Here is a 72,089-nt window from a genome sequence, read left to right as displayed (position 1 = left end):
AAGAAGCGAAGCTGGTGCAGAAGAAGCTATCAAAGTATACAATGGAAGGTGCGATGTTGACGAGCGGAGAACATGCTCAGAACGTTCAAAATCGATCACAGGCAGCGGGAGGAAGTTTTGCAGGAAGAGAAGACGCCAATTATTGGCCACAGGGATGGGAAGGAATGCCACAGGGAAGAGGATATGGACACCCAATGCAGCAGGGTGGAGACAGCTTTCATGGAGGACAGCCAAGACCGATGGGGGGCCCACCACAATGCTGGATGTGCGTTAGAATGTGTCACAAATCACGACTGTGCAGAAGCAGAGGTATAGTACAGCAGAATGGGGGGGTGACGTACCAGCCAGTGCATCAGAAGGAACTGCCAGACTATTATGCTCAAGATCAGTCGCAGACACATGCACCGCAACTGGCACCAGAACACAAGGTACACAAGTACAGTCATATCAACCCATGCTATACATACCGCAGAATATGAAATAGGTGACATTGGTAAATTGAGGATGTCTGTGACTTATTAGCCAGACAGGGCCAGTAAGATAGTATCTCTGCCAGTTTTCTCCTCACAATTGATTTCTTTACAGTGCCACCATAGGTTTTACTGATTTATTCATAAAATGTTAATGGATATGTGCATGCATTTTTTTTCACATTGACATATGTATTTATGTGGATTTTTTTTAGCTTGTAACCATAGGACCAACGGCCTATGTAATAAATCATGAAAATGTTTTAGTACAAAAAGAAAAATACTATTCACTGTGTGTTCTGTTCCTTGTTGTGATTTAAATAACTTATGGAATAGGACCCAGTTGCAGTAAAGACTGGGTCATTGAATTATTTGACTAATGGTTCATTTGGGGGACCCCCCTATGTGTGTTTGCTCTGCTACTCATTTGTCCCCTTGATGCCTTTGAGTACTTATCCCTTTTGTGGTAATACATACCGCAGGCACAGGAATACATGCATTCACCACAACCCGCACAGCCAGCCCTAGCACAGCAGAATGCTGTAGCCAAAAGACACACAGACTCTACTATGCAGACTCCCATACGGAAACTAAGGGGAGCGACCGTGGTCGGAGGTTATCCCTTTGCAAGGATGGGGATGACTCTATACCCAAAATAGGACAGCACACAGACAGATCTGATGTGTTCAATCCTATCCATTACACTGGCCCAAATGAGGATCCACGTATAGGTGTGACCATAGGTGGTTCTAGGTCATTTGGTCGAATCTAAATGGTCGACAGGACAAATGGTCGACACCAAAAGGTCGACAGGTCAAATGGTCGGATTTTTTTTGTGTGTTTTTTCACATTTTTATTTTTTTGTGGGGGTCCCCCCAACCCCCCTTTTTTGACCTGTCTACCAAATTGTGTCAACCATTTGTCTGTCAACCATTTGTCTGTCGACCATTTGACTAGACACCACCATAGGTGACAAGACATTTTCTTTTCTCATAGATATGGGGGCAACCAGATCCTGTATTAGGGAAGGGAGATATCCAATGTCAGGCATTGCCATGAATGCGCAGGGATTCTCTGGGGCTACAGACTTGGTTCCCTTCACAGACAAGCTTCCGATTTCCATAGGGGAACATGACCTGACCATGCCATTGTTTATTCCCGACAGACACCAATCAACATAATGAATAAGGACATGATGCGCCGACTTAACATGACCATTTCATCCACAGATTAGGGGATACTATGCTCGACCCCAGGAATTCACTTCATAAATGTGGGAAAACTGTACCTGGGCGATCCATCACTGAGAACCTATGTATACTACACCATTTTATTTATAGCACCAATAGCAGACCCGAGAAATGCGCAGTGGTGTCTTTAGAGGCCGCTAAGGCTTTCGACTCGGTCAGGTGGGAATGGCTGCATGCTACCATGGCAAAAATAGGGATAGGCCGGCCTTCTTAAAGTGGACTAAACTCATATACACAGACCCCACGGCCAGAGTGCGCCCGAACAATACATTCTCTGACAAATGGCACCTCTACAGGGGCACACGACAGGGCTGCCCACTCTCCCCCATGCTGTACATCTTAGCAATCGAACCTGTAGCGGCATACCTGCACCAGGAGTATGACAATGGGGGCATAGGGATAGATGGGGTGACACACCTGGTGTCGATGTACACCGACAACACACTCCTGTATCTAAACAACCCAGAACACATACTACCATATATCCTGGAGACACTGGAGGGGTTCCACAGATATACTGGGATCCAAATTAACAAGGAAAAATCATGCCTCTACCCCCTGGCCGCCCTGAGTAGGGACGATGCAGACAGACTCCCTTCAATGGCCTTCCAGTGGATGACCACATCATTCAAATATTTGGGAATCACTATTCACCGGGACCCCAATATTGAACACACTTTAAACACAGTAAGAGCCAAGGAAAACCTAGAAAAATCAATGGCCTTTTGTGGAAAATTGCCGCTTTCTGTGGTGGGAAGAGCCGGACTTCTAAAAATGGTGGCGCTGCCTCGACTTCTGCATTATTTTACTAACGTTCCATTCAACAACCCCCCACATTTTTTTGCAGACCTAAACAAACTCTGCAGGCGATTCCTTTGGCAGGGAGGCAGACACAGAGTCGCGTTGGAAGTGCTACAAAGGCCCTACGATAGGGGAGGCCTGAAAATCCCCGATTTTGAACTGTACTATTTAGCAGGACAATTAAAACATGTCATACAATGGATGGCAGATGAGCCTACATTCAATTCCCAACTTCTGCAACCGGCTGTCTCCCAGACGCTACTCAGAGACCTATTCTGGGTCCCAGCAAATGTGATCCGGAACAGCCCTTACCTGGTGAAACTGGGGTTACTGATCTGGAAATGGGCCTGCAAGGAAGCAAAGATGGAAGACCCATACTCCCTGCAGATTTCTATAGCAGCTATCATCCGTGCGGGGATGCCAAGTGATACAAACATTTTGGACACAGATTGCTGCAAAAGTGGCCGAAGCAGACATTGAACTGGAAGTGCAATCACCTGTGGCATGCATCCTGGGCAGATACAAAAAAAGCAAAAAGAACAAACCCCTAAATAAACTCAAAGACTTGATGTATATCCTGGCGAAGAGACGCATTGCTATGGGTTGTAAAGGTGCCAGAGGTCCAAGCGTCGTTCTGTGGTGGGAGGACCTTCACAAATGGGTGATGGCGGAAACGGGGGCATGGGAGAATGCACTGCGCGAGCAGAAACTGGACACCAGTGGAGACCTACACCAATGGGTGGCACTCACGGTGCCGTTACTATGCCCCAGAGCAAATGAAGCTACCTCTGACGACGCAGGCAACTCATGATGGCCGTCTAGTATTGGCGGAACTAATGAACAAACAGTAGTCTTGGGGGGTGGGGCGGGAGGGATGGGAAGGACGTTGTAAGCGCAATTGCATAAAATGAGTGATATTGTTGCTCTTATGTAGTTCATGTTGTCTAAAACCTAATAAATACATTTTAAAAAAATGTGCGAAAACTCATTCAGGCATATTGCGGGAAGACTGTACAGAGGGGATGCCAGTCAACCCTGAGTTTTTCCAATATGGAGTGGAAGTACTATTAGCATGTCTTCCAGGGATACAGGGCAAACTGCTTTGTATATCCAAAGAATCTTTGTTCAGAACAGAGGTTCCCTTAGACGAGAAGGAAGGTGAACTGTTCCCACTAGAACTAGAGATGGCTGTAGTGAAGAACAAGAGAGTAGTACTGCATGGGACTGATGACACGGGACGGGCATGGAGAACAGTAATTGCGGTAGGAGAAGGGCACAGACTGACTGACTTCACCCACAAAGAACTGTTCCGAGACAATCGTTCAGACCTTGAGACAGAGTTCTTTATGAGCATTACCTATTGGGTGAGAATTCATTATAGGGAAGTACCACAGAGAATGGCCTTAGTGAAAAAGACACCACCGCCATTTCTTGAAGAAGAGCTAGTGCAAGTACATAGTGTCATATGGACCAACGGTCCATATGACGTTTGCCTTCTAAAGGGGGTAGGAGCTGTTAAAATAAAGCTCAAGCAAGGAGCTATCTTACCAAGGGCAAAAAATATCCCTTTTCCAGGGAGGCAAAGGCATCTATGACACGATTTCCATGTTTGGCAGCAAGGGATTCTGGTACCTTCAGAATCGTAGTGTACTACAGCTGTGTACCCAGTGAAGAAGTCGACAGGGGGATCATGGCATTTTATTCAGGACTTAAGTCCTTTGAACCACATTTCTGAAGCAGAGTTCCTGTTAGTTACCAATCCAGTGACAATACTACGAAGCATTCCGCTGGAAGCTACCCATTTCACGGTAATAGATCTGAAGAGTGCTTTCTTCTCTACACCACTCCATGCGTACTCACAGGATCTGACGTCCTTTCTGTATATAAATACAATGTGGAAACACTCAAGATTACCTCAGGGGTACTGTGAATCACCCTCTATATTCCATAGGGTCCTTCAGATGGACCTAGGGGACTTACATTTGGACAGCACAGTTATTCAGTATGTAGACGATTGCTTGATTTGCAGAAAATAAGAGGAACGGTGTCAAAAAGGCTCAGTGCAGTTGTTGACAGTATTAGCAGAAAAGGGTTACTAAGTGGACAAGACAAAGTTGCAATATTGCCAAAGTAAGGTGTTGTACATTGGAGAGTTAATATCACGGATGGGTAGGAAAGTAACCCCAGAACGAGCTGAGGTGATATTTAGAACGCCACCGCCACAAACGGTCAGTGAAATGCAGCGATTTTTAGGTCTCTTTAATTATTGCAGGGCCTGGGTGTTCGACTATAGCACATATACCAGACCCCTTTTGAGCAGGCTTCGGGGGGGGCACAGAGGGAGGAAGGTAACCTGACATGGACACAAGAAATATATTACACAAAAGGGAAAAACTCAAAAGGCATCCAGGGGACAAATGAGTAGCAAAGTTAACACACAAAGGGGAGTCCCCCAAAGGAACCACTTAAATAGATGATTCAATAACCTGGATTTTGCTAAAACCTGGTCGCATTTGATGGGCTTCTAATTAGCCTCAAAAACAGCACACAAATATATTTAAACAATTATTCATAATTTATTAAGTAGGCCCATGGGTCCTACAACATTAACCATAAAACACTTATTAAACCTGTTTATAATTTTACAGATACAACAAACACTTATAGAAGAATAAAATAGATCAAAAGTCCATAACTTCACACTTGTGACCTATACCACAAATCTAACATTTCACATTTGTCAAAAAGTTATTTTCAATTATAACATTTGTACATATTTGTGAACGGAATGTCAGAAAATAAGAGAAAAAATCCCATATCTGGTGGATAGGTAACAATGAGAAATTAACAAGCACTCGGACTACTGGCCCAGTTGGGTCAATACAGTTTGAAAAAACACAGTAAAATCCTGTGCTACTGACCCTATCTAATTAATAGATCACACATTCTTTATATGTCAGTGCCGCGTAACAAGAGTATAAAAACTATTGTTATAGACCAAATACACATCCGAGGTCTACGCCCCCGGTATGAATGTCAGACCGTGCTGATATACTTGATGTCACAGTATTGTAAGCAGGATGTTTCGGCAGAAGATAAATAACACTGCCTTCTTCAGGACCCCGAGGGAAGATGGAGCTCTGTGGATGTGAGATAGTACATATTACTATTGTATATAAATAATCTTTATATATATATCTATATATATATATATATCTCTGTCTCTACTGCCCAAAAGCCGATGGAAAAGCTCGACCAACTGATATAATATGATATGATATGGCATTTGTAACGCGCCTATACACAAGTGTTTCAAGGCGTGACGAGGCGGGGGGGAACAAGGGGAGACAGACAACGATCCTACTAGGCCAGGTGTCATTCAGATCGCGCAAGTGCAAGGGTAGAGGGGAGGGGAAAAGTGCAAAGGGGAGGTGGAAAGGGGAGAGTGCAGTACAGGGTTAAGAGCATAAGGATAAATAACAAGGGCCAGCTGGTGGCAAGTGCGAGATAAGTGCAGAAAAGTGCTGGGAAGGGGGGCTGTAGGGATGCAGACACAGTCCCGCGGTGTGAGATAAGTGCAGAAAGTGCTGGGAAGGGGGGCTGTAGGGATACAGACACAGTCCCGCAGTGCAGGGGGTTGCCAGGGAGGCAGTGCAGGGGAGAGTGGCTGGGCCAAGGACCAAGAGCGGTGAGTGGCCCAGTTGCAGATTCAATGCAGTTTCAGTAAGTTTAGCAAGGGAGAGGGGGAGAGAAGGCGGAGGCAAAGAGGAAGGTTTTGAGGTGCTTCCGGAACCGGAGATGGTTCTCCTCGAGTTTCAGGGAGGCAGGAAGGCTGTTCCAGAGGGAGGCCGCTGCAGCGGAGAGAGATCTGCACCCAACTCGTTGTTTGGAGAAGCGGCTGACCCTGAGGGAGTTGGAGGCGGATGAGCGAAGAGCTCGAGAAGGAAGATATTTAGGAAGAGAGAGTTGAAGGTATTTTGGCCCAAGGCCCCAGAAGGCCTTGTGGACAATGCAGAGGGTTTTGAACTTGATCCTCGCAGTGACTGGGAGCCAGTGTAGTGATTTCAGTCCTGGAGAGATACGGTCCCTGGGCTTGAGGCCAAGGACCAGTCTTGCAGTCCTGTTCTGGATGAGTTGCAAAGGGCGGAGGGTAGAGGTGGGCAGATTTAGAAAGAGGCTGTTACAGTAGTCCAGCTTAGAGAGAACCAGGGCTCTAGAGACAGTGAGCTTCTGGGGGAAGGAGAGGAAAGGAAGGATACCTCGGAGGAGGTGGAGCTGGTAGTGTGACTTCTTTGAGACGTCGGATATGTGAGGAGAGAAGGAGAGTGTGGAGCGAAGATGACCCCGAGGTTTTTTGCCTTGCAGGTAGGAGCAGGAAGAGGGCCAAGAGAGGCCGGCCAGAGAGCTGCAGGGAAGGAGGGAGTGGTTGTGCCGATGAGTAGAATCTCAATCTTACTGGCATTAAGGCAGAGGTCGTTGGCGGCACACCATTCCTTGATAGCAGAAAGACAGTCAGAGATGAGGGAAGGAGAAGAGGAGGCCGAGGGTAGCCTGAAAATGAGCTGGGTATCATCTGCATAGCACTGATGTCAAATTCTTGCCCAGAGGGACCTATTACTACTTACCCCCATTTCAACAGAAGAAGGGGTTGCACCACAATGCGCTAATCCATTAATATGGACCAAAACAAAGTCGGCGTAGTCACGTACAAATGTACACAGTTCTGAACGATTTTTCAGAACTGTAAATAAACAAGACATTGATTAAACTCCACGTTTATGCTACTGCATGTTGCTATGCTCTACCAAAGATTATTAAATACTACACTAGCAGGTAGACACAATGCTCACGTGAATATTGTATTCATAGGGCTAAAAAAAAAAAATATTGACGATGGTTGCCGCTCGAGTCCTTCTATGTCTCCATTTCGATGAATCAGATCGGACACTTGGCTCTGTAGGCTATAATGTTAAAAAGAGAAGCCCACACAGCATATGAGCAAAGCCAAAGTTGCATAAGCATAGAATGCCTGCCTCAAATGCTACAGCGGGTGCTACAAAATAAACAGAGGAGAGGGAGCCTCTATTCATAGCATCCCAATGGAATGTGCTACTTAGTATTGCTGGATTAAAATGCCACATCATTGTTGAAGCGCTTGAGGAATTGAAAGGGCAATATGCACAGCCCCAGTTTTAGGGATTCCCAATTATAGTAAAGAATTCTATTTGTTCTCACACTCCAAAAGAGTGTGTGATGACAGAGGTGCTCACACAGAAGACGACCTTAGGGCACAAACCAATGGCCTATGATAGCGGACATTTGGACCCAGTGATGAAAGGGTACTACCCTTGCAAACAAGCATTGGCTGCTGCTGCATTTGCAGTAGAGAAGACTGTGAATATCACAATGGGGTGCAGTAACACACTTTACGTAGAGCATGCCCTTTTTGCTATCCTTGAAAATGTCATGACCACTGTGAGGGGGCACAAGTTGTGCCACAAGCAGGCTCCCACCAGAACCCTGAGGGCCTTAAAACCAGTGCAAAAGGGGCTCCTTAAGCCAGTCCTGGCGCCTTTGGCACCAGGCTCATATGTAGGAAGGAAGGGCTGTTCAAACTAGGACCCATTTATGTACATGGGCCTTTAAATCCAACATGGAAGCACCCACACAGTCTAGTTCTAAGAAAAAAGCCATGTATTCTAGTGTTTTGGGTGTGGCAGGCCTGGAACTACTTTCCCTGGTACTACTTTACCTGGGCTATATTAACCACACCCTGACTACAGAACATGCTTCGTGTTATTCTGCAACCAGCAGCGTGACGCTCACTGTGTCCAGCTCCTGGTCTTCAGCATCTTCCTGTAATCCTGCAAGAACAAGAACAAGATTATTCTGTTTTACCTGAGAAAACACCATCCAGCACTCAGCATCTCAACTGGGCTGCAATCTGTGGAAACCGAGAGAAGAAGAAACATCACTCACCTGTGAGTACTAGCTTCCGTCTTACCTGAATTCCATCGCGCTACACCACGCTTCCATCCGGAGCACCAGAGCGACATCTGCAAAGGAAAAGAGACATATTCAGGTTTGCTTTCAATATTAAACAACCGCACAGCACTTTTCTACCTTAATGGATTCTGGGGGCCTGTTTTTCATCGCGCTCTCATCCACTCGCAGCACCACAGCGGCCTGTGAGGAGAAGAAGAAGAAAACACAGGTTAGCTTCAAAAGACAATAAAGGCGTTGCACTTCGTGCTTCTCTTACCTAGAAACGTGCCTCTCCATCCGGCACGCCAGCATCAAGACCTTTGCACCCGAAAAAAAGGAGATAAAGACATTAACAAATTCCCACCACAAACAGAACAAAGACTTACAATTAACAAACCTACCTGCCTACCAGCAGATTCGGGGTCACAGCAGGCCTGAGCCCAAAGAAGGCGCACTGCACCAGTGAAGCAACTCGGGCAGCTCGCCAACAAACGTCAAGCGCCCCTGCACAAGAAATGCACGACGGATAGCTCACCCTACAAATAACTAAGGTGAGAAAAGAGCCCAGTGGGAAGGGAATCGGTCAGAGGGACTTGGGAGATTCACCCATTAGAGACAGTTATCACAAATCCTCCCTTCTGTAACTGTAGATTCATTATTCAGCACCGGGAAACTACACATCCAGGGTTCCAGATCTCAGAGCCTTCCAGATGCCTCCGGGGATATCAGGTGAGCGTAACATAAAAGCCCAAGAGCACATTGACCACGCAGAGAGCATCCGGATGCGAGGTAATCATCTTGAATCTGGCGATAGAAATAGTGAGGTGCAGAATTGTAAACCCAGCGTCATTCATAGCTGAACCGCTAGAGGAGGTAGACTAAGTACACAACTGTACTACATACACAGAACATTATGACAAAATTACCAAAGCAGGAGAGATTTCCCGCAAGGAGGGGAAGTACTCTTTATTGATAGGCCATCAACTATAGACCAGATGACAGGAAAGAGACATACTGGGGTGGAGGTAGTAAAATAAAAGCTGAGTGGTGCAGTTGAAGTAGCAGCAAGCATGAGATTGCCTTCATATTTTTCAGTGCAAGTGGCAGAATTAGTGAACTCAAAATAGTGACGTACACAGTACATGCTGGACAGTTGCTGTGGAAGAGGAGGAGCTTCCGACGTGCTAGTCGGACCTCATCGGTGATGTAGCGCTATGCCTCTCTGAGCACAGTGAGGAAGGGGTCCACACCTGGGTTCCACCAGGTAACTTAGGGTGACCAACCCAAAGTTCCTTGCACAAAAACGGTAGCAGGTGCGCCTCTCTAGAAAGAATATGGCATGATAACCTGTTCTGTGGTTTTTACCCACTATGTGAGTCTGCAGCCATCACTTCTAGAGAGGGGCTCCTGCTACCTTTTTTGTGTCTATAGGTAATGGGGCTGGGAGAGTTGAAAGAGTATGCAAGGGAAGGGGCGGGTTAATGTGCAGGTTGCTGGAGCACCGCAGGTCTGGAGAGGGAGAGTCTGTGGTGAAGGTGGGAGGGTTAGAGGTGGTCAGTCTCTGTTTTAGACCTGGAGGTCCCATTGGCCGTGGCGAGTCAGGGGGCAATATTCTGTTGGTGTGAGAGGTGACATGCTTGGCTTGCAAGCCATGGGGGCTGTTCAACAGGCTGAGGAGTGATGTGTCTGGCTTTGGAGATGTGGGTGAGGGGGAGATGGTGTAGGTGCGTGGGTTATTATGTCTTGGAGGGAAGTAGGGAGAGCTAAGCTCGCTAGAGATTCTAATGGAGGTAAGGGTTTTTTTCTGTTTTCTGAAGGTGCTGGGGCTGTGTGAGTAAGAGTAGGTGGGTCAACTGAGTGCGGGGTTGGAGGCAAGAATTGCTTGCAAGGTGTTTAGTGATGCCTGGTGGGGGTCTGATTGGGGTGGCCGCAATGCAGATGGGTGTGCACTGCTACTGGTAGCTGGAGTGAGGGGGGTGTAGTTTATGGTAAGGAGGACCCGATGGCTGGGAGAGGGGTGGGTTGAGAGCCTGCGGGTGGGTCGTGGATGATGATCTATGTGGGGCTTCGGTCATTTCGGAGGGATGGGATCGAGTGAGAGCAAAAGGAGTCAGGTGTTGACTTGGAAGTAACTGTCCGGAGGGCTTGAGAAGATCCTGGAGAAGCAGTATGGATTGTATTGAGGGGTTCCTCCATGGATGGGAGGCAGGGTATGCTGTAGGAAGAGGTGTTGTGTTCATGGGGAAAGTTGGGTATGGTGTGATCTCTGCCTGAATGCCAGCAAGACAGAGATCCTCCTCATCGGCACACCTTCACCCTCCTTTCCTGTCACTCTCTGGCCGGCCTCCCTTGGCCCTCCTCCTATCCCCACCTGCGAGACTCCACGCTTGGCTTCTCTGCCCACATCTCTGATGTCTCTAAAAAGTCAAACTTAATTCTGCACCTCCTCAGAGGTATTCTGCCTTTTTCTGTCCTTCCCTCAGAAGCTCACTGTGGGCCGGATTCTCATATTGGCGCAGTGAGCGTCCTAAATAGCATGACTCACTGCGCCATTTCTTGACGCCCAGGCACCAATGCTATTCTCATGTGGGCCTGGTTGTCTTGGCAAAGCACAACAGTGCTTTTGCTGTAATCCGCCTGTTTCTAATGGAAACAGGCAGATTGCAGAATCTCGGCAGCATTTTAGTTAAATAACGAGGGAATCGTTATTTAACGAAAATGCTGCCGAGAACACAGTTCCTATACACCAAAGTGAGCTGCTTCAACATTGCAGGATGTTGAAGCTGCTTACTATGGTGTATAGGAAAGTGTTCATATACACCGGCTTGGTGTATATGAACACTTTCCTTTAAAGCAAGCAGCTTCAACGTTGCATACTGCAACGTTGAAGCTGCTCGCTTTGGTGTAAATTAAAGTGTTCATATACACCCGTGTGTTGTATATGAACACTTTCATGTACAGCAAAGCAAGCAGCTTCAACGTTGCAGCAATGTTGGAGCTGCTTGCTTTGGTGTACATGAAAATGTCCATACACAACACGGGTGTATGGACACTTCCATTTACATCAGACAAGGCTTCTTGTGGCACTCCTCCAGTTTAACAGCACCAAAAGGGTACCGTAAATGTGTGCTAGTTTAGCGCACATATTAAACTGGAGGAGTGCCACAAGAATAGGCTTTCAAAAAGCCAGTTTACGAATGTGGCGGTTGCTAGGTTGGTTTCCAACCCATCCTAACAACCGCCACATGTATTCTGAAAGTGGCGCATTCCTTCCGACTTCAGAGGAATGCGCCACCTTCAGAATAGTACTTAAGTACCGAAAAGGTTGTTAAGCCTTTTAACGTCCTTTTCGGTACCTAACACCTACATGAGAATCGGGCCCTGTGTCTCAAGCCCTGGTTCTCTCTAGGTTGGATTATTGCAATAGCCTCTTTCTAAATCTTCCTGCCTCTACTCTCTGCCCTTTGAAACTTATCTAGAACAGGACTGCAAGTTTTGTCCTTGGCCTCAAGCCCTGGGATTGTATCTCTCCAGCCCTGAAATCTCTCCACTGGCTCCCTGTGGCTGCAAGGATTAATTTCAAGACCCTTTGCATTGTCCACAAGGCTTTGTGGTGCCTGGGCCCAAAATACCGTCAGCTGTTCCTCCGTAAATACCTTCCCTCCCGAGCTATTCGCTCCTTCACCTCTAACTTCCTCAGGGTCAGTCGTTTTTCAAAGAAAAAGCTGGGGGTAGATAACTGTCTTCGGCTGCGGCCTCCCTCTGGAACAGCCTCCCTGCCACTCTGAAACTTGAGGAGAACCATCTCTGGTTCTGGAAGCACCTCAAGACCTTCCTCGTTACTTCTGCTTTCGCTCCTCTTCTCCCCTGCTGATCTGTTCTGTCTCAGTATCGTGCACCTGGTTATCCTCTGACCTTCGGACACAGGTACCTGCTCACACTGCCACTCACCCGCACTGCCTCCTGGCAATCCCTTGCACTGGGGTCTGTATCTGTAACCCTACAGTCCCCCCTCATTGTTCGGCACTCATCAGACACACCCAGTCTGTTGCCTTAAAGCTAGCACTTGCTGGCTGCACTACCACCGTTTGCCGCTTTATTTATTTATTTATTTATTTATTTATTTATTTATTATTTTTATTTCTTTTCTCAGCACTTTCCACTTTCTCCCCAACTCCTGTGCACTTTCTCCTTTCCCTCTCCCATGCACTTGCGCGTTCTCAATGTCACTGAGCCTAGTAAGATCGTTGTTTTGTTCTCTCTTGTTCCCCTCCCTTGCCTCGTCGCGCTCTGAAACACTTGTGTACGAGTGCGATACAAATAAAATATCAATATCAATATCAATGTGGAGTGAAGGTTGGAGAAGTGGGAGTGAGTGGAGAAGGAGTGGGCGGTGATAGTGGGTAGATGAAACAATGTGGGCAGCTGATATAAGGCGAGGGAAAGTGTCTTAGGCTCGGAGGTGGAGAGGGCAGTCTGCCCGGTGGGAGATGGATGAAAGTTAAGCGGGACAGAGCAGATTTGGTAGAAGCACTGGGAGTTCTCGGAAGACAATTGTTACTCACCGGTGAGGAGAGCACGTGACAACAGACCAGGACTTCGAACTGGGTATTTGCTTGAAGAGCTTGGGTTGGAGCCTCCACCCGAGCCTCCTCTCTGTGAGGGTAAATAGCTCTTTACAATGATATGACCCCCTGCTGTATGAAGTACCAGAAAAGGGGGCCAAACACTCAAAAGAGCTGGGAGAACGCACCGCCATGGACCCAGCTGCAAAGAAAAGACAAGAGGTGAGTTTTCTAACAGAACAGAACCCTTCCTTCCCAAGTTCCTGGCCTCTAATGGAATACTTGAACAGTTTCCCCTTATGCAATGAGAAGGACTGGAAGCAACCTACAGAGCAAAAGATAAATTAGGTACTTGCTAAATAAGGAAACCCCAACAAGGATGGTAATCCAGAAACAAGACCTTACCACTGGTGGAGGCAGTAAATATGGGATGAGTCCAGGGCAACAATGGAAGTATAAAACCAAAAAAAAGGTAGGTTTGTAAGGTAGCTATACCCGGGCGTCACGAGGGTCGCACTGGTTTTGGGCTGGTGCAAAACAGCAGAGCGTCCCAACATGCACTTATGACTGGAGGAGACTCAATCCAAGGGAAGAGGTAACAGTTCTGTGAGACAGGACTCAGAATAAAGATAAGTTAGCCTTACCAGCGTTGCAAGACAAAACTGTGGAAGTTGTAGCAATCCCAGGAGAAGGATAGCCCACGGGGAATGCTGGCGTGAAATACCTCGGCAGTCCGTGAACAAGTAAGTGTTTCTAGTACACAAGCAGGCAGATCAAGAGCAATTCAATAGGAGAAGTCCCTTAGCAGGCAAAGGAATGATCTGGTACACGGACAGGCAGCAAACAATGACAGAAACAGAATCAAGAAGTCTTTTAGCAGGAAAAATGATCTGGTGCGCGGCGGGCAGCAAACAAAGACAAAATCAGTATCAAGGAGTCCGTGTGCAGGCAAAAGTGACCTGGTACACGGGCGGGCAACAAACAATGACAAAATCAGTCTCATGAAGTCTGTGTGCAGGCAAGGTCGGTACACGAGAAAAGGACGAGTAGGCAATGACACACAGAAGATAGAACTTTGGAAAATGCTGGCTATAACTGTAAACAGAAGTTGCGTTCCGAGAACCGCCGCAGGTTAATATTAACAAGGAGGCGGAACCGTGGTAAAACGAGGCTCCCATGCTAGCGCCTTAGGACTACAACATGAGTCAGGATTTCTGGGAAATGTAGTTTAATGCAGCTAATTTCCAGGGCAGCTGCCATTGCGAATAAAAATAATAAAGAGCTAGAACTCTCTTATTCTTCTTGTTTGGTGTGCTTAGGGAATCCCAACTGTTCGTACCAGAACGGGAGTCCAGGGGGGCATGGGGCAGACGCCGGAACATCCGACGAGGTGAGTGTCGGGGTGTAACATCAATGAATGCCGATGAGAAGGGTGGAATTGTAAGGTGTTAGGGTAAGGGGAATTGAGTCTTAGTCGAGAGATTCTAAGGGTGGGTGTAAGGTTGCTCAATGGTGGGTAAGTGGCTTAATGTGTTGGGGATGTTTGAATGTCCAGGGTGCTTGTATTCTTGAGGCGGGCGAGAGTAGGATTGTTGTAGGAAGGTCACATTTTGGGTGTCCATTGAGGATTGAGGAGGTCTGATTAGAAGGAGGATGAGAGTTTGTCAGGGAAGAGCGGGCAGGGTTAGAGGTTGTGAGAGAGGGGGTAGGTCTATGTGTGAAGGCAGGGGTGATAGTTAAGGGATATGTAGGGGGTGCTACATGGTGCATCTCTTGAATGCTATGGTTGGTAGGGGTAATGGGGAGTAAGTATGATGTCTGACTGAGTGATCTGGTGCGCCATTTGTAACCTCTTATTTTAGAGCTATTGGCCATTGTTGGGGGCAGTGTGACTGTAGCAAACTAGCCTGGTGGAAATGATCCAAGTCACTATTCTGAGTTACAAGAGGTAGTGATTGAGACCAGGTCTGCTCTAGTGTGGCCCTATTCAGCTGCTGCAGAGACCAAATCAGTGCAGGTCTAGATTGGCTGAATAATAAAGCAGTCAGGAGTAAGGAGTAGGTGGGAGAGTTCTGAGAGCTGCGTAGGGTTAGGTTGGTACAATTACAATGTGTCTCACTGTAACAAAATTCCGAATGGGTGAAACCTCATAGTGTCCAATTACAGGAGGCGGAGCCCCACAGTATCAAATTCCAGCACAGCATCACTAAACAGAAGCAAAGCTGAAATAAGGTTAGCATCATGAAAGCGTAATTTCAGGGGTAGGACAGCATGAAGTAGATTCTGTCTCACAGTAGTAAAACCCAAGAGGCGATTCTGTACAGTAGAAGGGTCAGATGAGCCAGCCATAAAGGTAGCAAAATTCAACTGGCAAAAATTCGGTTGAGCCACAGCCTAAAATGGTTTCAAATCTCGTAGTAGCCGAACTCAAGGTGGCAAAAATCAAGAACAGCAGATTGTAAACATATGACAACTTCCGTCTGCTGAAGCCGCCTTGCCTAGGAAAGCGGCACTCTAATACAGTCTTCTATATGCCAAAAGGGAAACAAGTCAGAGGCCAGAACTGTGTAAGCGACCACCTCTTTGTACTAGACAGAAAAGCCTTCAAAGTTAGGACATGCACATTACAGCTTAGGGCTCAGACAGCACTTCCAAAAAGGCACCTGTGAAACATGGAAGTTAGCATTGGCTGAGCATTATTATTGCAAGGCACTGTGTTTAATAGAAACTCCAGCCAAAGTACAGAGGCCAGCAGAGTATTCCTTTTGCTTCCCCCCACCCACCTCATGCTCTCTCTCACTCACATCCATGTATTCAACAAAATTGGTAATACTCTCTGAATATCCCCCCACCTTACCATCGCTCTGTCCAAACATGACAAAACTCAACTCTAAATTCTGCACCAGCTGCACAATCCACTCTTGTCTTGATCCTCATCAACATCCTCTGACCTCACCTGAATACCTTGAAATTCAGCCTGACTTGCCTAAGTTTATATAACCTTCCTCTTGCTGTTTAGAAACTTCTGCAAGCCTCCATTCAGTGCTCAGGTCAGCTGTTTCTCTAGGCCAATTGTGTTCTTCTATATTCCCAACACCTCCCATCTTCTCCCCCTTTGTGGACTGCAACTATTCATAAGGCCCTTTGGCCCCACCCCCTTCCAGCCTCCATTTCCTTCCAGCCAGCCACACAGTCTCTGGCATTGTTTGTCCTCTGTTCTTCTCCTGTATTTGGTAAGTCATTGTCCGCAAAGGTTTTGGGGCGTGTTCCTGATCTCCCCTAGTGCTGTGCTGCTCCCTGCTGGTTCCAGCTCCACTGCTTCACTCTTTCCTTGCAGCATGCTTAGGTAATCTGTAGTAGGTGTTGGGTCTCCCACTGGACTCGTGAATGGGAAGAATAGTCAATCATTAGCGCAACCACTTATTTCCTTTTGGTCCAATCAATGTATCCTCCATTGAATCCATGTGCATTGTGGAACCCATAGTCCTTGTTGTTTGTCTTCTGTGTGGTGCTGCTTGCCCGGTACCACCTTAAAGATTAGAAAGAGAGAACTTGTCAGGACAGAGGCTGAAAGGTGATGGGACAGGGAAAGACGTACCAATGGCAACACTTAACTCCACACATTCTGGGGAGCCTGGGACGGGGCCTCTCTTAACTACCTCATGCCACCTCTGGGGCAGTACTGGCTCTGGTATTGTCCTGGTAGGCTGCCTCTGCCCTACAGGGTCATCCCTATAAACCTGTGCCAAAGTAGTATGTCACTGCCATAGGCCAGGCTTCTGCACCAGAGTCCAACATTTATTAAATAAGGACCTCTGTTGGATGTAATCCAATGTCAAGTCCACTGTGATGCCGAATCAATGTCAAGAAGCTGCTCAGTCGCACCTTCCTCTATAACCAGGTTAAAATCCACAACTCACCCTTCATGGCTCGATTCGCTTGTCCTAAGGCCTTCTAAGTTCACCAATATATTTTATAATTCTGTTCTTTAAACAGCCCCGCCCCCCAGACTCACTAGCATTCCAGGCAATCCAAGTTTAGGGCCACACCACTCCTGAGCACCCCTAACATAGTCTTAAACCCGAGGAACTTAAAGCTCAGCATTCCTCCATTCTGCCAAAGACCATCTACAACAAACATTTTAACCTCATGCCTCCTATTTTTAATGTAATATTTGCCCAAACGGTCGACATTTACCAGCAGTGGCCTGCCGATCACAAGATTACCAATGCGTTAACTAAGTAGCCACTCCCCCCCAGTAAACATCAGTGTCTTGCTGCCCCTAAAAGTCCCTTCTGTGAACGGGAACCTCTCTACACTCAACTGTCCCAATGCTCCAGCCTCTTTCTTTTTCCATGTATCCACCTCCATGCCACTAAGCCAATCTGAAAGCTGACTCAGAACATAAGCCAGATGAAAGCAGGATAAGTCGGAAAAGACAAAAAACCCTTCACTCTTAGCTTCTTAAAGTTTTGCCCACAAGAATTGCACCCTCTTACCCATATCCCATAGAAAGCAAACCAACACCTTATAAATGTGACATAGTTTCTTCTTACTCACTTTCAACAGAATTGGCCTCATTACAAGTTTGGAGGTTAAGGGCATGGCTACCCCCAAACTCGGGTCCCGCTCCGGGTCCTGCAAAAGGGGTAATAACCTGGCCATTCTGACCTCGGCGGGCCGGTAATTTCCCTTTCGTGGGACCCAGAGCCGGTACGTCCACATTCCCATTTGAGCCCCCATAGGGCTCAATAGGAATGGGGACGATGGTAGAAGCGGTACCGTTCATAATGGTACCGTTGCTACCATCCTGTTTTGCTCGCAGGTGCCGCTCTGCACACCTGGTCTGACCAGGCGTGCATAGCGGCACCCGCAATCAGAACTCATAATGTGGCGGTACAGTGATAACGGCGCCGGCATCACTACCGGCGCCGTTATCACTGTACCGTCACTATCGTAATGGGGCCCAATGTTTCTAAAATCATAGAGCAATTTAGGAAGTACAGTCGTCTTTATCAAATTCGCCTGACCCACAAACTAAAGTGTCAAATCCAGCCTAATGGCGTTAAGTATTTTGCCAAATTATGAAAGTCGCCTCTGGCTCCTTCCTTAACTCAATACCCAGATAACTGAAGCCGTCTTTGCACCACATAAAGCCAGATTCCCCCAGGTGCCACCTGTGGCACACCTTTGTAGTTGCCACTGATTTCGTTGTTTCAACATTAAGCTTATGCTCAGGCACTTTACTGTACCCGCTTCTCATATCTAGCAGCTGTGGGATGGAATCCTCTGGTTTGGCCATCATCCGCCAAGCCCTTATCTATTCCTCCCTCAACCCTGATTCCCTATAAACCTCTTCATTACACCCTATTTGTAAGAAGGGCTTAATGAATAAAGCATACAGCATCGGTGATAGGGGCAACCCTGTTTTGTGCCTCAATGCAGACTGAATTCCTCTGAACTAAGCCCATTTGTACTCACTTTCACCTTTTACACGAATACATGGTACTTATGAAGTCAATGGGCCTCATTATGAGATTTGCGGTAAGGCAAAAACGATGCTGGTATAGTAATACCGACATCGCATACTGCTCAGGGCCTATTACGAGTTGACATACCGGTATTAGCGCCACCGCCTGGACCGTGCACCTCCGTACCGGCATGTGCGCAGGCACGCGCCCTTCGTGGCGGCGCAATACCGGGAAGTCGCAAACAGGAGGACATTACAAGTCAAACGGACATGCACCTATCAGCATCCAGATGGCGGGAATAAGGGATACCACGATGCCGGTATCACCGGCTTTGCGGATCACCTGTTAATAGCAATCTGCTGTGTTCCCAACTGCCACAGGTGCACACAATCAGCACAGGTGGAGGCAATGGAGTCTTGCCCAGCACAAAAGGAGCATACCCACACACAACACCCCTTCCCACACCAAAATGATCCCATTTGCTGTTGCGATGTTGGGGCTGGAGGTGATGCCTGCACTGTTACTCCATGAGCAGCAACTACAACAGGCACTACAGAGGAGACCCATGAGGAGAAGGAGGGTGAGACAGGCCCAGCAAGTCCCACCAGTGCAGGCAGCGGTTCCACGGAGACAGCCACCAATCCCTCGCATCAGGGCCAGTCCATTCAACTTAACCCCTGTGCAGATCCACACCTTGTACCGCCTGGACCGGGACACCATCACCTCCATTGTGGACATGATACACGACGACATAGTCAGCCTGATTGAAATCCGCACCGCCATTCCCCCTCAACTGAAGGTAGTGTCTGTGCTCCACTTCCTGGCCACAGGCACCTACCAGCCCATAGTTTGGCAGCTGCATGGCATATCACAACCTTGTTTTTCATGCATGCTGAACCAAGTGCTGGATGCCCTTTTGAAGCACGCAAGGGACTACATATCCCTACCACGGACTGCCCATGAGGTAAATGACACAAAAATTGGTTTCATGCCCTGGCAGCCATGCCTAATTGCATCGGTGCCATCGACTGCACCCATGTGGAATTGGTGTTCCCGCATGCCATGGAGGTGGTGTACCGCAATCGTAAGCTATAACACTCCATCAATGTGCAGATGGTATGTGACTCAGGCAAGATGATCACAAATTGCTGTGCCCGATTCCCCGGATCAACTCCCGATGCAATGGTGCTGCGGAACTCCTTGTTACCCCGCTACATGGAGCGACATGCTGCACGATGTGCCTGGCTGCTGGGTAAGTCAGTTTACAGGCCCATGGTAGTGAATTGGGGCAGGGGGGTGGAGAGATGCATATACCACCTGGGTGTGTCTGGAGGGGAGAGATGCATATATCACCTGGGTGAGTCTGGGGGTGGAGAGATGCATATACCACCTGGGTGTGTCTAGGGGGGAGATGCATATACCACCTGGGTGAGTCTGGGGGGAGAGATGCATATACCACCTGTGTGTGTCGGGGGGGAGAGATGCATATACCACCAGGGTGTGCCTGGGGGGGAGAGATGCATATACCACCTCAGTGAGTCTGGGGTGGTGACTGTACACTGTCCATACTGCAAAACACTGTGCCCCTAAACATCCCAACCTGAACATGACACTGAAAATGTCTTCCAACTTACTCTGGCGGCACACCAATGCCAAAATGTCAGACTCGGAAGCAGCCCACACCCCTCATCATGTCCACTGCACATCATCAGACCGCACCCTCTGCAACACAATTCAGCAACATGCAAATACAAATACAAATGCAGTCAGTAAGCGTAATGTAAATGACCGCATCAAAGCACCACACAGGTCATGCATCCATGAGTGCGCATGAATAAATCCCACCCAGGGAATCCACTGATTGTCACTGGCCCTCCACCACAGTAGTGCTTCATGCCACCACGGCCAAATGAACAGATGAATGACAACGCAATGAGAAAACTGTGACAAGACTGCTAGTAGACCTACCTACCATGTAGTCAACATCACCTATATGAGTGCGATTTGAGTGGAAGGAATCTACTGTACATGAGTACCACCATGCAAGTGGACACCCCGCATCATCATAGGAACACAACCCCACACCTGTGGACCATACCACCCAACACATTGTGGCATATTAACATGTGTGCAGACGTCCCGGGACATGTGCATGGCGTGATCAAATAGCTGCAAGCATGAGAGTGCAAAGTACATGTGTTATGATGGACATCAGCCTAAAGCACCAAACATTGGCCAACATGATTTTTGTCACATCACCTGCCACACATCCCTCACAGGTGCCTACATCATGGTCCCTCTCACTCCATCTGGTTGAGTGGTGCTAAATGGAGCGATGTAAAGGCCCCTCAGTCCTGTATGTCACACATGCCCTCCACCAGGTCCTGGCCAAGTCATCAACAGGCTAGTCCATTGCGCATATATGTAGCCAATGGCTGCCATCGTGGATATCCCTTGTACCAACATGAACAATGAACAGACTAAGTACAGGTGTCATAGAAGAAATACCCTCACTGATACCTTATTGTGCTCCCATGCAGGTGATTCTGGCTATCCCCTGAAGCCGTGGATCCTCACCCCTGTCAGGAATCCACAGAACAGGCACGAAGAGGACTACCATCGGGCTCATGCCTGTACCCGTGTTGTGATTGAGCAGAACTTTGGCCTATTGAAGGCACGGTTCCGCTGCCTCAGCAGGTCTGGTGGCGCACTCCTCTACGGGCCTGAGAAGGTGGGATAGATCATCATGGTCTGTGCCATGCTGCACAACATGCGCATCCGGCGGAACGTACCTCTGCCACCTGACATTGACCAGCAAGCACCGGTGAGGATGAGGATGAGGAGGGAGAAGATGTAGCACATCAGCCAGGTTGCAATGCACCAGATGGACGTGCTGTGCACCAATCAGTGATAGCCGGTTATCACTGAGACACTGGGATGCAGAGGGTGCAATGAATGCTGTACTCTGGGCACTGGGATCAGGTGCATGTGGACACAGGGTGTGGGGGTAGATGGGCACTGTGCACTGTCATGCATTGAATAAACACATGCCAAAGAACCAATGTCCACTCATGTTATTTTTTTGCACACAACGGGTGTATTATACAGTATCTTCAATGTGAACAAACCCTCCAAATCCCACACACCCCCTCCCCGTACTCCCCTCCCCTACCCTCCAACACCCCCAAACACCCCTCCCCCAACACCCCCCACACACTCCCCCTGCCCCCAATACCCCCACCCTCCCCCGTACCCCTCCCCCCCAACACCCCTGCACATAATTGTCTTTGGATGCAACTGAAGTCAGCACGTGCAGGGTGCCCCTGCTACTGGCGGCCTCTGTTAGGATCTGGGGCTGCATTTCAGAGTGCCGTGTGCTACGCATGGCCCTTCGCACAGGGCTGGTTTGGGTGGAGCTGGCAGGTGTGCCAGATGATGATGATGTGCCTGGTTGTGCGTCGGTTGGTGCAGGATGCTGCTGCTCCAAAATCTCCGCTATCCTGGCCAGGACCTGGGTGACTGCTGCTAACCCGTCATGGATCAGCTTACTGTTCTTGTTCATGGCCTCTATGATGGCCACAGTGTTAGCACAAACATCACGCCATGTTAACTCATCCTCTGCCACATACTGCTTTACAAGGTCTGTCATCTGTTGCTGGCGCCCCTCCATTCGCGTCATGCGCCCCTCTATGTCCCGAATAGTGACAGAGGTAGACGGGGCATTTGCAGAGAGGCCCAAAGCAGGGATGTCCACGGATGGGTACCAAACCTCTTGACTCCCCTGTCCTCCAGACTGGAGCTGAGGGGTGCCGTCTGGGGTGCCATCTGGGGTGCCATCTGGGGTGCCATCTGGGGTGTCCTGGGGGTGGGCTGGGAGCTTGGTGTATGTGCAGCATCCCCAGACAGGTTGTCGTCCTCATGTGAGTACACCTCACCGTGTCCCTCTCCCTCGTCACCACTATGGGGCACTGGGGTAGCTGCCTCCCCCATGGAGTTGGTGGCGGCCGACTGTGTCCCGTCTGCCTCAGATTCAGCAACAGTGGACACGTCCTGTGTTATGATTTCCTCCTGTGGTGTTTCAGCTGGTGTTTGGCGGTCCTGTGCCCTGGGCTGTGACGATAGTGGTGCTTTGAGTGGCAGTTGAGGCATCCGAATGTCCCTCGATGTTGATGGACTGGTGCCATCATCCCTGGCCCTGGATTTTTTCACGGGTGTCCTGGCCTGTGCCGCTGCATCCTTTCCATCACTATCAGCATCCGTGCCTGTGGGGGACCGAGAGAGGCAGGACATCAGTGATGGTAGTACTTGCATCATGCATTCATTGGTGTTAGTGCAGTTATTCCCATGTGATTCATTTCATTCTTGTAGTTGTGGCAGACAGGGTGCTTGCAATATGGGGTGGGGGTTTATATTGGCATATGTCGGAGTCTCACATGTTTGTGGTGGTCTCTGCGGTGGGGCCTACCATTGTGTTGTGGTTTGCGTGCTGTGTGACACATGCTGTTTTGCTGTGTGTAGGGTGTGTATTGGGTATGGAATTGGCATGCAGCATGCATGTTAATGTGACAGTGGTGGGGCCAGCATCTGGAGAGGGATATGTCAATGTGTGTATGATGGGCCATGCATTGCCTTACATCACTATCACATTAGTTGTCCAACATCATGCTTTGGTTATCTATGGTTTGTGTGGACACTCACCTTCATCTGCTGATGATGGTACTCCTAACTCAGCATCTCGAATTCCTCCATTTACCTCCATGTCGGTGGTTGTGCTACATGTCTCTTTCCACCTGGCAAGCTTGATGGGAGAGTGGGCCCCGCCACCTGTTGCCAGCCCCTGGCTGCGGTTGGCCGACAATATGTTCTTTACGCAGAGGCGTAGATTGTCCTACCGCTATTTGCAATCTTTGACTGTGCGGGTAGTGGTGCCGACCGCACTAACCTTCCTGGCCACTTCCTCCGATATGTCCTTCTTACAAAGCTGTGCGGGATGCCTCAGGTCTGCCGCAAACACTACATCGGCGTGCTGCACCAATGTGTCCGCCAACCTATTGAGCTCTTCATCAGAGAATCGAGCCATGCGCTGCCGGGGGGCGCTTTTCTTGGTTGCTTTTGACACTTTTTCCAAGTTGTGTGTGCTGTCTTGACAGTACAGGTCCTGTGTGTCGAGGATTGCAATGGATTGTGTTTTTAAAAATGGCCGCCTGTGCATTTCCCGTTCCGACGCGATGACGCCAATTCCGGTTCTGCGGATGACGAGCCCGGTAATACCATTAGCGGTACTGCCGGGTCCATTTTTTAGGGGTGGTCAGAGGCATAGGAGTTATTAGCGTATTACATGATGTCGGTATTGGGGGTTTGAGGGACGTTACCGGCTTGGCGGTACGGCCATTACCGGCTTGCCGCTACGCACGTGCACGCACTCTCGTAATCAGCCGCTATTTGCAGCCTCAAGGCTACACGGACCCATTATTATCGCCATGCTGGTAATGACGAGATTTTACTGAGATTCATAAAATGAATATTTCTAGGAAGCCAAATTTGACTGTGAATTCTTCCAGGTATCGTCATATCACTGTATCAAAGGGTTTCTCGCAATCCAAGTTAATCTCCATTAAAACCTTGTTCAGATTCCTATGTAAATCCCAAACTTCTAGAAACCCCCTGAAGTTTATGAATCCTTCTCGACCCCACATATAACCAGACTGTGTGTGATGGACTAATCTGGGCATTATATCTACCTCCCGGTTCCCCGGTATTTTTATCAGAATTTTCAGTTCCCAATTGAGAAGCGCAAATTGCCTATAACTACTATAAAAAGCTCTAAGGTCCCTACCCTAGAAAAAACATTATTGAGAGCATGTTCCATCTTGAGAGGTTTCACCTGACCTCATTGTATAAATAACACAGGATATCAACCAGGCGGCCGATCAAATGTGAATAAAAACTCTGCATGGACGTCATCAGGACCTGGGATTTTCTCTCTCTTTTTTAAAATACGTTATTCATTCATCAACAATAAAGACTTAACCTTACAATTCGGTTGCCCTTTAGAACATTATAGGATTCTCCTGCCATAGTTGGCAGCATAGTCACACTTTTCCCCATTGACCTGGGCAGGCCATGTGTGTGGATTATATCGGAAAAGATTTGGTGTGGTCCATCACTCTGATTCTGCATTGTCTTCAGTAAGAGCATTTCTAGTTACCTATAACAGAATGTAGCATCTTTCAACCATCTCTTGACTGTGGGAGTGGGATCTGTTCCCCATGCCATGGCGATGCATCTGTTTGTTATGCTAAACATCAATCCGGACAATCTCCACATTGGACTTGGCAGGTGCTTTGTATATCTTGTTACTACCTGGTGCGCCGCATTGAGACAAACATCTACGCACTGATTGGTATGATACCAAGCTTTACCAGAAGGTAATCCCTCTGACGTTGTGGTATGCTTCTCGTGCCGGTCCCGACCATTGTTTCCATGTAAAGGGAGAAGGGACTGCCTGTAGTCCCTTCTCCCTGTTCCATTAGTTTCAATGGTCACCATGGAAATGGAGAAGGGACAACACGTAGTCCCTTCTCCCTAAATCCTGGCAGCCATTTTTCGCAGCGTCGTTGCTCTACTTGAGAAAAATTGCCATAAGTACCTCGGTACGGCGTGCTGGGGTAGTAATGGCAGTATGACCTTTAGAGGGGGGCCATTACCGGTAGGGAAATGCCCCTGGGGCTCCGTTAAAACCCTCACTTTGCTCGGGCTTCTAACTATGGCCCCGGAGGCATTACCTGACCAGCAATGGCCCCCTCCTCCGGATTTATTGCCTAAATAAATCCCATCATCGAGATGGGTAATCTTCAAGCCCAATACATCACTCATTGCTTTCCCAAAATACTTTGCCAAAATACCCTAATTGGTCTGCATCACCATGCCAACTGGAGGAAGTCGGCTCACTTGCTGTGACGTCTTCCACATTGGTGGTGGCTCTCAGGGTAGTATTTTTGCACTTGTACTGGTGATTAATATAACTGATGAATACATTTCAAATGTATAACTTTAAAACTTGCATTGAAGGGAATTTTTGGGTGTGGACACAAATAAAGGACCATTGGGCAACTCCATGTGTGGAGGTCTTTTCCATTTCCTATGCAACGCCACAGCTCCTGTTGAGGATTTCTTGAGTAAATGTGTATACATCATTGAGACTAGCCTATCCTTGCCCTGCAGAAGTATTGTATTGCATTGTGTAAAATTTCAAAAGTGTGTAGGAGCTGGGAAGGAGGAAAATATGGAATGGCACACATATCCCCATCTAAAATATATGATTATTTCAAACTGAGATCTTCCCCCAATTCCTTGGATCTGCCCAAAGTGAGAAATGCGCCTTCTGGAAAGAAATAAACACATGTTGTATGGCCTAGTTTTTTCATAGTGTTACTGAAGAATTGCTTTGCAGATATACTAACTTGGGGAATGCGAGTTTTCGAGAGAAATGGCAAAAATAACTCATCAATCTTTAATATCTTGGCCATTCGGATCCAGGATCGATGTGTATATGCAAGTACATGCATCTCATTGTGCACAGGTTGCTTTTTCCCTAATGTTATTGAGCATAACAAAGCAGGGGCTGCAATCGGCCTTTCAACTTGTGCATGTGGCCTAATGGGAGTCGGGTCATACCAACAAGAGAGATACTGTACCGTGTTCACTAAATAATGTTGCTCAAAGGCAGTCATTGCTAACCCACCCATCTCTAGTGCAAGCACCAGTTTTTCCAACATTATTCTTGATGCTTTCCCAGACCATATACATTTCAATAGTGGTACGTCCGTGAATAAATATAGGAATTTTGCGAGTACTACCATCTTATTTAGAGATATTCTGCCTATTAACTATAAGGGTAGATTCTGCCATTTCTCTGCATTTTTTAATGTTTTTCCTGTGCAGCAGCAACATTTGTATTAAAGTGCATTCGTTTGTCGATAGCTACATCAATTCCTATGTATCTTGCATGGCATGATCCGGGCACCATCTATATCTAGCAACACTTGCCAGTTGTGAGTGACCCTCTGAAAGGGGAAATAGCATTGATTTAGAAATATTAATTTGCAATAATGAAAAAATCATATTGTTTGATGTCATGGATGATGGGGAGTAACCTCGTTTTAAAGTGTCTGATGAAGAGCATCATGTTACTAGCATAAAGTGATACTGTTAGTCTAGGTGCATAGAGGTGCATAGCGAGATAGTGACCTCTGTTTAGATGGCTTTCCCTAATCCAAGTGACTAGCCAAGAGCAAGGGCAAATTGCAATGGGGATAAGGGACATCCCTGCTTTGTGCTCCTGGACGGGGGAAGGTGAGGGGGTCTGAAGACGTCAGTCGACGTCGTCCCATTTTCTAATATTTGTGCATTGGGTTCTGTTTGGATGAGTTCCACAAGCTTTAATTAAAGTGGTGGCAACCCCATTTTTACCAACACTGCGAATAGGCAAGGCCATTCAATAGAGTGAAATTCCTTTTCTGTGTTGAGTAGTATGGCTGCAGGCTGGTAATTAAGGTAGATTAATTAAAGTAAGCCAAATAATCTTTGCAGGTTCTTGGACACTGACCTTTCCACTATAAATCCTGTTGGGTCAGCAGTCATACAGTATGGTATGAGGGGCAGCAGGTGATCAGTTAGAATCGTAGCCAAAATGTTATTTTCAACGTTGATGGGGGATATTGACTTATGAGATGAGCAACTACTGGGGTCTATGTCAGGTGTGAACATGTGTGTAATGCTAGCCTCTCTCCGTGTTGAGGGCAGGACTCTGACTTCCAGCGCCTTTTGATACAGTTTAAGGAGCTGTGGAGTAATAGGGGCAACAAACACTTTTTAAAAGTTTGCTGTAAGGCCATCCAAAACAGGTGCTTGCCACTTAGTATGTTTTTAATAACTTGGAAATGTCTTGCTCTGTAACAGTGCTCATTAATTGTTCTGCTAGCTCTTTTGTTAGGCAGTAATGCCTCATTTGGACTTGGAAATTATGTATTTATTCCATTGACTGGGTTGACCTTGAGGTTTATAACACAGTGTAAAAACTAAAAATGTGTTTGCAATATCTTTGTCCAAGTATTGGACCTCACTATTGCTATCTTTTATTGCCTGTATCGTCGTGGTCTTTCTCTGTGACCTTCGTAACCATGCCAGTGTTTTGCTGGGTTGTTGCCCCTGGCCATATTGCCTAACCTGATGCTGCTATCCTAAATATTCCCTCTCTGCCGTCTCATGGAACTTTTGTAATCTTAACTTTGCTTCATGCAAAATAAATGGGTCATTACTTATTAAGTATTTTGAACTCGAAATCCTTCAGGAACTACTTCTATAGCTGAAGGTCCGCCCTGATCATTTTATGGATACCAGATTCGTTTGTGATACATACCCCTATGATATAGCATATACATGTCTCTGACAATATTGCTTGTGACAAAACAAAGTGCTCATTGATATTAGAAAATGCGCTCTGATCAATTCCGTTTTTAAAAGGGGATCTTTAAGAGTGTCAGGTTTCAGCTTTCAAGTGCATTCAGTGGTACCTTGAAATTGGGATCAATATTTTGGCGACCACCGGTGAGTGGTCAGAATCCTACAGTCCTTGTCCATCCCCACTTTCGTATCATACATTAATATGTAATCGATTTGGAAAGCAGTGTTGTGATGGGAGGAGTAAAATATGAATTCTTTAGGATAGAGGATATCTGAGCATCCATAGATGAGTCAGATTATAGAATTCATGTATTTGGTCAATCAGATGCGCAGACCTGGGCAGGTTGTGTAGTGCTCCCTTGGAACTGTCACTGCACAATCTCCCACTATAGTATTATGAAATCTCCTACTTCGTCTAATTTATTCTCTATCCAATTGTTATATTCCTAGGTGTTAAGATTCAGAGCAGAGCAATTTATTAACATAACCAGGTGCCCCTTTATTTCACCTGTGACTATTAGCGGTCTACCCTCACTTTACAATGCTATTTCCTTCTATTTGAATCCTAAAATGTGGTGCACCAGCACAACTACACACAGGAATTATGTGGAGTAGGAGGAGAAGAATCTGTGGTCAACCCATCTTTTGCCATACTTCAGTTCCACTGTTCCAGTTAGATGGGTTTCCTGTGTGAATGTGTTATTGATTCCATGGTGCACCATGTATAAAATACGTCTGTCTGGCATTTGTAAGGCAAGACCTCTAGACAACCAGACAATAAAAACAATCCTCTAAGGAAAAAGGCTTGGTGCACCTCTTTGCAAGGATAACAAAAAGAAAAAGGTGACAGAAGGTCCTGTGGAAACCAAACTGACACAGAGCTCTCTGTTAATACAAAGCGAATATGAGATTTTAAGGAAGAAAATCGTCACTCATGATGTGAACAATATACAGTTTTAATACCCCACCCTCATTGGCTACCACCTATATACATACTACCAGTCCCCTATAGTCCCTTGACCAATTGGCCACATCCTAATCTACCCCTACCCTCTAAAACGTGGTTCCCCTAATCTGTCACCTTGGTCCCGCTACTGGATTGGCGAGTTACCTGCAATGTTACCCACCCCATCGGCCTAGTCACATGGTGTGCATCTGGTTGTTAGCATGAGCTCAGTGGACAACTTCAAGGTCAAATTGGCCCTTTGAAATACTAGGACACTTCTGATTGATTGATTGATTGTTTATTTGTATAGCGCCTATACACAATGTGTTTCAAAGCGCTTCAAGGAGGCAGGGTACATGGGAGAATACAGTTACATTCTTACAGGCCTTGAAACAAATCAGAATGTGAGAAATAACTATCATATCATGAGCAATAGTACAAGTGCATGGAACAATAAGGGAGAGAGGAGGAAGGAAAAAAGGAGACAATACTAGCAGTAACATTACTATGCCTGTCGACAATTGCTGCAGTGCAAGAGTGACAATAGGAGGGGTAAGGAGTGGAGGTGAGTGGATGGGGAGAGAAAGGGAAAAGGAGAGGAACAAACAATTGACTATTTTGAGGGATCAAGCCGGATTAAGATAGTCCTGGGAAGGGGTGGGAGGAGAATACAAGAAGGGAAGAGGCGGGAGGACAGACAAGCTGTTACCAAAGGCCAAGAGGCAATGATAAGAGTAAATGCTAAGATGAAGAAAGGAAAAGGGGGAGGGCAGGATGGCTGAAAGACAGCCTCAAGGGGCCAAGTGGGGGGCACGCAGCAGGGCACAAGGGACCAGGGGGCACACTGTGGGAGAAAACAGTGGGATACGAAGACTAGTGGGGGCACACAAGGGGACACGGTGAACAGTGGGGGGCACACAGTGGGGGCACACAGTGGGACACAGGGACCAGGGGGGCACACAGTGGGGGCACACAGTGGGGGCACACAGTGGGACTCAGGGACCAGGGGGGCACACAGTGGGACATGGGGACCAGTGGGGGCACACAGTGGGACACAGGGAACGGGGGGCACGCAGTGGGACATGAGGACCAGTGGGGGCACACAGCGGGACACAGGGAACAGGGGGGCATGTAGTGGGGGCAACAGTGGGACAGAGGGACCGGGGGGCACACAGTGGGACACGGGGACCAGGGGGGCACACAGTGGGGGCACATAGTGGGACACAGGGGCCAGGGGGGCACACATTGGGACATGGGGACCAGTGGGGGCACACAGTGGGACACAGGGAACAGGGGGGAACGCAGTGGGGGCACACAGTGGGACACAGGGACCGGGGGGCACACAATGGGACATGGGGACCAGGGGGGCACTGTTAGGGAGAATTCTCTGTTTAGGCTGAATTTCCCTACCTAGTGAGTCCCCCAGCAGCTTTGCTGGATTTCTGGGGTTTCTTTTTTTCTCCTGCCAAGAGTGAGACTCTTTTACCCTCACTCTTGGACATGTTGAAGTGTGTTTTCTTGGTTAAACCTTGTGTTGAATGGGCTATGGGGTCTTTTACTCCATAGGGCCTCATGTATTTTTGTGATGTGGGTTACACAGCACCCTCTGTGCCGTGACCCAGGGGTGTCCTAGGGACTCCCCAACATAGACTCCATACCCTGGGACTGACTACTGTCTCCCAGGGCATGTAAAGTCACCAAAGACTTTGCTAGTCTTGAATCCTGAACAGAACCAGTACAAACCATCATATTGTGGACGTACTGGCTGGGGCAATTCGATTGCCCCAGGGTCTGTTAGTCGAGGGGGCACGTCTCCGTCCCCCCTGATCGAGTTTTGGCTGGTGGCAGTGGAAACTACTTTTTATATTCGACCGCGAATATTTCCCTATGGGATTTCCCATTGTTTTAGGCTAACACATTTAATTATTTATTTACGGTAGCCTTAAACATACCGCCGGTTTATATATTTATTATTATAACTCCGGTTGGGACTTTTTGCCAAAACTTGATTCTAAAATGGCGTTGGCGTTCGCCTCTGTAACTCTGACCCAAAGTGGAGCCCTTTGTTCCACTTTTGGCGGGCTTCTCCACAGAAGCCCTCCAAAGTGGTGCCACTCTGTCTGGGGTACTTAGGAGGGGTGGAGGGGGGTTTAGGCACCCTGGACTGAGTTACCTTGGTAACTCAAGTCGCACTCCGTCCTGATTGGCCCAAGTGGTGAGCCGGCCGGCTCACCACTTAGCATGTTTGAGTGACAGCTAGGCTGGGTGAATGGGGGTTTGCTGCATAAAAGCAGGGCTTTGGGGACTGGAACTTTAGAAGTCGCCACAGGACCAAGAATCCGACGAGGGAAGAGCTGAGCCGACCTGCTTCGACGACACCACCCGGTGGAGCCCTGCTGAACCGTCTCACCACTTTTCCCGACGACCGAGGAGAACTCTTAACGGAGTGGCTCCTTCCCTTGACTGGTGGGGACAACCAGTTTTCACCTTCTTTCCGCTTCTGGAGGTATCTCGTGGCCGCCTTGCCAGTGCCAAGCACCCCGGCAACCGGAACCCCACCACTTTTACCCCAACCACGAAAGTCGGTACAACCCTTTAACCGGAGGACTCCGCGGCTGGTTTCTTCCCGGGCAGTGCAACGACCCTCTTCTTCTGCTCTTCAGCGAGAACTTCTTCTCCCCTGACCGACGTCGAGCCTTGCTGCCACTGCCTGGAACAACTGCCACCGCTGGAGGATCCTTTCCACTTAAGGTACCGTGTTCCGCCTGGCTTCCCTTGCCACCGACTGTACGGGGTAGATTTAGCCCCCGGCTTTCGAACCTGGGAGTGCCTGGAACACCCTGGCTAAACTTTCTAAGCCACCCTAAACTCTTTCTAACTCTTTGCAAGACTTTGAATCCCTAATAACAGTGTGATCTTGGGCACATTTTCGCTCCGGCTACTCTAAGAGTGGGCCCTGCCTAGTGACTTTTGCTCACCTGTGACTTTGTGATTCTTTGAGCCTATTGCAAGTGTTCTGGACCTTAGAGTGGTGTGTTAACCCATTTCTGTTTCTTTTCCCTTTCTTGAACCTACTAGAGTGTCATCTAACGTTAAGCGCTCACCTCTGTTTTAATTATGTGGTGTTAACCTAGAGTTGTCTAGATAGGAGTAAGGGTTGAAACTGCTTTCATTATAACTGTGTTCGAAGTGTTTTTACTATATTTTGCTAGAGTGATTTCAACTTATGTGTGTTTAATAAATAAATAACTCTATACTTTTGAAACCAAGCTCTGGTCAGTGTTTGCTTGTGCTATTGTATTTGAGTACCTATTGTGTATACTTTACATACTGCCTAACTCTTCTTGAGGGAAGTCTGACTGCTCAGCCACAGCTACCAGGTAAATCTGGGTGGTGCAGACTGCTACCAAGTGGGTTTACTGCTATACCTGTAGTCTTAAATCTTTTGCAGTGGTCCCCAAGGGAACTGCACAGGTTTCTGCCTAACAGGCACACAGTGATACACAGGGACCAGGGGGGCCATCAGTGGGACATGGGGACCAGTGGGGGCACACAGTGGGACATGGGGAACAGGGGGGCATGCAGTGGGGGCACACAGTGGGACATGGGGACCGGGGGGCACAAAGTGGGACACGGGGACCAGGGGGGCACACAGTGGGGGTACACAGTGGGACACAGGGACCAGGGGGGCACCCAGTGGGACATGGGGACCAGTGGGGGCACACAGTGGGACACGGGGAACAGGGGGGCACGCAGTGGTGGCACACAGTGGGACACGGGGAACGGGGGGCACACAGTGGGAGACAGGGACCAGGGGGGCACACGGTGGGGGCACACAGTGGGACACAGGGACCAGGGGGCACAGAGTGGGACACGGGGAACGGGGGGCACACAGTGGGAGATGGGGACCAGGGGGGCACACAGTGGGGGCACACAGTGGGACACAGGGACCAGGGGGCACAGAGTGGGACATGGGGACCAGTGGGGGCACACAGTGGGACACGGGGAACAGGGGGGCACGCAGTGGGGGCACACAGTGGGACACGAGGACCAGTGGGGGCACACAGTGGGACAGGGGGAACAGGGGGGCATGCAGTGGGGGCACACAGTGGGACACGGGGACCGGGGGCACACAGTGGGACACAGGGACCAGGGGGCACACAGTGGGACACAGGGACCAGGGGGCACACAGTGGCACATGTGGACCAGTGGGGGCGCACAGTGGGACACAGGGAACATGGGGGCATGCAGTGGGGGCACACAGTGGGACACGGGGACACAGTGGAGGCACACAGTGGGACACGGGGAACAGGGGGGCACGCAATGGGGGCACACAGTGGGACACGGGGGCCGGGGGCACACAGTGGGACACAGGCACCAGGGAAGCACACAGTGGGGGCACACAGTGGGACACAGGGACCGGGGGGCACACAGTGGGGACACGCAGTGGGACACGATGACTAGTGGTGTACCGTGGTGGACAGGGGTAGACAGGGCCTTAGAAGTGAGCCTTCGATGGTGTGGCCGGCTCCTGCCTCCCGGTTGCTGCCATTGGCTTAAGGGGCCTATCGCAGCCAATGGGAGAGGAGGCAGGGGCTGGCCCACACCAAGAACAAAAACAATTCAGCAAACAATGTGGATCACGGCCATCTTGAAGTGGTCTGACAAGGCATGGTGGCACAACACATTTTCATTTTTAAATACAAAAAGTCAGAGTGCGAAATGAAATGAACGCACCATGCTGGTAGCACCAGCAACACAGACACAGCATGATTTATAGTGCAGGTTCCAGGCAAAAAACAGGGTCGCTCGCCAAAGCAGTGATTTCACATGGAATTTGTTTAAATTCTTACCCCCAGCAATGCGCATCATAAAAAGAAGTCCAGGCGCGATGGAGGGGCAGGGAGGCAGAGGGAAGAAAGCTCCGTCGGGGTGGAGATGCAGAAGGGAAAGGTGATGATACCAGATGATACCAGACACACATGTGCCACCCAGCCTTTCCTCCCCTAGATTTGTTGGCATCACCTCTTGCTCTTTGTATCACAAATCAGGGGATGTTCTGCTCCTTGCTCCCCCATTATCAGTTGCCCACCTGTGGTCCACCTCCTTGCTCTCTCAAGGACCACATTAATTTGCCTCATTTTGACGGAATTAGGTACTCTGGCAGTTCAAATGGGATGGCCATTGTCCCGGGGGGGTGGGGGGTGCTGGTGTTCTAAATCTAGATCAAGCATTTAAGCAGCTCTCGACCTCTAATCTGGCTCCTATGGGTTTGTTGTTCAGGACAGGAGCAGCTCTACCCTTGTTCTGCTCTTCACATTCTATACTGATTTCGCATGCCTACAGCTGGATAGAATTAAACTATTATCTGTCTGGCTTGAATGCCACTATTCTCAGGTTCACTACTGGGGCTTGGGAAAGGGCCTGCTCCATTTGGGATGCCAGGCCATTGGTCCATCTTCATCTGTCCATCACCTTCAACATGGGCGCTTCTGGGCTCGTCTTCCGAGGTGAAGTTGGCTTAAAAATTATTTGGCTACTAACACAAACAATGTTATTTTATCGCTGTAACAAGAGCCTGGGAGATACAGGGATGGGTTTGTGGGGAGCCGAGGTCACACTAACTCATGTGTTTTACTCGCTCTTAGAAAGACCAGCAACTCCCATGGTCCTCCAACGCGATAGCCTTGCCTTCTGATCTTAGTGATAGGTCGAGGGGTGTCAAAGTTTTATGGTCGGTGGTCTGGGTTTGGAAGGTCCTGTAGCATGCAGGGGTCGCAGGATGAAAGCATTGCAAAGCTGTTTTTCTTGTGGGGTATCATTGGGGACAGGAGGGTATTGCTATTTGTTCCGTGCGATGGTGCTGCCAAGAGACGCTCGGCTCCCTTCTCATGACCTTGCAGAGCACACTCTTCGCAGGACATGAGGGCCTGTACTTTCTAGGACAATGTAAGATCTTTTAGACTCAAGCAAGGGATCTAATGCTAACACAAAAAATGCTGATCGCTGCGCTTTAGCCTAAATACTAAGATGGCTGCCGTTCGCCAAGATGGCGTTCACACCTTCATCTGCCATATGGCTTGTAATGCATGCACTAAGGTGATTGCGCACCCTCCTCTATGTGCGCACTCTTCCCTCCTTCTTGTTCGGAATCACCTAGGGGGGTCGGAAGACCCTCTCTCCTTCCCAACACCTTCTTCTATAATCTTCATATTTGGGCACTCATACCCTACACACATGATGTAAACTTCCCCATCTTGGGCATATTTTTCTGGGGTATAGGTAAGCTAAAGGGAATTACTATCCCCAGCTAAATCGACCCAGTGTTCACTTCGTTTTCTGGGTCCGGTGAAAGTAAAGTTAATGTTCCAGGGGGATCTATAGGGTGTTCAATTCTCACCACCCGTGCTCTATCTGAACTGTCTGTTTGTGTATACTGGTGTTTTGTGATAGGAGGAGCTCCACCTGCCCTTATCGAAACCATCATCATGGCACTGTTTGGGAGAGCCTTGATGCAACATCAAAGAACCATCTGGCGCATGCAGAATATCAGGAACACCATGACAGGGGCCAATATTTTCACCTCTGTTCCTAGCCAAATTGGGGCGCAGCAGAACATGACGTCGAAACAGTCCTCAGCTTCCATTCCTGCTTCTGTCTCCATGCTGGTCTTCGACTTGTGTAGGACCCCTATTATGTGGGACAAAGACCCATTAGCTGCGTCATTTGGTGGGAATATATGTGCAACATGACAAACCGATCTTCTTGCACATGCCCCCTTCTAACGCCGTCAATAAGTCCCAAAATGTACCTATTCTGCAGTGACATCAGTCGTATTGCTCGCAGCTCACTTGTTATCAAATTCAGACCCTGTTCTGTGCCATTCGCCAACTGGATAATTTCCCATTGCACTATCAGCAACCATTTAGCATTGGCTGTAGCCTGGATGTGTGGCACTAAGCGGGAGGCAAAGAACACTTCTGTTTTCTTATGAATCCAATATTTGTCTGGAATTGGTTTTAACAGTTTGGAGGATTCTTTTGGACAAATAATTTGATTGCTTCTTGCGTCTTCTTCTGATTGAATGCTTCTTTCTATTTGAGGGTTGGGATAGCTCTGCTCTTGCCATGTTTACTAGAGACAAGTGCATCAGGAACCACTAAGACAGCTGAATGCAGGGTCGTTGGTGCGCATGTGCCTCTCCATGATGGCAGGAGATGCATGTATGCTTGCTGGCCGCACACCCAGAAGATGTCCATAAAAGCAGCTGTTCCTCTGTTAAGGTCAGGGGTGAACAATATTTTGTTGCACTTGCTGTTAGATCCTACAGGAATGGTGCCATTTCTGAAAGCAAAACTCATATTCTGCTGCTGCTTGTACCTTCGCTGGAGTCTCTTTTGCTTCGATCCACATTAGCTTTGAGACGTACGTGCCCCATATAGCAAGACAGTTCTTGCTCACCTTCCGTATCACTTCTTCATTGAACCCTGCCAACCCCCCTGCTGCACAGCTTACTACTGCCGCCTCCCATTTGTTAGCCATTAACAACCCTCCTTCCATCATTAGCAATGGGTGTGTTTTGCACCATGGGTCCTTTTCTTTCATTGCACATGATCCATCATCTCTGTCCATCAGTACAACCTGTAGTTTGTGTCCTTGGAACATTCTTCATATCGGACACAGTGCCAAATGAACTTAACACTGGGCTACCAAGGGTAGTATTTCTTGGGGTATTAACATCTTGGGCACCCCTGAGGGATAAGAGAGCAAACATAACAGCTCCCATTTGACCTCTCCTTCCCCACGGAGTGCATGTCACTGTTTTTGCACCTTGAAACACGTGTGTATAGGCTGTTATAAATGCCATGTCATATCATAGATTGCTGAATTCATTGTATCAACGCCACCCCTTTGTATTGGTTGTATTTCCACTCTTCTTCAGCCCCACATCTAATGCATTGTTTTTTAACCATGTATTGTTATCTATTATTTGAGTTTTTTCATGTTAAATACATCATTTTGAAAAATATAATTTTGAAATGCTCTACACGCCATGTACACCACCCCGCTATATGCCCCCACCATATACCCTGACCTAAAGAACATACACAAAATCCCACAACAAAACCTAAACATATATAGAATATAGACATAAGTACATGACGCTTGTGATGGGATGTTTAGGGGGTGAGAAGAACAAGACAACCACACAATGATCACCATTTTTTCATGCTTTGTACCATTAAAACAAATGTGTTATACTACTGAATGAACACAGTCCTGAAAGGAAAACACATCCTTTACTGAAAATGTTGTCTGCAAATTGACAATTGCTGATAGTCGTACCTAAACAGTTATATCTTTATACTGAAAGGTGCTGCAAATCTGGCAAGGTGGCAGCTGCATGAGGTACCTTCCGGATATCAGAAAGGTGAACCCAATACCGCAACTTCTTTTCCTTGATGGCTAACAGGGTCAAAAAGACAACAGGGAATGGATGTTAAATCTGGGTTGACTCCAGCGCTGCACAAAGTTCCTGACGTAAATGGTGTCTCCAGGCAGTAGTTGAAGGGGCGGCAAGCTTACATCGTTGGCCGTGCTGTCTTCCACTTCTTCTCTTTTTGGTGCTATCTGTCGAGAGAGAACTTTTATGCATCTGGTTAAATGATGCAAATACTGTGTAAAGTCCTCCCCCAAAATGCTCACAGCCCTGTTTGCATTAGAGACACTACGCATGGGTGAAAGTGGCGTGTGCCTTCCCCTCCCAATCACAATTTTGTGAGACGAGAGGTCAGGATCTTTACATGGCTGCATTCTCAAACTAAACAAAGCCAAGGGTAAACAGTGGACCTAACTCTTTTTGAGGGTCACGCAAACTTTAGATAATTTCCCCTTGAGGAGTGCATTCACCCGTTCAACAACTCTGTTGGCTTGAGGGTGGTAAATGGAGCACATCTTATAATGAATGCCTAACAATGCTGCTATCTTCTGAATAGCTTGTTGAAGTAGTGAGTGCCATTATCAGACTTATGTACTTCGCACACACCCCAGCAGGGAAACACTTCTCGAACTAGAAATGTGGCCACCGATTTAGCATCTGGGTCTGCCTCAACCCACCAGGAGAACGGGCACATGATAACAATAAGATATCTGTAGGTGTTACATCTCTCCCCCATATCAGACAAAATCTATGTAAAGCTCACGAAACAGCCCACTGGGGCGGGGTAATGTGCCACGCAGTGTCCACAGTATTTGCCCCGTGTTGTAAAGGTGCCATGTAGTAAAATAAGCCACAAAAACATTCAATAATTCCTGCAGGTTTGGAAAGAACCAATCCTCCTGGATGTCTGCAGCAATATGCTGCTTAGACAAGTGCGCTGGGAGATGCAGCTGCTCAAATGCAACCATTACCAATTATCGGGGCATCACTACTTTGCCTGTGATGACCTGTCTTCAGATAAGATCAGTAGGTGATTTCATACAACCCCTTTTTTGCCACATCTCTTTCTCTTCCACAGGCGCCGGTCCATGTAGTTCAATTATTTGGGTGATTGGTACTGCAGTATATGGGACCTCTAATTGCCTTGCAAACTTGCTTCTTCTGGTTAGGCTGCAATGTCTGGCACTGGCAGATACTCTACTATTTTGGCTGCTTCATCTGCCGCCTTGTTACCAAGGGAAATTGCATCTGTTTTGTTGTTATCGGTGAGAGAGCATAAATTAACCTGTCTAGTAGGGCCACATGTTGCACTGGAGACCCATCTGCTCTCTGCAACCCCCTCCTCTTGCATCGGGATAATCCTGAATGCAGTGGCGTCGCCAGGAATGAAATTTAGGAGGGGCACATAGGGGGCCAAAGACAAAAGTAGGAGGGGCACCGACAAAAGTAGGGGGAGAACATGGTCACTGCTCGTCTTAGGTAGGAGGGCAAAAGGGGGGGCACAGGGTTTCACAGGGGGGGCCCCCGGCCTCCCCAGGCCCCCCTAGCGACGCCACTGCCTGAATGTACAGTAGTGGTGGCATACGCTGAATCAGAATATATTGTCACCCGTCACACTTGAGATGCCTCCAGAACTTCAATTAGGGTAATGAGCTCCGGGCTTGGTTAGAGTAGTGCATGGGCAATCTCTTCTGAAACAATACCTCATACTCTTCACCTACTAGGTAGACCACTGCCACCCCAATGTGCCTTTTGCCCGTCTCCTGGTCTATTGTCGCTGAACCATCCTCAAAGAATACATTCTCCTCCTCAAGGGCACATTCTCTAACCTTACGTATGTCATCCTCTGGGACCTCATAGGTAACACAGTCATGCACTTTGTCCCCCTCAGTAATTGGTTCAATGAGAAACATGGCTGGGTTAACGGTCTTGCACCTCACAATGAGAATGGATGTGCTTGATAAAATTACTTTGGGGGTCATTACGACCCAGGCGCTAATTGCGCCAACTTTACCACCATGGTGTAAACTAAGTTTACACCATGGTGGATGGCGGATTTACCGCCCCATTCCAAAGTGAGTGGGGCGGTAAATCCCCATTTCCCATTTTCCCTATCCCATTCCCATTTTTGCCCCATAGGGCATAATGGGAGTGGGGAAGGCGCTAATTACGCCACCGTAAATTACGGTGGCGTAATTAGCATCATGGCAGGTTAGCGCCATGGATTTTAACGGCTGCTAAGAGCAGCCGTTAAAATCAGAATAGGCGTTAAGGGTTAACGACGGCGTTAACCCTTAACGCCTGGGTCGTAATGAGGCCCTTTGTATACTGTCGCCCTCTGTGTCGTCAGTATGGATTTGGACCGCTCAAGAATTGCGAATACTGCTTGTTCCATGTATAAGATTACTGAGCACCCCATGGTAACTGTGGCAGATTTTTCAATGGCAAAGGCTGCCACAGGCCAAGGCTGAATGAAGGCAACACATTTCCATCAAGAGGTCCAAACAAAGGTACTGGACATCCCTTAGACAGAGATGACCTTTTCGGGAAGGCTGCTGACGAGTCCCTGCAGGCCATGAAGGCGGATACTGAGACGGCACTGCTCTTCCTTTCGTTCCCAAGAAAGGTTTTTCCTCCTTGTACCATCAGCCTTCCAGATCCACGACCGAGGAAGCTCACAGAGGCTGTTCCCAGTCCTATGAAGGAGGAGGACAGTGTCGATGATACCAGCAAGGCAGGGCACCGGCGCCGATGCAAGCCTGAACCGGTCAGGACGTCGGGCCCCCACCCGTGCACCCGAGGTTTGTCAGCGAGTGGGAAAAGATCACCACCGACAGATGGGTGCTGGACGCTCTCGCCCAAGGACATACCGTGGAATTTCAGCACATGTGTCTGCAGATCCCGCCGGTGGTGCCCCAGGAGCAGCACACCCCTCAGCTCTTGGAGAAAGTACAGGCCATTCTGCAAAAAGGGGCGATAGAGTTGGTTCCCCAGTGACTCAAGGATGATAGATGTCAGAGAAGCAAAAGAAGGATATAGCGGTGCAGGCTTACCAGGTGTATGTTTCTTTGTGCAAAGATCGGTCCCAGGGAGGCAACGTGGCTTCAGGTTGCAACAGGACTCGCATGGTAGCAATTTGGGAATTCTGCAGGACCCCAATTGAATGCCAAGAGCGTTATGCGATTGAATGGCAGCAGGTGTCCAGAGAGCTGATGTGTAGCAAAATACACAAACACTCGCACGGGAGTAACAGAATACACAAAATCCGCACAGGGAACACCAATTCAAAAGGACCAAACGTTGAGAGTAAGCAGAGTCGATTCAGCGCTCTGGGTCGGTGACAACAGTATCAAGAATTCCAATGGAGCAGAGGTAGGAAGGTCGGTTAGGCAATCCGGGATCAGGTTAATGAGAAAACACCAAAGACGTAGAATAGGAATCGCAGTAACGCTAATTAGAAGTGTGTTCACAAAGGCTCAGTGTTATTTTATGACAGCGGTGAAGGGCGGTGTCTGGAGGCCCACAGCGCGGTCAGCTGATGGATCACGTGACATGACTTTCGCCCTTGTGTTTTAGATGCGGATATAAACAAACATTTCCTAGGCAACCTCCAATGTTGCCAAAATGGAGAAGCCCGGTGTCTAGAATAGAAGACACGCCCTTGAACACAGGAGGATCGCAAAATGCGGGCAACAGAGCGAGTCCCGGATGAAACAGCATCCACCCCCAAAGACAGCAGCAAACCGCTGGAGGCATGGAAGGCACGCAACAGAGTAGGCAAATGTATATGGGCCAAAGGCTCCCAGTTGAGGTCTTCAGGGCCGTATCCCTTCCAGTCGACCAGATAGAAAAGCGAACCGCTGGAAAGTTTAACGTCCAGAATGCGTGACACCTCAAACTCTTCCTCCCCATCCACTGGAACAGGAGCCAGACGTGCAGGAAAACAATTAGCAGGCGGACAGGGCTTCAACAAAGAGACGTGAAACACTGGGTGAACATGCCATGAAAAAGGTGAGGACAAGCGAACAGCCACAGGATTCACCAAGGACTCGATCTTATAAGGACCCACAAAACGTGGCAAGAACAATTTCTTCCCAGGAATGCGAAGATGACGTGTGGACAACCAAACCGACATCCCTGCGCAGTATATAGGCGCAGGAGAATGACGGGCATCGGCATACTTTTTAGCCCGTAGTACCTGAGCGTGCAACAGGTGAGACCGAACATCCCAATGTAACTGGTCCAGGTCCCGCACACAGGCGAGAGCAGCAGGATTGTCGGCAGGCAAAGGGCAGAGAATGCAGATGATGGCCATAGAGTGCGTAAAACAGGGAAACCTTCATGGCCGAGTGCATAGAATTGTTATACACAAACTTGGCCTGTGGCAAGGCCGCCAACCAGGATTGTTGGAACTGGAGACACAAACAGCATAAATATTGCTCCATAGTGGAATTGGTACGCTCCGTCTGGCCATCTGTCTGACAATGATAAGATGATGAGAACCGATAATCAATGAGTAGAGAAGCACTAAGAGCCCTCCAGAGAGGTACACTGGGTCCCTCTATCAGAGACTATGATGGAAGGCAGATCAATGCGCTTGAATATGTTGACCAGAAAAAGATCAGCCAAAACGGACACTGATGGAAGACCAGAGCAAGGAAAGAATACTGCATATTTAGTGAAGTAATCGGCCACCACAATAATGGTGTTGAACCCTTTGATCTTAGGAAATTGCACCACAAAGTCCATCGAAACCATCTGCCACGGCTTGTAGGGAACAGGAAGCGGTTGCAGTAGGCCCATTGGTTTAGTCCTGGAGGTTTTGCTCTGGGTACAGATGGCGCAGGAGGCCAAGTAGTCAAGTACATTCCATGACATGGACGGCCACCATGACCATCACTGCATGGACTCAATTGTCTTCTGCTGCCCAGGATGCGCAGCAATCACAGAATCATGAGCCCACTGTAAAGCATGGGTGCGTGCCTGCCCAGGCGGTATGAATATTCTCCCCTGGATGAAATGCAAACCATGGATGACGTTGAGTTTGAGATTTGCTACTTCAGCCGGGTTTGTCATGACCCATTCCTCAATGATAGAACGTAGCGAGGGTTGGACAGAACATCCACACACCACATTTTTAGGTAGCAGAGGGATCTGTTAATTGTGCGGCTGAAGTTCGTCCGCGTGTAATCGGGACAAAGAGTCCGCTGAGACATGTAGTCACGCAGGACGGTAAGTTATTGTCAACTGAAACTGGGAGAAAAACAGATGCCAGAGGGCCTGTCGAGCAGTGAGGCATTTCATCGATTTGAATGCTAATAAACTCCTATGATCAGAATACATGGTCACCTGAGGTTTGGCACCCAAAAGATGCTGTCTCCATTCAACAAATGCCTCTTTTATCGCCAGCAAGTCTCTCTCTGTGATCGTGTAGTTCTTCTCATATGCGGTGAACTTTCTGGAAAAATACGCAACTGGGTGTATGTCACCGGATTGTGGCCAAGACTGGGAGAGTACTGCACCAACAGCAAATCCTGAAGCATCAGCCTCCACAAAGAAAGGCAGATTGTGATTGGGATGCTGTAACACTGGTGCAGAAGTGAAAAAAGACTTTCAGTCAATCAAACGCTACTTGAGCCTCCTCAGACCAAGTGAAAAGAACTTTAGAACTGGTTAGTGCAGTAAAAGGAGCCGCTATAGAAGAAAACAAGTGTATAAAGCGCCTGTAAAAATGTGCTAATTCTAAAAAGGGCTGTAAAGCCTTGCTGGATTTAGGAACAGGCCACTCCATAACTGCTTTAACTTTAGTCCAGCTCGTTCGGATACCATGATTGGTGAGATCAAAACCTAGGAACTCAACCTCTGTTGAATGGAAAACACACTTTTCTGCTTTCACAAACAATTGGTTATCTCTGAGGTGTTTAAACACAGAAGAAATGTGTTGAACATGCTCTGTCATGATAGAGGAATAGATCAACATATCATCCAGGTATATCACTACATATTGATCTAGAATGTCGTGGAAAACATCGTTCATGAAAGCCTGGAATGTTGCCGGAGCATTGCAAAGACCAAAAGGCATCACTGGAATTTGAATGCAGTCTTCCACTCATCACCGCTTTGTATGTCCCACGGAGGTCCAATTTGGTGAAATGTTTTGTCTTTCCGAATTGATCAAGTAGCACCAAAATCAACGTGAGTGTGTACTGGTTCTTGACAGTCACTGCGTTAAGGGCGCTATAGTCAATACACGGCCTGAGATCACCCTCCTTTTCTGGCACAAAAAAAAAGTGGAGAGGCCGCAGGTGATTTGGAGGGACGAATATAGCCTTAGCCAAGGCCTTGACCAGATATTCCTTGAGAACCTTGTCTTCCATCACCGATAATGAATACTCCCTCCCAGATGGAACCTTAGCCCCGGGTACCAGATCTATCGGACAGTCATAGATACGATGCAGCAGTAATGTCTCAGCCATTCCTTTGTCATTGACATCGGAGAAGCAGGCGTACTCGGGGAGGAATGCGAATGACAGGTGCAGCTGATAAGGCCGCAATACAAGATGACACTGTGGCTAAAGCTTGGCAACGCGTCCCTGTAGTAACTCTGTGGGTTGACATACACTGACTATTACAGATATCCGAAGGGAACTGTACAATACCCAAAGCCCAATCAATAGCGGGATTGTGATATTGTAACCAGGGTATCCCCAGAATGACTTTGTAAGCTTGGGCCTTAATGACATCTAGTGTGATTTCTTCAGAGTGTCCATCCGAGGTGCACATATTAAGAGGTACGGTGTATTGAGTCACCAAACCGGAAACAAGCGTGGATCCATCAACCGCACTGACCATCTCAGGTTGAGGCTTGGAGACAAGCAGGATCCCTGAGGAGGTCGCAAACTGTTGGTCTATGTAATAACCTGTAGCTCCAGAGTCGATGATGGCAGATACGGGAAAAGGAAGAACAGATGCTGGCAGATATAACAGAATAGGTGGAGCGGCAACCATAGAGTCCAAAACACGTCTTCCCGACATAGGGACTCTGTCTATTGTCGGGATTTGGCGTTTCCCGCCTTCTTCTAGGGGTTCTTATTACAATCAAGAAGGAGATGTTCCGAAGATCCGCAATACCTGCAGAGGTTGTGTGTTCTGCGATGTTCTCTCTGCGCCGTAGTCAGGGGACACCGAATAGCCCCTATTTGCATAGGCTCAGGAACTGAGCCTGAAGGAGCCGAAGAGTCCGAAACCAGTGGAGGGAGTGTTGGTCTTTTCTCACCTCTTCTTTCTGCTCTGCGGGCATCTATCTGGAGCACCAGATCCAACAGATCCCCAAATGTGGTGGGAACGACAGTGACTGTGGAAAGTGTATCTTTTAGCTCCTCGGACAGTGCCTGGTAGAAGACAGCAGACTTCTTTTCTTCAGGCCAGTCCGTCTCGGCCACTAACTGATTGAAGCGAGCCATATAATTCAGAAGAGTAGAAGAACCCTGCCTAAGTTTGAGAAGCTCTAAATCAGAGGCCTGAGTGGTATATCACGTATCAAATACTCTACTCATTGCTGAGAGAAGAGCATCACAGTTATACAACACATGACTATTTGCCTCCAGGAGGGGGTTAGCCCAGGTGCCCGCTGTACCCCCGAGATGAGATAAAACAAAAAGCAGCTTTGGCGGTGGAAGTGGGAAAGGAAGAGGGCCGGCACAGAAAATACAGTTTGCATTGATTGACAAACGTTTGATACTGTTTTGGATCCCTCAAGAATCGTTCCGGAGGAGCCAGAGCAAATTGAGTACAAACCACTACAGGAGTGGGTTCCTGCCTTGGAGGTGGAAAACCCGAGCCAGAGGCAGTGGCTCCTGAGGCCTCTGCTCCCTGCAACCCAGGTGTAGTCATCATGGTTTGAAGGGCATCGATACGTTGGCAGAGGGCTTCCTGTGCCATGGTCATTTCTGTCCTTAGATCAGGGACCATCTTCATGATCTGTGCCAAAGGGTTCGTAGGGTCCATGGCACTTTGTATTGTTTTGGGCTTCTAATTCTGTTGCTCCCCACCGCACAGGACAGGCTGGGGCATTGCTCAGAATTCGATGCGGGGGAGCCTCTCAAGCAGACCGTAATTCAGCCAAGAACAGGGATCCTCCCGTTAGGGATTTACCCAGAACCAGGCCTCCTCAACATGAGGAACTCTTCTTTGCAATAAAGCCCTCTGCTGTTTAGAATGTATTGAAAGACAGGAGTTGTTGATTACATAAAAGAGCGGGGAACACCCACACCACCACACCAATGCTGCAAGGAAAAACACAAACAGATAACACAAGCAAATGATATGTGGCAAGTATTAACCTAATGGTACTTTAGCTACCTGGATGACGTTTAGCTGGTTCAAATGAGGTAGGAGCCTATAGAAAATGAATATGGATACCAGTATTAATTCTATACTCTAATTACTTATGTCTATTCAATTTGGATATGAACTGATGCAGTTGCCTTACCCCCCCTATGGCCAAGAAGTGCTTGTATGAAGGTGTAATTCAGTGAGCAAAGATAGGAGAAAACAAAAAAATGGGAATGTTAGTAAAGGAAGTCTCCCGGGGCGGCACAAGGGTCGCAACTAGATACGGGTTGGTGCATTAGTCAGCAAAGCGTTCAGAGAAGGCACTTGTCTGTGTTTCAACCTTCAAATGTCCACAGGGTCTTTTAAAGGAGGTAGGCTCAAGGATGATAGATGTCAGAGAAGCAAAAGAACAATGTCAGTTTATAAGGATAAAGCGGTGCAGGCTTACCAAGTGTATGTTTCTTTGTGCAAAGATACGTCCCAGGGAGGCAAAGCGGCTTCCGGTTGCAACGGGACTTGCACAGTATCAATTTGGGATTTCTGCAGGGCCCCGCTTGAACGCCAAGAGCGTTATGTGATTGACTGGCAGCAGGCGTCCAGAGAGCTGATGTGTAGCGAAATACACAAACACCCGTATGAGGTAACGGGATACACAAAACCCACACAGGGAAGTAACGGTAACACCAACTCAAAAGGACCAAACATTGAGAGTAAGCAGAGTCGATTCTGCGTTCCGGGTCAGTGACACCAGTATCAAGAATTCCAATGGAGCAGACGAAGGAAGGTCGGTTAGGCAATCCGGGATCAGGTTTGTGAGAAAACACCAAGGACGTAGAATAGGAATCGTAGTAATGCTAATTAGAAGCGTCGCCGCAAAGTCTGAGTGTTCTTTTATGACAACAGCAAAGGGCGGTGTCTCGAGGCCCGCTTTGCGGTCAGCTGACGGATCACGTGACGTGACTGTTACTCTTGTGTTTAGACACAGAGATAAACAAACGTCTCCTAGGCAACCTCCAATGTTGCCAAAATGGAGAAGCCCACTGTCTAGAATAGAGGAAACGCCCTTGAACACGGGAGGGTCACAAAATGCGAGCAACAGAGCGAGCCACGGATGTAACGCTAGTCACCTGCACCAGCGAGGTCCAGAGGGCAGGAGCCCATCTCCCTCACACTCGCACCGAACCCAGCTGAGTTCGCCAAGAGAACCAGCACGAGCGCCCCCTGCTCCCCGTTCGGCACAACCTATTATTTGGTTTAATCATCCATGCTACATGCACCCCTTGTTCCATCCACCCCTCTGTTGCTGTTGCCGCCCTGCCTTACGAGCCGCTGCACAAGTACCGTGTGCCTTTTGCTCGGATCCATTGTTGCCTGCCTTCAAGATGGCTGGCGCAACATGGCCCCAGAGCAAGGCTGCAATAGGTTGCTAAGCAACCACAATCCTATTTTACCAAACCAGTTCTGCCGGCAGGCGGAAGCCGGCTCAGGAGGAAGGCCAGGATAAAGGCCCATTTTGCCCCTGTAAGGCTCTAGTCACCTGCGCCAGCGAGGTTGAGAGGGCAGGAGCCCGTCTCCCTCACACTCGCACCAAGCCCAGCTGAGTTCGCCAAGAGGACCGGCACGAGTGCCCCCTGCTCCCCATTCACCACCACCTATTATTTGGTTGGATCATCCATGCTACATGCACCCCTTGTTGCATCCACCCCTCTGTTACTGTTACTGCTGTGCCCACGAGCCGCTGCATAAGTACCATGTGCCTTTTGTTCGGATCCATTGTTGCCTGCCTTCAAGTTGGCCAGCGCAACACGGCCCCAGAGCGAGGCTTTAATAGGTTGCTAAGCAACCACAATGCTATTTTACCAAACCAGTTCCGCCGGCAGGCGGAAGCCCACTCAGGAGGAAGGCCAGGATAAAGGCCCTGTTTGCCCCTGTAAGGCTCTGGTCACCTGCACCAGTGAAGTGGAGAGGGCAGCAGCCCATCTCCCTCACACTCGTACCAAGCCCAGCTGAGTTTGCCAAGAGGACCGGCACGAGCGCCCCCTGCTCTCTGTTCGCCACAACTTATTATTTGGTTGGATCATCCATGCTACATGCACCCCTTGTTGCATCCACCCTTCTGTTGCCATTGCTGCTCTGCCCAACGAGCCGCTGCAAAAGTACTGTGTGCCTTTTGTTTGGATCCGTTGTTGCCTGCCTTCAAGATGGCTGGCGCAACATGGCCCCAAAGCGAGGCTGCAATAGGTTGCTAAGCAACCACAATGCTATTTTACCAAAACAGTTTTGCCAGCAGGCGGAAGCCGGCTCAGGAGGAAGGCCAGGATAAAGGCCCTGTTTGCCCCGGTTCGCCACGGGGCGCAACGGTCTACATAAAAAAGCTGTCTTGAGATCCTCACCACTCCCCACCTATGAACTTAAGACTATCCCCATCTAAACATTGTTCTCCGGAGCCGTAACACCCAAGGCAAGCGTAAGTAAATACTATCACAGTGACTACTACTGTAATGCTTCCGCCTACTTTAGCCTATCATTTCTCTCAGACTGTAGCCAACTACAAATTGTGAACCTGTACCACATGCCCAATAGTAAACTTTTTGCCTTCTGCTATGCTGTCACTCTGCCTCTAACACTACCGGTGTGCATTGGCACTCGCCCCACTGCACGCTGTGCTCTCGCATTGCCACTCACCAAAACCCTGCATCCCATCCGCATTTGGTACCCAATCTACGGGATATTCATATTGTCACGCGCTGTACTAACACACAGTGCTGATCCCAGCACTATCCCAGTCCCTTGACCTTACATTATTGCAGTAGAACTACACCTGCATTGTACATACAATGTTGCTCCTAGCCATGTACTCATTACATTGCTCCTTGCCATGTACTTACTGACCTATTGCATTGCACCTAGCGCTGCATTGATACTGTGTTATTCCTAGCGTGCCACTGTTAATGTACTACTCACAGCCTTGTATTGACAAATCGTGCCGTTCCTAGCTCCTAGCTTGGTACTGACCTATTGCATTGCACCTAGCGTTGCTCTGATAATGTGTCACTACAGCCTGGTTTTGATTTATTGTGTTGCTCCTAGCTCATAGCCTGGTACCGAACTATTGCGTTGCACCTACTGCTGCACTGAAAGGTTATGTTATGTTAGGGTTTCTTATATGGCGCACGGTCATGGCGCTGAGAGGAGAAAGAGGCCCCAAGCACACACCATCATGTCTATAGCCATCCAGATTAGAAAAGATGAGTTTTAAGAGCTTTCCTAAAATCCAAATGATTATGGATATTTTAAACTAAACGGGTAGCTTGTTGCACAGTTGTGCTGCTGCAATGGAAAAGGCACGTCCACCAAGCATGACACAGCAGAAAGATGGAACACAGAGCAGGCCGGCCGACTCAGACCTCAGGGAACGCCTGGGAAGGTAGCAAGAGAATTTAGTACATAGATTATCTGCCCCTAGTCCATGCAGAGCACGGTGCACAATACAGAGTGCCTTGAAATCAATTCCCTTGGCCACCGGTAGCCAGTGCAGGCGACGCAGAACCGGGGAGACATGGGCACCATAAGGTAATCCAGTCGCCACCCGGGCTGCAAAATTCTGGAGGCGCTGCAAGCGGAGGATCAGCCCCTTGGGCTGAGCAAGATAGAGTGAAATTGCGTTATTCCTAGCATGCCACTGTTATGGTACTGCTCATAGCCTTGTACCGACATATTGGCCCTCTTTCCGAGTTTGGAGGTAAGTAACGTCCCTTACCGGCATTGCACAAATAGTGTGTCTATGCTGGCACCAGTCCGCCAATAAAGGACTGTTACGACTTTGCAGGCACGAGCTTTGCGCCATGCCGGTAAGGTACCTAGCGCCATGCCGCAAAAGGCTCCCAAAAAGCCCTTACCGGCATTAAGCTAAGCGCAGATTACACTACCGACATAGTTCAATGCGTCATTAGCGGTGACTGTAAATAGCGGTGACTGTAATTAGTGGACACCGCTATTTACAGTCACCACTAATAAGCGGAACCAGAAATAGCGTCATCGCACAGGAACAGGAAGGAGCACGGCGGCCATCCTTAAAAACACAATCCATTGGCATCCTCAGCACACAGGACCCCTGGGAAACTGCTGATCGACTGAAAAGTACCTCCTACCAGACAAGAATGCCGAAAACTCTGAAGAAGGGATCTGCCCGCCTCAGAAAGGAAAGATTTAATCAGGACGAGCTCCAGATGGTTGTGGACACTTTGCACGAGCATGCAGGCACAGTCTTCAGCAGCAACATGAGGAGAGAGGCAGTGTTGCGTAAAAAAGAGATCTGGGCACTTGTTGCCCAGATGGTTAGTGCAGTGGGCAACACACCCTGCACAGTGAAAGACTGTCGTAAGCGGTGGGACGATCTGCGCCTAAGGGTGCGCAACATATTATCGGTCAATCGCACCCAGGCCATGGAAACTAGAGGAGGACCAAGTTCACCCATAAAGCTCACCCCGTGGGAGGACACATGTGCAAGCATGATTGGGTCGGAATCCATAGAAGGCCTAGGGGAGATGGAGTGTGGCGCCACGACATCTGCTGATGGAGATGAGTGTCCAAAGTAAACACTGCTAAGCCAAATCTGATGAAAGTCAATGCCAATGTCTGTCCAAAGAGTCACGCCATGGTCGGCCACACACACACTCCCTGTAAAGTAATCCGAAGCAACTGAGACACATGCTGATGCCTGCTACAAGGCAATATCGTACAAGACACATACCACACAAAGTAGGAAATTCCACGAGGCACACAGCGTGCATGACCAAAATAGTGAGCATGTCAGACAGCACTGTTCCTGGCCACCATGAGTGACGTCGACATATGGCTGCATCTACCACCCATGTATGAAATGACGTGCCCTTCCCAACACAAATGCCTATTACCCACAATTGTGTGGATGAGCAATTGTCCCAATGTATGTATGATGCCTATCCAAACATCACTCATGCTGTCCCTCTCTTCCACCCCCACAGGCAGTGAGCATGACATCGAAGAGCAGGACACCACCTCTGCACAGGCCACACCCAGTAAGAGGTCCCAGGAGGACAGCAACCGTCCATCAACCTCCAGGGGACAAGCCAGGGGGCTCTGTGTCCCTGCAACCAAGCCACCGCAGGTACACATTACACCTGTACCACCAAGGCCCGTGTAGGGCACAGCACCACCACCCCCCACACCCACTGTCCTACCTGGAGACACCTGTGAGACACCCCATTCAGAGGAGTCCAGTGTGGCTGGGGAGGTGGCAGCCACGGCACCCCTCACAGTGGATGACAGCCAGGATGACATCTGAGGCTCCATGGAGGATGATATAATGGATGTGGTCCATACTCCAACCCAAATTGCATCCCCCCAGGTATCTACGAGCGATACCGTGAACACCAACACCCCAGAGCAGTTTGGCCATGACCACACCCATGGATATCTCAGTCCAGTATTCAGTGTTAGGGAGGATGAGCAGGCTGGACATGCCAGCCAGATTCTCAGCACACCCACAGGTGCAGCCGCAGGGCCACAGCAGGCTGACGTGCTCACTGCACTCATCCAAGAATTTGTACAGGACAACCATCAGGCCAGAGAGGAGTGGTGTACAGAGTTGTCAGCACTGGGCCGGTCCTTTACGGACAACACCAACCTCCTCTGCAAGGAGGTCTCGGCCCTCCGGCAGGTGGTAGGGCGCATCGCTGATGCCTTGGAGGCAGGTCATCCCGCCCCACAACCTCAGCAGGAGGCCACACCATCCTCCTGCAGTTCCATCCAAACCAGCCCGCTCCACAGGTCGACCGTGCACTGCACCGACGGGACATGCCACCCCCAGCTCTGGGAGTGCCGAGAGAATGTTATGGCAGCCTCATTTCGGCTTCGTGGACTCAATGGGACTTGTGTGGGGGAGTTGTGGGTGGAGTGAGAGGGGGGTGAGGGTGTGTGGGGGAGTTGTGGAGGGAGGGGGTTGAGGGGGAGGGTGTGTGGGGGAGTTGTGGGGGGAGGGGGAGGGGAGTGAGGGTGTTGGAGGGTGTTGTCACTTACGTTCATATTGTTACATTCAATACACCGGTTGTTTGAAAAAGAAGACCTGAGTGGACATTCACCAATGCACATGTGTCATTTATTCATATACAGTGCATAGTGTACATGTACCCCCACACCCAGTGCCCTCGGTCCAACTATCATGTCACCCTCTGCTGACATGTGTGTCAGAAATATTGTGCAATCACTGACTGGCGCACAGCACGTCCCTCCTGTGCATCGGCACCGTGATGATGTCCTGCCACATCTTCATCTTCCCCTTCATCTTCATCAGGTGGTATCAGTTCAATGTCATGGGGCAGGGGCACATTCCAGCGGATGCACATATTTTGCAGCATTACACATGCCATGATGATCTTAGCCACCTTCTCATGCCTGTAGAGGAGTGCCCCACCCGACCGGCTGAGGCAGCGAAATTGTGCCTTCAGCAGGCCAAAGGTCTGGTCGATGACCACACGGGTACGGGTATGGGAACGATTGTAGTCCTCCTCGTGCCCTTGTGCCTGTTCTGTGGGTTTCGGACAGGGGTGAGGAGCCACGGCTTCAAGGGATAGCCACTACCACCTGTATGAGAGGAAAATGAAGGTAAATGTCAGGGGAATCATGAAGGACAGCTGTACTAGTCACACATACCTGCAGGTTATCGTTGACCACATGCACATGTCCCTGGATGCATTGCCGCCATTTTCTGTCCCTCCATGTGTCCTGTGCCATGGTCTAATGGAGTGGGTTTCATCTTCAAGATGATGGTGTGCACTGACGTCTAGTTGCACATGCATGGTGTATGCATACAGCTGTGTTAGTATCAAAATAGTGAGGTGTTGTGTCCTGTGAGATTTGGCAGTAGTCTGTGCTATATTGGGCTATGAGCATTGGCATTCCCATGGTGACATGCAGCACTCCTGTGATTGTGCTGGTCCTGTGCCGGGCAGTGGATTCCCTAGTAGGTTCAGTATGATGCACTCCCAGGGATGCTTGTCCTGTGTGGTGATATGCTGGAGACAGCAACATGGAGCATACGCACTGCATGGTGCAGGATGGCGTTACGGAGGGTGAGGGTCGCTGATGGGTGGTGCACGTGTCGTGGGATGTGCCGTGGTTTCCTGTTAGTCATGCCATGATGGGTGTGGACCTTACTTCATTCATATGGGATTTGTGTGTCTAGTACGGTATGTGATGGTTTGGGGCACAATGTTTGGTGATGTGCACATTGTGCAGTCACATCAACATTTGCAGCATGGTGGTGTGTGCATCTCTCCCCCCTTTTCAATGCCATGTGCCAGTCCTGCTACTTACCAAGCAGCCAGGCACGTCGTCCAGCATGTCGCTCCATTAAGCGTGGTAGCGTGGAGTTCCGCAGGACCAAAGAGTCATGAGTTAATCCAGGATATCGGGCACAACAATGTGTGATGATCTTGCTGGCGTTGCATACCATCTGCACATTGATGGAGTGGTATTGCTTGCGGTTGCGGTACACCACCTCCATGGCATGCGGGACCACCAACTCCACGTGGGTGCAGTCGAGGGCACCTACACAATTTGGCATGCCTGCCAGTGCATGGAAGGCAACTTTTGTATCAAATATCTCCTTGGGAGTCCGTGGCAGGGATATGTAGTCCCTTGTGTGCTTGAGGAGGGCATCCAGCACTTGGTTCAGAATCCGTGAAAATAAGGGTTGTGATATGCCATTCATGTGCCCCTCTGTGTGCTGATAGGTGCCTGTGGCAAGGAAGTGGAGCACAGACACTACCTTCAGTAGAGGGGGGATGGAGGTGCGTATTTCAATGAGGCTCACTATGTCGTCATGTATCAGGTCCACTATGGTGGTTATGGTGTCCCGGTCCAGACGGTACAGGGTGTGGATCTGCTCAGGGGTTAGGTTGAAGGGAGTGGCCCTGATGCGAGGCATTGGGGCTGCCGGCATAGTAACGGTGGCTACACTGGTGGGGCATGCTGGGCCTGTCTCAGCCTCCTTCTCCTCCTGCGTCTCCTTTGTGGTGGCGGCTGTTGTTGTTGTTGATGTTGTGGCAATGCAAGCAAGTCCTCCAGCTCAAGTAATGCTACTACTATTGGAATCATCTTGGTGTGGGAGGGGGTGTGGTGTGTGGGTGTGCTCCTTGTGTACTGGGCCTGACTCCATTTCCTCCACCTGTGCTGACTGTGTGCACCTGTGGCAATTGGGAACACTGCTCAGGGCTCTTTACGGCAGGTCGGCGATGCCGGTATTTACGGCATGCCGGTAGGCACTTTTTCCGCCTTCATGAGGCCGTTATTTGCATGTCCGCTTCACTTGTGACCTACTCCGGTTTACGACATGCCGCTAATGCTGGCATGGTGGGTCGCATGCACGCGCCCTGACCGCTATTAATGGCATCATACTTTACGGTGCCGTTATTAGCAGTCTGGTTGGTCAGAATAGCCTGTAGCGGTAAGCGATGCCGGTAATCCTTTACTGGCATCGTTTTTCCCTTACCTCCAAACTCAGAATGTTGCTCCTAGCTTGATACTGACCTATTACATTGCACATAGCGCTGCTCTGATACATTGTTACTATAGCCTTGTACTGACATACTGTTTTGCTCCTAGCTCTAAACCCAGTACCAACATAATGAATTGCACCTAGCACTGCACTGATATTGTGTTACTCCTAGCGTGCTACTATTACTGTACTGTGCACAGCCTTGTACTGTACTGACCTATTCTATTTTGCTGCTCTTAACGTTGCACTGATACTGCATTGCTCATTGACTTATACTGACTTACTGAGCTGCTCCTAGCCTCGTACTACTCAGTACAGAACTGCCCATGTATCCCACTACTCGGTATACAGCAATCATTTGAATGGCCCTTCTTTACAGAACCTCCCTCATAAGGGCCACTCTTCTACCTTCTCCCCAGACTATCATTCTCACTAATCTTCCACCATCCACCCAGCTCTATCCTGAACTTGCAAGCCTGAAACTATCATCCACTCGCACAAGCCTAAAGCCATTGACCCCAGAGGAATAGATCCACCACTTTGCCACCCCACCTATCCATTGATCCCATGTCCACTTACAACCAGGAATGCTAGCTAGGATCTTGTTTCCTCCCTAAGGGATCTTGTATCCCTCAAAAAACAGGCTTTCCATTCCCAAGGTTGACATAAACCCTCCAATATCCACAAACCTACCAACATAGGGTCAGACTGCATCTGCCCGCACCACCTCACCGACACGCACATGCATCCCCAGGCATCAAAGGAGCCCTTATCAACGCCCTCGTTAGCAGCCCATGCCCTTGACATTGCAGACTACATCACATCCAACCAAATGGATTTTGTGGCCATATCGGAAACCTGGCTTAACCCAGCCTCTGGACCTGCAGTAACTCTAGCCCTCCCTGACAACTACACCATCATCAGAGCCGATAGAGCCATAGGTAAGGGGGCGGCATTGCATTCATTGCCAAACCCACCTCGGCTTGAGAGAGTTCTCTAGCACACCACTACCGTCTGATGTGCTACTCTCAGTTAAACTACCTCTTACACCTAACCCAACCTTACTTCTACACCTCATCTACCGGCCACCCAGCCCCATATCCTAATTTGAGGATTATATCTCCACACTCCTAGCACAAAACACTAAACTTAGCTCACAGATCATCATAGTAGGTGACTAAAACCTTGAACTTCACAACCCGAAAGACACAAACGCTTCCACTCATGAGAACACCATCACCCAACTCGGATTGAAACTTAACATTACCGAATCTACCCATAATAAAGGCAGGACTTTAGATTGGTTGGCAGACCTCAACTGCCCTACCACTATCCTAAAAAATGAACCACTCACCTGATCAGACCACCACGGCATCGCATTCTCTATACATGAGAAACCTCCCATCAACACAGGGGTTGCCCTTGTCCCTCCCACCCTGTCCAGGAACAAGCATAACCTAACTATAGAACACCTACTACCATTGCTACAGCCCATAATCAACTCACCTAACATTGACAAGTACCCTGCCCTTCTAGTGGAAAAGTACAACAATACCCTTGAACAAGCAATAAACGAGATCGCTCCCCTAAAGCTTTGAAAAGCCAAACCCACAACCCACCTAAATAATTAGTTTACTGCAGAACTAAAAGTACTCTGTAATGAAAAGAGAGCAGCCGAAACCATTTGAAAAAAATCCCCCTCCACCACTAATAAAGACAACTTTGTTACTGCGGCCAAAACCTATAAAACTGCCATTCATAACACCAAAAGGGAAATCTACAATGAAAGAATCCAGAACGCGAAATCAAATACTAAGGAGATTTTTACTATACTTAGGGAATTAGAGTCACCAGCTCCTCCTGTTGACACGTGCCTGAAAAACACTGCCTGGTGTGCAAACATATAGAAGGCACTATCAGATAAATAGGCACACCAAAGCCCACTATGTACCCCCTTCCAATTTACACCAGTCTCTATCAAGAAAGTAGAAAATATAATTCTTGGGATGAAACCTTCAAATTGCCAAGGTGACCTATGTCCACCCTCGATCATCAAGGATGGCGCTAGAGAACTAGCACCGTTCATCACAGCTCTGATAAACTCATCCTTCAAAAATTGCTCAGTACCCGATAATCTCAAAGAAGCATGGGTCAGACCACTTCCAAAAAACCTAACCTAGATCCCAGCATCCCCACCAATTATAGGCCTATAATTATGGTCCCCTTCCTTCTAAAAATTCTAGACCGCGCCGCCTATCTCCAAATTCAACATTTGGAAGATAACGACTTATTAGGTCTACGACAGTCTGGGTTTCGACCCAGACACAGCACTGAGACAGCTCTTTTAGATCTAAAGATACAGATGGACGAATCAAAAGACAAGGGCAAACTAGCCATCCTCCTTCTTTTGGATCTCTCAGCAGCTTTTGACCTTGTCGACCATAAAATCCTGACTAAGCACCTAACCTCAGCAGCAGCCTTCTCGCCGAATGCTGCTAAATGGATACAATCCTTCCTCTCAAAAAGAACCACCAGGGTCTTTCACCCTTAGCATCTGCCCTGCCTGATCCCATAAATTGTGGAGTGCTGCAAGGGTCTTGTGTCTCTCCTACACTCTATAATATATTTAGCAAGCCTCTCTTTGATCGACTTGACAATCTGGGCGTCACCTACACTAATTACGCAGATGACACCCAGATCCTCATCACGCTCACTGGTTGCTACTAAAATTATCAACAACATATACCTAGAGATCCAAGCATGGATGGCCACCCAAAGTCTTTGTTTAAACGATGACAAGACTGAATTCCTTATCATTGGTTCCCAAGCCCACCTTAACCAACAAGACAAACCTGATTCTGCCTTCATTATTGATTGAAATACCATAAAAGTCTCTAGTAAAGTAAAAACACTTGGGGCCTCATCACGACCTGGGCGGTAACCCTTAAATCCGGCGGTAGCGCTATTACCGCCTGATTTAAGGGTCCGCCGAATCAGGGCCTCGGCGTATTTCAACCCAGCTCTGAGCTGGCGTGAAATCCGTCGAGAATTCGCGCTCATCCGCCGGCGGTATGAGCGCGAAATTTCCCCATTGAGCCCAATGGGAATGGGGCATTCCCGAATGGGCTCAATGAGGAATGGGGACTTCCAAGTCCGCCCAACTCGTGATCCCGCACTATTAGCGCCGGGGGCTATGGCGGTCGCGCTAATAGCCCCCGCGCTAATACCGCCGGCGTTACCGCCGAGGTCGTGATGAGGCCCTAGGTGTCTACTTGGACACCACTCTATCCCTTAAAAAACAAGTGAACATCACAGCCTACACCAACAAACCTATAAATGCATGTAAACCCTACCTATCAACCAATAGCCTCTTAACACTAGCCAGAGCACTGATTCTCTCAAAAGCTGGACTATTGTAACACCTTATTCCTCGGTTCCTCATTACAGAACTTAAACAAAGTCCTGCAAAACAATGCCTAAGATCAGCTCTAAACATTCCACGCTCCAGCCACATCTCCTCCTTCAGAAGGGATGCACTCTGGTTACCTGTACGCAACAGAATCATATTACAATCGCTAGTCATCACGCACAAATGTCTGTCGAACACTGCCCCAAAATACCTCACGAACAAATTCTTCAGAACCCAGTTCAACAGACCTACCAGATCCAACTATCTGAACTGACTCACCATCCCTAACTACAAACTAAAAACGGCTGGAGGTTCCAGCTTCCCAGTGCTCGCTGCCAAATGTTGGAATTCACTTGCACCAATCATTAGATCTGAAACTTCATTTTGGGCCTTCAGAACCAAGACCAAATCTTGGCTTTTTTCCCCAAACCACCATCTAGCACACTGGACTAATTGCCACATTTTAAACTACATATAATGTATATACTGCACACAAACAGAACATCATTTTATGATTACACACCCTAGCTACTGCTCGTTCGACAAAAGTTATAACATGCCTGACAGAATCTATCTGTAAATACATTATCTATTGTGTTGTGATCCTTCAACTATGTAACTGTAAATCTGTTATCAACTATACTCTATTATGTAACCTATTGTGTAAACTACTGTGTAAACTACTATGTAACCTATGTTTTTCAAGTACAAGCGCCCAGTTACCCTTGGGTTAGGTGCGCTATATAAGTAATAAACTAAACTAAACTAAACTAAAGGAAATTCTGCTTCAAGAATATGGTTCAGAGGGCACATGTCCTGTATAAAATGCCACAACCCCCCTGTTGCCATTTTCACAGGGTACACTGCTGTGTTGCACAGTGACTCTGATGGTATTAAGATGCCTTGCTTTACTAGGGCTGCAATTGTTTCGTAGATGCCCTTGTCTGCCTCCCTTGACAGGGGATATTGTTTAGCCCTTGGTAAAATCGCTCATGGCTTAAGTTGTATCTTCACTGTTCCTATCCCTTTCAGAAGCCCCACGTCATAGGGACATGTGGTCCATAAGACATTGGGGACCTTTGCCATGTTTTCTTTGAGAAATGGCGGCAGTGCCTGTAGCATCATCACCATTCCCTTTGGTACTTCCCTGTAGTGTAGTGTATCTTATCCCAGTATGTAATGCTAATGTCGAACATTACCTTGTGATCTGAGTGGTTGTCTCTGAACAGTTCTTTGTCTGTTACAGTAGTGAATCTGTACCCTTATGCTACTGCAATCACCAACCTCCATGGTCGTCTGGTGCTATCCGTTCCTTGTACTGTTATTCTGTCCGTTTATTCTGTCCCCTTGTCTCCCCTGCCCCCCGCCAGTGTCCCTTTGTCTCCCCTGCCCCCGCCAGTGTCCCCTGTCACCCCTGCCCCCCACCAGTGTCCCCTTGTCTCCCCTGTCCCCCGGCAGTGTCCCCTGTCTCCCCTGCCCACCGCCAGTGTCCCCTCAGGTACAAAAAACTTTTGAAATCAGGAGCTGTAGAGGAGACAGGATACACAAGTTGAAAGATCTAGAATAGTAAGTCAGAGAGAATGCAAGGTTTGTAACAACACATTTGCAATATCCTTACCTAAAGGAAAAGAACTGCTAGCCTGGAAATCCAAGAATGATCCAGGTCCTGATATAATTACCTATCTCTAAATACCTGTAATTGATTCACTGGATGCTTGGGTTCAGGTCCATAGGATAGGCGACCATTGCAAGGATGGCGCATTTGTAAATTGCCTTGTGTTTTATACAAGCACGTTAGAACGTGATATTTGAGGAAAGGACCTTGAGGATTACATAGGTCACATGACCGACCAGCGTCCCATAGCCGCCAAGGTAGGCGATATCTATGAAGGAAGGCCCCCGGAGCTTGCTCATGGTGATTCGGACCTGTTGTGGCCGCAGGTAAGTTGAGGACCGGGGACTGGCATTGTGCGCGTCCATCTCCGGTCCTAACACGTGAGTCTGCAATAAGCTTTGATGATTCCCCTCACGTTTAGGAGGTGAATCCAAGGTGTGGAACATCCCTTTGTCAGTGAAGGAGATGGTCATATTAAGTTTACTCATGATATCTCTCCCCATTATGTTTACTGATGTCTATTGGGACTACAATAAGGGTAGAGGTAGGTCATTTTCCCATATAGAAAGTGTAAGATCATCTGTAAAAGGAACCAATTATGTCATACCAGCAAATCCCTGTGCATTCATGGCATTGCCTGGCATTCTATACCTCCCCTCCCGGATGCAGGATCTAGTTCCCCCTGTGTCCACAAGAAAGGAGAAAGTCTTGTCACCTATCGTCACCCCTATACGTGGTTCCTCCACTGGGTTGGGTGTAATCAATAGGATGGAACACATCAGGTCTGTCTGTGGGCTGTCGTATTGAGGGTATAATGACATTCTGTTCCCTGTGAATCGGTTGCCCTCCAGCACGGTAGTCCCTCCTAGTTTCCGAATGGCAGTTATTCCCATGGAGTCGGTGCTCGTCTGTGTCCGATCGACCTTGTTGTGGAGAGTACAGTGCCTGCGTATTATTCTGTACCTGTGGTACATGTGGTGCCTGTGGGTATGGTTGCGCTGGTAGGTTGGTATGACTGCCTGTATGTGTTCGGTGTCTGTCCTTGTCATTGTGTCTGGTCCTGAGCATAGTACCCAGTCTGTTCCCCCTGATATGTTAGCTGGTATTGCTTTCCCACATTCTGCTGCATCCCTCCTCTGTTCCTACATACTCTTACAATGTGGCCTATCTGTCCGCATACCCAACACTGGGGTGGTTCCCTCATTTGCCTCGGTACACACCCAAGAAACCTTCTGTGCATTGTATTAGGTGCCCTAACCCACAGCCCCTAGGTGGCCCCCATCTTCCTCTAATCCCGTGATACACATATCCCCCACCTCATGAAACCTCCCCCGCAGGCGGTGGTGCATACTGCGCTTGTGGTGCACTTGGTCCTCTCGTGGGTGTCAACATTGCCCCATCCATGGCATATTTTGACAATTTCTTCTACACTAACTTTGCGACCCTTTCTTGCATTTTCTTGCATTAGCCTACAATAGTGTACTTCTGTGAATTTCTGACCATGTTTTGCTTTCATCCCCACTAATAACTTGAGTTGCTTTTGCACTTGCTCTGGCAACCCTTGGCATAATATATGATAAAATAAACCCACTGTCTTGTCCCACGGTTGTCGCGTTTCAAGTCTCCATTTCTCTTGAATCGCCTGAATATACTGTAAAGGGTCTTCGTCTTTCCCCATTTTGGTGCCATGATCACACTAATATCTGAGGTGTCTGGGTAATGCACCCATAGAGCTTGCCATATAGCCGCTCGGCAGTTGTTAAACGGTAACCCATCATGCACCATTTTCTGGGCGGTTACTCCTGGGAAGCTGGCCCTTTTTCATACGTCATCGTCAACCTCTGTGAGAATCACTGAGTGTAAAGTTTTCATGTAACCCCAACGCTAATGTCTGACCTGATGTTAGACTTCCATTTCCCCACTCATTTAGTCAACAAGGGTAGCTTACACCTCAAGATGTCTTTGTCTATCTGTTGCCTTGGTATGTATTGAGGTCACCCCCCTCCCTTCTCCAGTAAGGGAAACTGTGTCAGTCCGACCTCCCCATCCAGTGTTCCAGTGTCTTTGGTGTCTCTCTCCCCTCCTGCGTGCTGGAAGGTCCCTGAGCCTCTGCATATATGGGGTAACGGTGTCTACGCTGTGCGATACAGCCCAGAACGATCTGCCCTCTCATCCTTGACGCCCCGTAATCCACCCTGGTCTTTGTCTAATCCCCATATCGTGTCTCGGTCTGTGCCCTTCCCTGAACTCCCTCGTGAAGTTCATACTAGTCCCTCATCCTCACTTCCTCCGAAGTCATTGTCTGACTCTGTGTCTCTGCCATCACTGTCAATATTGTCTTTGAAGCTTAGCCTCCTCAATACTGTGCTTCCTCGTTGCCCTTCTATTTCAATCATGCTTCTGCAGTCTGTAGTCATGGAAGACCCAATATTGCTTCTACTCGGCAGTGTAGCTACCCTTTCATATCTCTTGCTTCGCTCTTGCTCTATTTGCTCTTCCCTCTCCATCTTATCGTCAAACCACGCTAAACCCAACTTTACTCCCACTTCTCTCACAGCGTGTTCTTCCTCTTCTTTGAGCCGTTGCTCTCTTACGAACTGCTCTATTTCCAACTTCCTCTTCTCCCTCTTTATCTATACTTGCCTTTCCCTTTCTGTCCTCCCTTTTCCTCAAGCTCTCGCTGCATCCATATGTCTCCCTGTTTGCATTCTTGCACTTCTGCCTTCTCTCTCTCCCTTCGCACCCTTTTGCGGTCCTCCTTTTCCTCCTTCTCTCATTGGTCTACCTCTTCCATTATCGCTGTCCATTCCCTCACTTCACCCGTGTCCTTACAATCCATTGCTTTGTTGGTTGGTACTCCCGCTTCTACCGCTGTCTCCCCATATAATTTAAGCAATATTTTTCCTCCCACCCACTCGTTTTATGCTATATTCTTCAGTCCTTCCTGTTTCCCCTCTGTTCCCAGGTCGCTCTCTTTTACGCGCATTTGGATCTCACTGCACTCCCTCTTTTCGCTTTCTGTTCCTGCAGCTGTTTGTCCGGCCTGGCTTTGCCCCTCCCTTCTGCTGTGTGCTGGAGGTGCAAATATTGGGTTTGTGTACCCTTCTGCTGCTCTCAATTCCCTTGCTGGATTTAATCCTTGTGCCCCTGCTATTGCCCCTTTCCGCTCATGTTCAGGAGGGTGAAGTGGGGGCCGAGGGCTTTTCGCCCGGGTTCTCCTGTTGGTTCAGCATCCATTGAAGCCGTGACCCCCCCGTCGTTCTGGAACATGTTACATAATTCAAATGTTGCCATTCGTTTCCTCAACTTCTTTCCCTTGTAGACCTCTTGTATATGTGTACGTAATGTTTGCTGCACATATTTGGAGAAGCTCCCACCTTTTGGCCAAGGCTTAGGCAGTTTAGACTCTGTGCTCCGTGTCCATTTTATGCTATATTTACAAATGTCCTTAAATCGCGGAAGGGACCGGCACATATACTGGAGGGGTTTGTCCCCCATGTTACTTCCACAATCCATTATTCTTAATACTTACTTGACCCCAAGTCTGGGCTTTCGTTACTTCCTCTGTCACTTGACAAATGCACTTTGTTTTGAATTTTCAATTGACAGTTCTTTCTACAAATTCGCAAACCTCTCTGGCTCTCAATCAATATCCTGGGAGTACACCGTGCACCTCCCCTTTACAACCCTCTGTCTTTTCAAGCACACCCAGTAATCTTGTGCATGCGCTTTCCCCGCACCGCCTCCAAGTACCACAACTATGCCGCACCTTCTGGTACTCATTAAGTCCTATACAGAAACCTTGCTGGTGACGTCACCTATATAATGCATAAGCGAAGGAAAGAAATCCTGGTGGTACTTGCCCACTTGACCAAACTTTACCAAAACACTTTTCCACTGACACCGACACTTTGACAAATACGAACAACATATATCCACCGCCATCGTGCTGCCTCCTAACAGGGGATACCAATATTTCACATGCTCAATCTGTACCTACAGCATCACCTTGTAGATAAAACGCCTATGCAAGACTTACCAGAAGAACCCCTTCCACGGTTCAAGCTAGCTTCATTTGCTGAGCCCTATACGTCGGGATACCCTCTTCCATAACCTGAGCTACAACTCCCTATCCACAGGAAATCCAATATTTACATAACTTCTGTGATTCGTACCCTTGAGTTAATTGTCTGATCTAAGTACCTCAACCAACCACCTCAAGATCGAATTTTCCCTAACCACTTACAAATGACATCTACCTCCGCTCCTTGCTCCCCATTAGTTAACAATACCCAAGAATACTCATCACCACTTGACAATAGATAACACCACCCCGCACCCAGCATTTCGTCACCACCTCCCTAAATTGCTGTATGGCTGAGTCAATACTTACGCTTCGTGACCTGCTGACGCTGCTCAGCCACCGGCTCTCTCCAAAACTGCATCTCCGCCGTTCTGGTCTGCTGGGCTTCACACGGACCGCAGACAGGATTTTCTCCAAGGCGGCTCCTGACGGCCTCTGCACGGGGTGCACCTCAATGTGTTCCTCACGTTCCGTGGGCTACCCCACAGCCTTCTAGGCATTGCGACGGCGGCTCTGAGCTGAACGAACGTAGCAAACCATCCTCTGCTACCAATTTGTAAAGGTATGCCAGAAGACCGAGGTTCGTGCTACACAGTCACCATTAATCAGAGTGCCCAGGGCCCAACAAACCCTCCACCGGCAATGACGGAGGACTCAGCCAAGGGCAAGTTAGAACTGTCCTTTATTTTTCCATAACCGACAGGGATCATACAGGAAAAAAAAATTCTCCAGCAATCACAGCTCCTGAGCCTGTGTCACAAGTTTTTATTACACAATGGCGTCACAACAGCTTACCTTCCTCCAAAAATCTAAGAGTCCATTCTATTGGGTGGCTTGGGTGGTATTACCTATAGAGGTCTCCTATATGAGTGGCTTAACTGGTCCTTCCATGTCAGGTGGTCTTGTCTGAGACTTCCCCAAAAACGATCTATTACATTGTTGCAGGGTCGCAGGACTACCATTGGCCCTTGCCCATTTAACACCGCCCCAGAATTTTGCCTCCCTGATTGGCTGGAGCGAGTCCCCACAGGCCCGGGACACTGCTCTATTCACAGCGCTCAGTGCACCTTCTCAGGTTAATGAGAAAGACTGTGTGTCTCAATTGTTGCCACTGGTATAGCCACCTGGCCTGAGAGAGTGCGTGCGGATTGCAATGTTTGTTGGGCAACACATGTATCAGTTCTTGTCTGCTTCGCTGGGAACAGCTCCTCTTTCCACCACGGGTAAATGGCTATTGTTCGGGTCGGCTGAGTCACGTGGGTGAGGACTGCAAAACTGAGCTTTTTGGTATACAATTAGTGAGGATTTATTCTGTTATTTTGCAGGTCCTTGGCTGCGAGCACTGGCCCTTTGCGTCATGATGCAGATATGCTTCTTTTTGCCCCTTATTCTGGGGCCTGTGATCCATGCAATTACACTAAAGTCATTCTATGGTTTCCCTACATATATATAGTGTAGTATTCTCCTTAGGGGTTAGTAGTATTTGGCTCTTCCAGGTTCCTTATTTGTCCCCGAAGTTCTATATGGGTAGTTGCAATAAGCGGTTGCAAACTTGCTCTGTGTGACTCCTGCTTTCTTGCATTTCTGCGTTTGGCTAGTGAAAGAAAAAGGCTTCTGATAGTATGTACATGTATCTGTCCTCTGTCTACAAAACTGTGTATGCACATGTGTGTCTGTGTAACTTCATGCAGGAATGCGAGTTTGCTTCATGACTAACGTTACGATGTTGTGGTGTCACTAATGATATCAGCAAGGCTGGATATTTATCATTAGTCAACCTGGTCCAATGATTTGGAACCTGTATCCGCAAAGACATCAGCTGGATAGGGTTTGAACGGTTGTCTAAGAGAATATCTGCTTGCATACGTAGAATGTACTGGCCATCCTGGGGGCTGGCTGAACAGTGACTGGTATCTCTTGTTTCTCAGTCTTCGGGCTGTCATGCGTATGATATGATAGTTTATTTATAACGCGCTTAATACCCAGAGGTTTCTAAGCATGGACCCGGGGATCGAATCTGTGGTGCTCTGTGTCGTCTTGCTTCAGACTCTTTTCGGATTGGGGCAGCTTTGAGGCACTGCGGGTGGGGCTGAGTAGAAAGATTGATATTGGGTTGGGGAGATGCAAGTCTCGACCATACAGGTGTTAAGTGTTTGCGATTGGTGACAACATCTGATTGTCAGCGTTGAGGAGGGAGGGGAGATTTACATCTGCGATCATTTGATGGTTAAAAGGGCAAGCAACCAGGCTGAGAAGAGCCCTGGTTGGCTAAGGCAGTTAGGTATCAATTACAATGATGCAGAGGCAAGTTGGTCCAGTTTGGTGGGCATGAGAAGCTGTTAGTTGATGACTATGTTACTCAAACTAAATAAGGCCCATGAGCTGCTTTTGACTGATTTGAAGAAGAACGCATTGGGAAAAGAGACAATCATGGCATTGTTGAGAGAAATTAAAATTGATCTGATGACAGTGCTAGAGCAATGTTGGGATAGTGAGGTAGTCTGAATGGCATTCTGTCCATGGAGTGTGTATAAATGGATATTGAGCCCAGGTGCAATGATAGGATAAGCAGGAACATCAATAACAAAATGTTTTTCTACAAATTGAGAGACTAATGTGCTGGTACAAGAGGGTATCCAGTTTGTAGCTTGTAAATGTGTACGGCGTGATTTCAGGAGCCTCAAGCGCTCGTCTGTTGCAGATCAGTGCACAAATTAGTTATAGCCAAATCTGCTACAGGTGGTTATGTGATTAGACACTAAGCTCCAAGAGTCATCCAAGCAAAATTGATAATTGAAAACATAACCAAACTCTGCTAATTTCTGTATTAGTTGCAATGTCATATATTTCAATGAATATCAAACAGCCGACACATGTTTCGACCATTGGTCTTTCTCTGGGCTGTTAATGAAAAAACACGTCCAACCATATTTAAAACAATCATAATGCATATATATACATGTTTTATGAAAACAACTATATAGGCTACATCGTTTGATGATATCCATTCCGCACATATGCCCATGCGCAAACCAACAGGCGCAAGCTGGAGGGGTAAACAATGACCATATCAGTGAACAGTCAAATAAAAGGAATGGATAATATAATAACAGCAACATTCTGAAAAGGATACCATTGAGTCCCATCCAGTTTCCTTAAAAGAAAATTACGAAAAGAAAAGAAGGCATGATGGAATATGGCAATAGATATGTTTGGCATGGTAGATCAACCAGTAATAAGTCATTATATTGATCATCTGTTTAGATACCCACGCTGCTGATCCCTGAGTAGCAACTGAACCAAGGTGGACTTGATCACATGCAGCACCAATTGTGCAAGTGGGCCCCTCTTATCTAATTATTCACCAACATCGAAGATCACCAATGCGCCCACTTCTTGATTGAGACATGATGGATGACACCAATTAAGCATCAAGTCATGATCACACATAGTCCTGTGTGAAGTTACACCCAAAGTCCCACAGCATCCATATATTGTAGTGTACTATCCAAGCGCCCCTAAGAAGATTGTGTACCCGTACTTTATCACAATTGACCAACCCATTTGGGTATCCAATTTGTAGTAATTTAAGCTGTTCAGATAGGATGGGATCCACTCCTTCTTTATGGACAATGAGTTCTACCTGAAAGAACTATGGGATTTGGTGCACTTTGAGAGCAGGGGGGTGACTAGGCAGAGAAGAATAAATGATGGTAGAGGGGGGAGGAACGTGTGAGTGTGTGAGTCAATTGTTAGGGGAAATTAAGACCAACCTGTTAAGTGTTTCTGGGTATGGACAGGCTGGTCTGGGTAATGAAAAGGTTAGGTGGGAAAGGGGCTCATAAGGATAAGTGACGTATGCCTGATTGGCTGCAGTGTTTTCAATTGTTGGGGAGCAGCAGGAGTTGCATTGAGGTTGCTGGTGGGAATATATATATTCATCAGTTTACTGTGCATCAACAGTAAAGCAAACATAAGTGTTATTATGTAGACAGATTGGTCCATGTTCAATGTAGGCAGGTCCAAGTAAAGACATTTAACATGTTTGCATTACATTTGAGTACTGTACGTAGCATCTTTTATTCTAAATCAAAGGTAAAACAAACATGATTGTTGTTATTACGTGGCTAGGCTGGCCCATATTAGCAGTGCCAGTCTCCATATGATTTCTTGCTGTGGCATGGCTCCTTTTACTTGGCATCAAGGGTAATACAAATGTGATAGGTGTTATTATGTGGCTAGGCTGTCTTACAGCCAACGTAGGCCAGTCTAGCCACTCAATCTGCTGCAATCCCATTCAGAAGCTGTGCCCCTGTACCCCCAGATGCCTGGAGATGTATCCTGCAAATCAGAAGAAGCACCCCCTGTAAAGATGGCTGCTGCAAAAAATATGATGCACCCTGGGGCCTCACTGCGACCTGAGGAGCCCTCTGATAGGGTGCCTCAGAAAGAAAAAACATTGGCTCACCGGAGTCGGATGGCGAAGCTGGCCACCCCCACAGCCACACCACAAGGCCTTGCGACCTCTATGCAGTTCTCCTCAGCCACTCCGAGCGAAAGGTAAACATGACCTGCTTATTTGCACTGTTGGCACATTTGTCGCATTGTCTAATGGTTTTACTAGTGTCCATTGTCCACAGCACTTCCCGGTACCGTGTCCCACACCATTCCTCCCTCCGGAAGTCTCTTTCGGACCCCCGTCATACCCCTCCCCATTAGAAAAAAGGGTAACTCCAAAGCTGCCCGCCGCTTACACACCCACCATCATAGCGACCGCAAACTCCTCCACGGTCAAAACACCAACCTCTCACCCGCCAAACACTACATTGCGCATATCAACCCATCTAGCAATACAAAAGGCACACTAAACATGCCTAAGCAAGGCATAATAACCCTACCAGTAAACCCACTGAATCAACCAGAAAGCCAAGAGCCACACCTAACCAGTTACCAAAACCGGCTCCTCCTCACTCCACCGCCACGACTAGCGCGAAAACAGTCCGCCCACCGAATGTCACACTCAAGCAATCCCCCAACACCAATAGGTACTACACGAGACAGCAGTTGCACAAACCCCTCATAAAAGCAGTCAGCAGCACACCCCAAGAGTTTCCCACCTGCACCCACCTCTCCTGCAGCAGCTAAGGCACCCAACAAACATTTCACCAATTATGCTTCCGACCCAACACCCTGGCACCCTGCTCAACTCCCACAGTTAGTCGGTCACAAGCATTGGCCACTACCTCAGCCTCTACTGCCGCAATAAACACCAGATTGGGCACAAGACCACAAAGAGTTATCCCCTCCCACCTCCCAACGCCCATTGCATCTAGAAAACTCCACCTCGGATCCAGAACCCGTTCCAAACACCTCTGTCCACATGCTTGCCCTAAACACATGCCACGGTACATGCACACCATTAAAACCCGAACCAATGTTACCTCAGCCAATATAGCCACCCCCATATAGCACCAATGCAGGTACACCTACAGACACTAGGCCGAGGAGAAAGAAGCCCCACATCTCCACTACAATCCCAGCTTCTCCCACCTCTGACCATGATGCCCCTCTCCTCCACAGAGTCATCATCAATGCCAGGGCCCTCCCTGCCCATGCATTAGACATTAACAACCTAATCTCCACTTTAAAACTAGACCAATTGGCAATGTCAGAAACTTGGCTCAACCAGTCCTCACGCCCAGCCTTATCCCTAGCTCTCCCAGAGGGTTACACCATACTTAGATGTGACAGAACAGGCACCAGAGGCGGAGGCGGAGCACTCATCTATAGAGACTCCTTCAAAATTAGACCCATTAGCAAATCAATGGAGGGAAACTGGGACCTTCGTACGGTAAAATTCGCCACCACCCTCTCAAACTCTATCACCATACACATCATTTACAGACAGCCTGGACCTTCTACCACATTCAAGGAAGATAGCATGCACGCGATTGGGAACAACATCAAGCGCTCCTCAAGAGTCTTACTCATGGGCGGCCCCAACTTAGGCCTCCATGACACACTAGACACAACTGCAACCACAGTGGCGATGTCACGATCCATACCCCGGACCCCCTCAGGTATAACAGCCCCCTGGCAGCAGTGGGGCTAAAGCCCTTCACACTGGCCCCAAGGGCCTTAAAACTCCATCAGAAACATACATGGAGTCAGTCCTGGTGTCTTTGGTGCCAGGCTCATTATCAAGAATAAAGCAATACCAGTTTTGGACCTTAATTCAATATGGAGGACTATTACACAGCTCAGTTCTTTAGAACCAAGCCATGCGGTCTAGTGTTTTGGGTGTGGCTGGGCCTGGAACTACTTGGCCTGGAACTACTTTACCTAGGCTATTTAAACCACACCCAAACAGCAGAACATGCTTGGCGTTATTCTGTACTCCTGCAGCGTAACGCTCACCGTGTCCAGCTCCTGCTCATCTGCTTCTCCGGTGGCCCGATCCTGAAGCCCTAGATACGGATTCCATTAATAGCCTGAAAGAACAAGAACAGCACTAGCGAGCAAGAAGACTTACCTGTGAAATAACTGGCCTTGAATCCATTCTGCGCTTCGCTTACCTCGCCAGAGTTCGCCGCAACCTGCAAAGGTAAAGAAACAAGGACAGCATTAATAACAATTCTTACCTGGGCAAGCAGTGAGTCCTGGCAGCACCCTGCGCTTCTCTTACCTCACCCATCTCCGGGTTTCACCGTAACCTGCAAGGGAGAAGGAACAAGGTCAGCATTAACAAAGCACTTACCTGGGCAAGCAGCGCTTTGATCGCTCATCACTCCGGAACATCACCGCATCCTGTACAAAGAAGAGAAGCTAACACAGGTTAGTAATTAACACCATTAAACAGCGCAGCTCTCCGCGCATCAACAACTCACCGCGTTCTTCGCCATCGTAGCAGCAACTCCGAGATCGCAACCATCCCTGTGAAAACAAAAAGAGACATTGTTAGGGAACAGCGTAGTGGAGCAAGACACCAAGAAGACAGAGAAAACGGAGGGAAAGAAAGAGAAAGAATAAAGACGGAAAAGATATTATAACTCACCTGGAAGACAGCAAGCAGAGTCAGAGTCACAGCCGGTCTGGACCCAACATAAGGGCACATGGACCAGTGAAGCAACTAGGTCCACGGAAGGCCCGCACCAACCACGCGCCCCTTCACAGAGACGCAGGACGGAGAGTTCAACGCACAAAAACCTAAGGTGAGGAATAACCCCAAGGGAGGGGATTTGGATCAGAGGGAGGTGGGAGTCCACCCATCACAGAACTAGTGTCTTAACCCTCCATTCTCCTGTTATAGGTGCTACCCAACGTCTGGCACATAACCAAGCAGAAAGGGGTCCGGGATAGCGCTTAGACCTCCATCCAGTATCGTGTGGCACCCCCGTGAATACTAGGTGAGCGTAACAGAACGCAAAGCCAAAATTAAATCATCCACCTGGGCGTCATGGAAACATCAGAGACTGACCAACTAGTCCAGTTACTGGGAGAATTACGGGCTGAGGTGCACTCCGCGCAGCAAGAAACCAACGCCCTTAGGAGGGAGTTGTCACCAAGGACCGCACCGATGAATTAGCCGGACAATTGCTCCAAACACAGGCTGGGCAGGCTCCCTTGCCAGGAAGTATTCCGTCAGTTCCAGCCATATCCGTCAATCCAGTGCAGGCGGTCCTCCCTGGGGCAGTTCCTTTGGCCCCACCGGACCGTTTTACGGGGGACCCAAGAAAATATGCAGTATTCGTGAACCAGTGCCACCTCCATTTTCTTTGTAGACCTGGAGACTTTCCTAACGATCATTCACGGGTTGCCTTAATTCTGTCATATCTGAGTGGCAGTGCTGCGGATTGGTCCATACCGTTAGTAAGCCAGGATGACCCACTCTTGCAGGATTTCAGGGGATTTCAACAGGAGATGGAGAAGCTGTTCACCCGACATACCCAGGGCCAAGCTCTGGATAATAAACTTCTGTCCCTCCGCCAAGGCAGCCAAGATTTGTTAACATATATCACCACTTTTAACAGACTTGTTGAAACTGGGTGGCCTGAGGAGAAATTAACAACGTTATTCCATCGGGGATTACGGGGGAATTGAGAGACGTCCTAGCTCAGGTGGTAAACCCGCCAAAAGACTGTGCAGAGTTCATCAACCTAGTGGTGCAGCTAGACCACAGGCTGCAAGATCAAAAGGCAGATTGAGCCAGAATGGAGAATCGGACTGTGTATGTACGCTCAAAGGAGAACAGTCCGCGTTCATCAGAAAACGCTTTGGAAACCATGCAAATTGGGGTGGTACGGAGCCCATTAACCAAGTCCGAAAGAGAAAAAAGGAGACAACAGCAATCATGCATGTACTGCGGGAAATCAGGTCACTTCCTCCCTGTAAAACCCCCTAGAAGAACAGTTGGAGCTTCAGAGAAAGAAGGAGGAGAACAAGAGTCGAAAAACCTCCAGGCCTGGCAAGCGTAGAGGTCCATTTGTCGAGTGAAGGAAAAGATCCTCAGACCTCACACCTTGCCCTGACTGTGATTTTGATCAGTCACCAAAAAGTGTCTCAGATGCACGCTGTGGAGGCTTTGGTACTAGGTGTAACAAGTACACTACCAAGCGAATACCACGATTTCCAAGACATTTTCTAAAAAGAACATGCTAATACCTTACCCCCTCACAGGCCATATGACTGTCAGATCGACCTTGTATCTGGTGCACA

Source organism: Ambystoma mexicanum, chromosome 4p, assembly GCF_040938575.1.
Source record: "Ambystoma mexicanum isolate Mex_15411 chromosome 4p, UKY_AmexF1_1, whole genome shotgun sequence".
In the NCBI taxonomy this organism is placed as follows: Eukaryota; Metazoa; Chordata; class Amphibia; order Caudata; family Ambystomatidae; genus Ambystoma; species Ambystoma mexicanum.
This window is presented reverse-complemented; position numbering follows the sequence as displayed.